The sequence below is a fragment of the Pelecanus crispus genome, chromosome 9 (genome assembly GCF_030463565.1).
Source record: "Pelecanus crispus isolate bPelCri1 chromosome 9, bPelCri1.pri, whole genome shotgun sequence".
NCBI classification, from domain to species: Eukaryota; Metazoa; Chordata; class Aves; order Pelecaniformes; family Pelecanidae; genus Pelecanus; species Pelecanus crispus.
This window is the reverse complement of record NC_134651.1, coordinates 40,873,842-40,934,930: the sequence shown is the minus strand read 5'-3', so window position 1 is coordinate 40,934,930 and position 61,089 is coordinate 40,873,842. Positions and strand designations below refer to the sequence as shown.

The following is a 61,089-nucleotide window of genomic DNA, read 5'->3' as shown; positions in this document are numbered from 1 at the left end:
ATAACCTGGCTGTGTTTGTCATCTTTTATTTGTCTTAATTATTGCTTCCCTTGGAAACAACGCATGACCTCACTTTCCATGACTTGCTTCTGACTGGAAAAGAAATGGAGCCAGGGCGAAGGTCTCCTGCAGATGTGGGGAGGATGAGCGGAGAAGGGAAGAGAGGGCAAGCACTCAGCAGGGTGGGAGGGAAGGACAGACGTGTCCATCGCCTGGCATCGCCGTGCTGGGCTGAGCCGGCTGTCGAGCAGCAGGAGGCTCGAGGCCAGGTGGGTGCTCGGCGAGGACCCCCCGGGAGGTGCAGGCTGTGCCGCAGGAGGGCTGGGTCTGGCTGCAGAGTGGCGTCTTGCTCCCCGCTGCCTCACCGCGTGTCTGCCCTTGACTTCCCGCAGCATTTTTGGCAGCTTTACCCAGTGGCCTGCTTCTTTTCGCTTCCTGCCAAGGGACATGTGTTGAAAGCAGCAGCTGGGTTTGGTGACATTAAACGCAGGGGGAGGAGGAAACGACCAGCCCAGCTTTATTCTTGGCCATGTCAAGGCACGCATGTGCGTGGCTCGTGAGCCCTCCTGTGAAGGGCTGATAGCACAGGCAGCACGAAGCCCCGGGTCGCTCAAGCTCCTAGACAGCAAACCCCTGCTGCTGGGTGGTGCAAAGCAGCCTCGATTGTCAGGGACTTGGGGACGGCAAGGTGATCCATCATCTGATCTAGCTTCTTCCAGACCTCTGTCAGTCCGTCCGTCCGTCCATCCATCCATCCATCCATCCGCTGATCCATCCTCTTCCCTCTTTACCCCTCTCAACTAGCAGCTGGCTTCGTGAGATGTCTCGGAGCCTGGTGTCACTGAGTCTCACCTCCGCGCAGCTCAGGGCGCATAAACCAGCCCAGCACCGCCGTACAGATGTAGTTACGCTGCTACAGCTTGCTCCCACGTAGGCGGAGGTACAGGCTGGTAACCTGGAGCATCGTTGCATCCATCAGTAACAAGGCTGCCCTAAAGGCTGACACCAGCAGGATGGCATCGCTGAAACCTTCTCCTGAAAGAGTTGCCCTGGCAAAAACAGTGAAGAAGTCTGGCCTGGGCTGTCCTGTACCTACTGCTGTGCACAGCAGGGCCCGCTGCAGGCCGCTCGGCAAGGCAAGGATGGCCGCCAAGAGCGGTTTGTGCAAAGGATGTGGGGGAATCCCGTTTCCAGCTCACTTGTTTCAGCCTAAAAGGGCACCAGTGCGTGGGAGGGGAAGCCCTCCTGCCGCTCCTCGCATGGGTGGCATGGAAGCCCGTGGCCGAGCCCGCGCTTGCACGGGCAGAGCTTCGGACTGACGCCCAGCTGCTGCGTCGGCTCCTGCTGCCCGGTGGTCACACCGCCTCTAGTTGCTGTGCTTGTAAGCAATAACACGTCAGTGCTCTTGTGACAACAGAGTAAACACTCGGGGAGGAACTGGGCTGTTGACTCAGCGTGGTTTGAATGTGAGCGCTGCAGCTGCCCGCAGGACTACGTAGCAACGGGGCTGCACAAAACCCAGAAGCATGAGATTGATAAACTGCCCCGGTGCTGGGGTTCTGCACGCACAGCTTCCACTGGGCACTGGAAAGAGAAAGAGCCTGAGGGAGTTTGACTCTGGAAACACGCAATTTAAGAGAAAAACATACTGCAAAAAGTATATTAGCTAATCAGAGCCTCCCTTCCAGTAACCTTCACTCACCTACAAATAACTACTGAGAGAGTAAGTGCGTTCTCTGCTCAGATGTTTGCTCCAGCCAGCTGCAGTTTTATGGTCCCATTCCTCAGGGACCCAGGCACTTTGCAGGTTTCGGGCCCCACGCAGCCCCTGCCAGCCCCTCAGGAAACACCCCGGTGCTCTGCAGGTGCCTTGGGACGCTCAGCCCTGCCGCTCCTCACACACCTAAAGCCTTTTCTCAGCTGTGCTTTTTAAAGATCTGCTTTCTCTGAGCTTGTTTTACCTCTGCCTTGAAAAAGTCAACCAGTGATTTGAATCCACGTAAGATACAAGGCTGATTTGGCACTGTGCTTATCTGCACGAGGAACGCCACACAAGCAGCTCCATCGAGTGCCGGGGCACGGCTCCTCTGGCTGTCAGTGAGTCTGGAGATGGGTGTTTGCAGAGTCAATGCACCATCAGCCAAGGGTTACTGCTAGGGCTTACACCCCACCATGCCTCCCAACACTGTTTTGGGGTTGTTTTTTTTTTCTCCTGGCAGACTGTGCTGGAAACAGGAGACAGCAAAAATGTGAGGCTGCAAGATCTTACTGTTGCATTTGCATTTGTACACCCAGGCTGGAAATCCCCCTGCATCTGATGGGCTCTGCAAGACATTGACCCATCCGCCACAGGCGAGGCTCTGAGTAAAATGAGAGTGCAGCAAGCACAGGGCACAGCCTTGGAAACAGCATCTCGCCTGGCTGCAGCCTCGAGCTCCTCCAGGCCCAAGGCTGTAAAACTGGAATTACTTCCCCCCCCGCAGTTGCAATAGGATTAGGCTTTTTCCCAAATGTCATGTGTAAATAAAGGAAATCAAATTGTTTCTAATGGATTTTGTGCTGGTGGAAGGGGCTGGGTGCTTGACCTGGAGACTGATGGACCGAACAGGGCTGGTCAAGTGCTTCTCCTGATGGGCACCTGGGACTGAGGAGGGGGTTGCTGATCCCCCACTGCACAGACTCTTATCTCAGGGAGCCACCAGCTGGCAGCAGGGTAACTTGTCCTCTCCGGGCTAGATTCAAGTGATGGTGCTGAGCTCTGTGCGCGTGTTTTTTCAGGGCTGTGACTCTGTCCGGTGCTTACGGCCAGCGTGTGCCTGAGCGTGCCTGCTGTGTGCACTGCCGGAGCAACCTGTTTCTGAGACTGCAATCTCCTCACCCCCTCCTCTCCTGCTCCCTTTGATCGCTTTGCTGTGGATGTGTAGTTGTAATTACAGCAAAGATGAAGATCCCATTTCCCCAGAGAGCTGCAGTAATTACCACTGCGTAGTGGCCTGTGAGAGCTGGAGCAGTGGGAGGCTGGGGCTTTGGGAGTCGAGGTGAGACGTGCCCCAGAGAGGAAAGGGATGCTGATCTCCACTGGCATCATCATCCTCGCCTCCAAAAGGGCATTTCCCTTACTCTGAAGCATCACTTGGTACCTGCTCGGTGCAGGCCCTGTTAGCAGGAGCTGTGCTCTCTCCCTGTGCTCCCTCCGGTGCGCAGGCAGCGAGCAGCGCCCCGAGCAAGGCGTTCCCAGGCTGCCAGACCTGCCAGCGCGGTGCCACGAAAGGCCTTTCGGGCTAAGTCCGCAAGTGCAATTCAATATCAGCTCAGCTTCTGCATTACAGGCCATTCCCCAAGCTGAGCTCAGCCCACGCAGGAGCCCGCGGCACCTCCACAGCCCAAGCTTGCCCCAGGTGCTGCTGCTTGCTCACAGCAGGGCGGCCGGTACCACCGCCTCTCTTTGCGGTCACCTTTGAAAGTGATCCCATCTTCCTGCTCCTGAGCACATCTCCAGCTCCCTTCTCCTACTCTCCAAGGGAAAATGGGCTCCAGCACCTGCACCGACGCTTGCTGGGGCTGAGCACGGGAACTTCTTGGAGAAGAAAAATGGGTGTTGCTGCCACAGAGCAATGGAAATGTACTGACAGCGCTGGGGCAGGGCGGGAGGGAGCGGTGCAGCCTGGGGTGCCTTCAGCACAAAGATCGTTTCTCTTGCAAACAACTCCAGTCTTGCCACAGGAATGAACTCCGGTCTTGCCTACAGCAGCAGCAGCACCTTGGGCTGAGCTACCGGGCAGGGGCTGGGCTCAAACGCCGCGACCCATTTACGCCGCTGTCGGGCGGCGACTGGATTCAGCAGAAGCGCGATGTGAAACCAGTGCCCAGCACTTTGGGCACATGAAATTAATGCTCAGCTCTTCCTGGGGTATTTGTGCGGGAACAGAGGGTTGGGGTGATTTGGCGTGCCGGGTAGGATGCTGGGGTACCTGGAATCAGATGCCACGAACTCCCCAGCTGGACCCCTCTCATTGCACAGCCTGGCCATTGCTGCCAGCGTGTTGCAACCAGCTCAGGAACTCCTCCAAGTGCCAGAGTCCAGGACAAGGTGAATTCTTTTTCTGGCAGGCCTCCCTGGCTGCTGGAAATAAAACACGCGCACCTCAGCGGGCTAAAATCCACATGGGGAATATGTCTCCATGAAACAAACAGTTTCTCTCTCTCTCTGTTTCCCCTGTTATTGATTAATGCCTCTTAATGACTCCAGCTAAAAAAATCTTGTAGTTGCCGCCTGTCACAGAAGATCAATGGAGCAGCATTAGCGAGAGATATAGAGGCAAACTGTCCCGGGCGAGTTCTCTGCAAAAGCCATCTCTGGGAGCAGCACCGCCGCCTGCTCAATCAATAGTTCATCATGACCTCTCCCTCTTGCTTGCTTTTTTTCCCCTTGAGCTAGCTGGGCAGCAAAGGCTGCTCCAGGCTTTCACAAGGACTAGATTATAACTATCCCGATTGATCTGATATGTAAAGAATAAAGGGGCCTCTTAAGCCAGCTGTCTGCATTGGAAAAACTCAAGTGGCTGCGCAGACAAGGTCAGACCCTCATTAATTCCTGGATGCTCAGGACCCCGCTCGCACGACGCGTGAAACCTGTACCGCAGCACTGGAGGGAGTCAATTAGTCATGACAAATCCAATCTGACTTGTCCCCGGAGGTTTCCCAGACAGCTGCCTGTGCTGCCGGGGTCTTTTCATGAGTCCATCACCATTGGAGCCATCATGCCCTGTCCCTCCTGGCACTTTTTTTGCGACACCTCCTTGTTTCTCCTCTTTCCTTTCCTCCAGAAATTGCGGTGCCCGTGCCGTAAGATGCCGCGGCGAGCAGGCGTGTGTCCCAGGTGAAGCGTGGCCATGTGTGGGGGTCCTGGGCAGAGGAGCTGGGGGGGGTTTCCTTTGCTCAGGCAGCCGCTGCCTTCTCAAAAACCCTTGCCCTTCTGCATATCGAGCCTCCAGACTGGCGACTCTCTCCTGAGGTTAATAAACAGGGAGCACCGGGAAGGTGAAGGCTGACTTAAAAACCCAAGAGCTGTGTGTGTTTTCTCCTGGCACAGCACCAGTTCGAGACGCTGTGATAGCTCACGGCTCAGGCGGGCGAGTCCAGGCTGCTGCTCCAGGTAAAATTTGTTTCCTGCTCCGTGTTAGTGCAGCTGTGTTGTTACCAATGCCGTGGGTTACTCGATGCGGTTCTGACATCGGCTGGGAGATCCCGACCCCTTGCTAACACACCAGCACACTGGGCATGATCCCAGGAGGCTGCAGGGGCGTCTGCGAGCACCTGAACGGCACTTGCGGGGTGAGGGACTGCCAGCCTTCGCCTGGCCTGCGCCGTGCGGGCTCTTGTTTGCCGGGGAGAGGTGCCGGCGTGCATTTAGATGCCGTCCCTCTCTGAGCACGGTGGGCTCTGTCGGTGTCCGCACACTGCAGCCAGGGTGCTCGTCCCACGCACCTCTGTCTCCTCCCTGGCCAGCTGAGCCCCACGCCTGCTTCCAAGGAGCAGCCCCCCGGCCAAGCCTGACTTTGGGAGCCAAATGCCCAGGGAGAAAGCTGTGTCCTGGCCCTCGCAGCGACAGGAGTGCTCTGGCTCGGGGTGGAAAGCCGTGTGGAGGGGCTGGCAGGGGCTGTCTGTGGGCACCGGCGAGGGAGGAATTCCCTGGGTTGTGTCTCCTAGCGCAAGCCCTGAGGATGAACAACTCCGTAACCAGCTAAGCCTGTGCAGGGATCTGCTTGCTCAGCCTCCTTGTCCGTGCTCCTTTGCAAGCTCCTTTTCCTCCTCGGCTGGGAAGAGCCCGCAGTTGGCACATGACAGAAATCCTAATGAGAGCAGCTCCCTTTCCAGAGCCGCTGCGCTGGCAGAGCCCCACAGCTCCGGCCACAGCCACCACCCTTTGCCTTTAACCCCGGCGCTGCCTGCAGCTGAGCCCCTGGGCTGCCCCTCTTCCATCCCAGGGCTCTTGGTGAGGGGCAGGGGTGTCCCCGGGGTGTCCCCGGGTTGTCCCCAGCCCAGGGCGCTGGTGGTGAATGGGGTTGAGACCCCCAAACCGTCCCCAGCAAGCCAGGAGCTCTGTGGGGGCTGCACGCCTGGCCCAAAGCACGCAAGGAGCCCCAGCAGCCCCAGCTTTCAGCCCCCCCCCCAAAATTCTGTAGTGCTTAATTACAAGTAGCAGGGATTTGGAGAGGAAGCAGAGGGGGCGAGCACAGGACAGATTGGAGGGAAGATTGTGCTGGGGGTGGCAGGGCTGTCAAGCCAGAAACACAAGAGCTGATTAGCATTTCTAATTATAACTGCTGCGCTCAGCCCCATCAGGGCCCGGCAGGCAGGCAGAGGCAGCTGACGGTGTTGTGCGGAGCCAGCTGTGGATGCCATGCAGGAAGCGCAGGCGATCAGCCTCAAATCCTTAAAGGATGCACAGAAAAGAGCCTTAGAGCCTGGATCCATCCTCTCCTGAGCTGCCGGCAGCGCCTGGGAATGCCAGGCGCCCATCTCAGAAATCCCTCTGGTTCGTGGCTGTGGGGCGGATCCTGACGGCACTGCTTGGAGAGGGGAGAGCGTGGGCAGGGGGTGAGCGTGTGCCCCTCTTTCGGTTCTGGGTCCTGCACCCCCCGCCGAGCAGCGGCTCCGGGCACCGCGAGCGATGGCATCGGGCCGCGCTGTCCCCAGCTGTCACCCACCGCTGCCGTCCCACCCAGCGGGAGGTGGGCGCAGGGGGTGCTCCGGAAGGGAACGAAGGGACGGGTGGGTGGCAGGTCCTTGCTCGCGAGGCAGGGCTGCTCTGCGCTTTGCGCTTAGCGCTAGCTGGCGAGATAACTTATTCAGTATTGAATAACACTATCGTGTAATCGGGTAAATATTATCGGCTAGCAAATGAGGGTTACAGGGCTGTGGGTGCCCTGAGAGCTCCTGTGTCCCGAGGGCGCGGTGCTCCTGGGGACGTGCCGGCCGAGCCGCTGCGCGGCTGCGAAGCCATCGGAGGCGAGCGCGCCGCACGCTGCGGGTTTAGCGGAGATTAGCAGGGGCTTTCGTGGGCCGAGTGACTTGGGAGAAACCGAAGCGGCTTAATCAAGGCAGTGAGGGAAAGATTCCCAGGGAGATCAGCATTGACTGCTTTCGGCATCTTTTGGATGCTGATAGCTCCTGGGGGACCTCCTTCCCCACCTCCATGCCACGCGGAGCAGCTCCGGATGCCTGCATGCTGCCGGGAGCCCGGCCTGGCAGTGCCAGGGGATTTTGGGGGAGGGGAGAGCCCCCTTGCACAGGGGCAGCCCAGGCTGTGGGATCCAGGCGGCAAAACGGGCGTCTCCGGTGCCAGGTCCTCCACGTACCTGGGGTATAAACGGGAGACGGGCACCGTGGGGAGAGATCCCCCTGCCCTTCCGCATTGAATATAAGATATAATCGCACCTGCAGGATTTTTATTACTCTTTTGATTGGATTAATTAATCATTCAGTGATAACTGCTCATTAGGCATTCCAACGATCAATACTAATCACTTAATTACTTGGCGTATTACAGCTTGGGAAGGTCTGCTCATTCCTAATTAGATTCTCCGGACAATCCACCCCGGAACATTGCAAAGCCCCGCAGCAGAGATCTGTGGCATTTCAAGCCTCTCTCAGCTTTGGCCCAAGCGTGTTGCTTCCCATCTCCGACGAGGGTTTCGCTCTGCCTGTGTGCACCGTGCTCGGCTCCCGAAATCAGGGCTGGAGGCGCAGGGAGGTGCAGCGGGAGGGTGAGCCGGGCTGCGCTGCACATGGGGTGCTGCGGGGCCCAGGCAGCCGGAGCGACTTTGTGCCACGGGCACAGAGGGGACTTCACTGCAGGGCAGGACAAACACCAAAAGGCATCTCTGTGCTGAATCCTAAATCCTCAGCAGGCAGGAGCCGGGGCGGGGGTGAGGGGCGCAGGGCGGGCAGGGCAGGAAAGCTGCCTGCCGCTGCTCAGCCTCCCCAGACGGCACCGAGGGTGCTGGGAGACAAATCACGCTGAGGAAGGCTCAGGCGAGCGTGAAAATAACCATCTTCAGGCTACGAGGGATATAAGGAATGTATTAGTGCTTGAGTAGAAGAGCTGTTTCCCCGTAGCTGCAAAGGAAAGCAGCACGTTGCAGCACCGGGACCCTCCTCATCCTCACAGCTGGCTCAGCTACCGGGCACCCAAGCGATGCATCTTCCTGTCCCTGCTGTTTTCCAAATTACCAACCCCACTGGTAAAAAAAAAAAAAAAAAAAAAAAAAAAAAAAAAAAAAAATCACAGAGGCTCTTTCTTTTACTGGGCTAATTAAAACTAAAAATAAGCTGTGTAAGCTCCAGAGAACCATCCCGGCTTCAGCAGGACATAAAAACCTGCACGAACAAGAGCTGCAGGCAGACGAGGCAACGTTAACCCGGCCCCGTTGCAGAAGCAACGCCGTGGGCAACGTCTGCTCGTTCGGAGGCGAGCGCGGAGGTCAGGGCGCTGCACTGGCTTTGCACAGCCTGAGAGCAGCAGGGATCTCCTCGCGGGTAAAAGGCGGCAGCAAACGAGCTGCAGGATTTGGGGTGTTTCAGTTCGGTTTTGTTGCGGTGCTCGTTATTTATCACCGCTGATGAGATTGGGCCAGCGCAGGCTTTGGCTGGTTCGTGCCCGGGCACACGGTGCTTGACACGGAGTAGGAACCACTGGGTACGAAGCGACCGGCTTGTTCTCGAAGGTCATTTTGAGCCAAATTCAGATGGAAAGAAGCAGTTTGAACCACGAAAAGCCGACAAATGGATAACCTGAAGTTACTAATAGCGAGCGAGGAATTAGCTGAACCAGGGCCTCGTGACCGAGCCTCCCAGACCATTTTCCATCATATTTTTGAGTCTCTTTCCCGCCTCGCTCTAGCCTGCCCGTGCACACCGCAGCCCCCCCGGGCGCGAGGCCATCCCTGGCCTGTCTGCTCGCTGCCTGGCACAAAGCAGCCCCTGTCTTGCCTCGAGGTTTCCCTCCCCAGACGCGATGCAAACAGGGAGGGCAGGCGCTGCTGCCGCTGCGTGGTTTTCAGATTCAGACGGGAGACAGCGAGGAGGCGAAGGAGCAGGGGCGATGGCCGGCTGCAGCCCTGGGGGGGGGATGCAGCCCCCCCCGGCCATGCTCGCAGGTTACCCGCTGCAGGCTGGGAGGGCTCTTCCAGGCTGCCACCCGAAAATAGCTTTAAATAAAACCTGAGCTGCTGTGAGTGCTGGGGGCTCAGCGTCTCCATGAACCCCCCTGTGCCAGGGTCACCCACGGCGCTGGGGGACCCTGTGTGGGACCCTGGGGCTGTGGGGTGAGCCTGGGGGTGGGATTCCTGGGTGGGATCCCCAGCTGGGTGGGACCCCCGGGCTGTGGGGTGGGACCCCCAGATGTAGATCCCAAGGGGTTGGGGTTGACCCAGGGTTGGGTGGGACCCCCGCAAGGAGTGTGGGGGTGGGATTCCCAGGTGGGATCCCTGGCTGGGTGGGACCCGTGGCCTGTGGGGTGGGACCCCCAGCAGGGACCCCCAGATGTAGAGCCCAAGGGATTGGGTTGACCCAGGGTTGGGTGGGACCCCCGTGGGAACCCCGGGCTGTGGGGTGAGCCTGGGGGTGGGATTGCTGGGTGGGATCCCCAGCTGGGTGGGACCCATGGCCTGTGGGGTAGGACCCCCAGCTGGGACCCCAGATGTGGAGCCCAGGGGTTGGGTTGGCCCAGGGTCTGTGGGACCCTGCGTGGGACCCCGGGGTGTAGGGTGAGCCTGGGGGTGGGATCCCCGACTGGCTGTGACCCCCAGGCTGTGGGACCCTGCATGGGACCCCGCGTGGGACCCCGGGGCTGTGGAGTGAGCCTGGGGTTGGGATTCCTGGGTGGGATCCCCAGCTGGGTGGGATCCCCAGTTGTAGACCCCAAAGGGTTGGGTTGACCCGGGGTGGGTGGGACCCTGTGTGGGACCCCGGGGCTGTGGGGTTAGCCTGGGGGTGGGATCTCCGGCTGGCTGGGACCCCTGAGCTGTGGGACCCTGCACAGGACTCCTGGACTGTGGGGTGAGTCTGGGAGTGGGATTGCCAGGTGGGACCCCCAGGCTGGGGGATCCTGCATGGTACCCTGGGGCTGTGGGGTGAGCCTGGGGGTGATTCCCGGGTGGGACCCCCAGGCTGTGGTGTGGGACCCCGGGGTGAGACCCCCAGATGTGGAGCCCAAGGGGTTGGGTTGACCCGGGGTGGGTGGGACCCTGCCTGAGACCCTGGGGCTGTGGGGTGAGCCTGGGGGTGGGATTCCCGGGTGGGACCCCCGGGTGCGACCCCCAGATGTGGAGCCCAAGGGGTTGGGTTGAGCCGGGGTGGGTGGGACCCCCGGGCTGGGGGACCCTGCGTGGGACCCCGGGGCTGTGGGGTGAGCGTGGGGGTGGGATTCCTGGGTGGCACCTCTGGGCTGGGTGGGACCCCCAGATGTGGAGCCCAAGGGGTTGGGTTGACCCGGGGTGGGTGGGACCCCCAGGCTGGGGGACCCTGCGTGAGACCCCAGGGCTGTGGGGTGAGCCTGGGGGTGATTCCCGGGTGGGACCCCCAGGCTGTGGTGTGGGGCCTCCGGGTGAGACCCCCAGATGTGGAGCCCAAGGGGTTGGGTTGAGCCGGGGTGGGTGGGACCCCTGGGCTGGGGGACCCTGCGTGGGACCCTGGTGCTGTGGGGTGAGCCTGGGGGTGGGATTCCTGGGTAGCACCTCCAGGCTGGGTGGGACCCCCAGATGTGGATCCCAAGGGGTTGGGTTGACCCAGGGTGGGTGGGACCCTGCGTGGGACCCCGGGGCTGTGGGGTGAGCCTGGGGGTGGGATTCCCGGGTGGGACCCCCGGGTGCGACCCCCAGATGTGGAGCCCAAGGGGTTGGGTTGACCCGGGGTGGGTGGGACCCTCGGGCTGGGGGACCCTGCGTGGGACCCCGGGGCTGTGGGGTGGGGCGGGATTCCCGGGTGGCACCCCCAGATGCAGACCCCAAGGGGTTGGGTTGACCCGGGGGTGGCTGCGACCCCCGCGGGCCCCGGGGCCGCTGGGCTGCGTGCCGGTGCCGCGGGGCCGAGCCGAGCCGGGCCGAGCCGAGCGGGGCGGCCGCCCCCCGCCTCCCCGAGCCGCGGCGGGGCCGAGCTGCGTGCGCCGCCCCCCGCCTCCCGGAGCCGGGCGGAGCCGCGCTGAGCCCCGCCGGGCCGGGCCGGGCGCGCTGCGGCGGTGCGGGCGGGCGGCTCGGCCCCCCCCGGACCCCTCCCCGGACCCCCCTCGGGCGGCGAGGCGGGGGCCGCGGCCGCCCTGGCCATGCCCCCCGGAGCCTGAGGCCCGCGGCCGCGGGGCGCCCGCAGCATGCGGAGGATCCGGCGGCTGGTGCATCTGGTGCTGTTCTGCCCCTTCTCCAAGGGCCTGCAGGTACCGGGGGGGGGGGGGGGCGGGATGCGGCGGCCCGGGGCGGGGGGGAGCTCGGGGATGCCCGTCCCCGCATGCCGGCACCGGCCCTGCACAAAGGGACGCTCTGCCGCGGTGCCCCCCGCCCGCCGGTGCAAGGGGCCGGGGACCGGCACCGGTGGGAGCAAGATCGGTGCCGGGGGGAGCAGGACAGGGAGCGGGGGCACCGGTACCGGCACCGGCAGCCGCAGGCCCTTGCATAACCCGCGCTGCGCTCCGCGGTGCTGGGGGAGCCGCACCGGCCGTGGAGCGCCGGGCAGCCCATCCATCAGCCCGCATCCCTGAGTGAAGCAGCCGATGCAGCAGTGCAGGGCAGGGATGACTCCTTCCCTCTCTTCCTTTTTTTTTTTTTTTTTTTTTTTTTCCCCTTCTCCCATCCCTGAGCTGCTGGGGCGGGGGGGGATGGACAGGACTGGGGACCCGTCTCAGCGCTCCGGGTGGTGATGGAGCTGGGGATGCTGGCCTGGGTGTTTTCTCTGCAGCCGTGGGATGAGAAACCCTGACTCCGGCGAAGGTCCTGGAGCAAAGAGGTTATCCCGCCGGAGGGGAGAAAGCGGGACACGGGAGGGGGTATTTGGTGGGCAGAGGATGCTGGCGGGAGGTGGGCGCAGAGCTGGGGCAAAGCCCTGGGCATGGGGAGGGCTGCGCGGCTGCGGGGAGCGTTGAGGGGTGCCTCTGTGGGTCCCCAGGACAGTTGAGAGCTGGATGGGTGCTGTGGCTCCGCTCCCAGGGGATTTGGGCCTTTGGGTGCCAGGAGCGGTCGCGTGGGGCCGGGTTGGTGGGCAGGGGCTGGGGCCGGTGTCTGGCAGGGAGGGTGAAGCGGGATGCGGGGTGGGGGTGGGTGGGAGCTGGGCATCGCCTGCACGGATACCCCGTGGAAGGGGAGGTGGCAGCCACCCCAAGCTGCCCCTGGGAGCACGCTGGCCCTGGCGCGGTCCCCACCGCGGGGACCCCACCGTAAAACAACCCCCCGCGTTCCCAGGGCGCTGAGCAGCGGGGACGGAGCAGGGTTTTGTGATGCTGCGTCTGTTGTGCCTTTGGAGTCAGCTCCGGCCCAAAGTCACTTCCAGGTCCCCCAGAGTCACCCTAAAACTAACACAAGCGAAGGGTAACACCCTTTGGCGCAGGCTGCCAGCCAAGGCGGCGGGCAGGGAAGGCGGCGGGCAGGGAAGGCAGCAGGCAGGGAAGAAGGCAGCGGGCAGGGAAGCCCCTCTGCTTTGAGACCGAGCCCCTGGAGCAAACCTTAGCACCAGCTACGAATCCAAAATATTATCGGCGGAACCTCTTGTAGCAGTGCATCCCCCACCTCCATGTTCCTTTCCACCATTTAGGGGATGATGAAGCCAGCGCTCCCCATGCTCAGGTCGCAGTCCTGACCCCCCCCTTCTGCCCCGGAAGCGTGATGGATTCTAGGTCTGAATAAGCAAAAAGGGACATTTTGGCCCTGCCAGGGCTTTGCCGCCCCGAGACGCGTCTCTAGCGGGATGTCTGTGGAAAGGGCCCCTTTGCTGAGGGCAGGGGGGCTGAGGGGCCACGTACCCACTGCTGGGGAATTTTTGGGGGGGCTGCTGCGTTGGGGAGGATCTCACGGGTCACAGTGGTGTATATGTCTGACTTCAGGGACTCGAGCTGGTTTTCAGCTCGCAGGAGCAGCCACCCATCCTTTGTCTTTGCCAAGTCCTCGCCGCGGTCGGGTTCTCTTTAACAGGCGTTAACGAGCGGTGCCGCTGCTCGATGGGCAAACCCGGGCATCGTGGCCCGCTTCACACTTCGGCATTTCCAATTAACCTGCCGAGACGCCGCGATCTCGAGGCAGACCCGCCTGCTTTCACCCTCACCTGCCGATTCCTGCAAAGCCCGTTCATCGGGGCTGGGGCGAGCCCAGCTGCTGGCTGCAGCCGGTGTGGCAGGAGGGCAGGAGCTCCACCGCCTCCGGTCACTGCCGTGGGGTTACAGCACTCGGCAAGGGGCCAGGGAGGTGGCATTTTGGAGGTGGGAGCGGTTTTGGGCTACGAGACCCAAGCGAGGATCCCTGGCAGGTTGCAACGGCGCCGCATCCGCTCGGATCCAGCCCTATCCCAGCAGCAGCGTCGTGGTCTCGCCAGCTGATGCGGTGCAAGGAGAGAGGAGGGTTTGGAGGTGGCCACCGGCCAAGGGCTCGCTTGGCGTGGCGTGAAGCAGGAATTACCTATAGAAACCGGAGGGAGCGGGGTGTTTGACGCAAGGATTAATTCCCTGCCCTTGGGAACGGCTGGGGATCTGCGCTGCGTTACACGGGTCAGGTAAACAACCCATATTGCGGGGAGGCCAGATGGCAGCAGCGCTGCTGCTCCGGGAGCAGAGGGGAAGAAACGAAGCCCGGAAAAGAAAATCATGCTGCGAGCTTCCCAGACGTTCGCACGGAGTATCATCCACGCGCTTCCAGCTTTGTTACTCGCCCGCTCCCACGCGGGTGCCGTGCCCGTGGGGCTTTGCGAGGGGGGGTGGGGGTCTGCTGGGAAGGGTCCCCCCAGGTGGGAGCAGAGCCTCTGGCAGCCCTGACGCTGCACCCCGGGCTTGCAGAGGGCAGCGGGCTCTGCCCTCGCGCTGGCAGGAGAGCGGGCGGATGCTGCTGCGGCTCCCGGGCGCGGGGATGCCTGGCAGCCAGCTCCTCACAGCCCAGCGCTGTAATCCCCCTGCTTTTAGGGAATTTTAAGTGACCTACTTGCAGCAGGAGTTGCATAATAGACTGGTGAATATATATATATATATATATATAAAAAAAAGGCTGAAGGTTTCAGCGATGCTCAGGTTGGTTTGCATAGGAGAAGTTGTCTTTGTCCAGCCACTGCCGACCCGTGCGGAGCCCCGGCCTTCACCAGCATTTTCTTTTCCTTCCAGAGTCGCCTCCCGGGCATCAAGGTGAAATACCTGCTGGTGGTGTGGCTGGGCATCTTCGTGGGCAGCTGGGTGGCATACATGCATTACTCGTCCTACTCCGAGCTCTGCCGCGGCCACGTCTGCCGGATGATAATTGTGAGTGGCAGCCAGCAGCCCCCGTGGCCACGCTGGTCCCGGTTTGGGGTGCCGGGGTGAGCGGGGCTGCGGGACCCCCATTTCCAGCCCCCCCCAAGCCCTTTGCAGCCGGGTGGGCAACGCTGGGGTAGCATCCGGCATGAGAGCGGGGCCGAGGAGCCCTCCCGGCAGCTGCTTTCCCAGCACTGTCCCCGGCATCACATGGAGCTTGGAGCAGGAGAGGTGACCTTATCCTGCCAGGGCGATGGCGAAACAATTTAATGACATGTCGGAGGGAAGCAGGGCAGGGCAGACGTGGGCAGATTAATGTCTGTGGAGATGAAGTTGCAATGTCAGAGCAGGATCAGCGGGCAGGGAGAGCATCGCACCAGCCCCCCCCGAGCTCCGCAGAGCCGGAGAAAAAAGGGAAGCAGCCAGTCCGCGGGTACTTCTCTGTAACTCCTGACGTGCCCTGAAGAAAGCACCAGCCTGCATGACGAGCAGACCCCTCGCGGGAGCTTGGCTTGGTGCATTTTGCCCCTGCCTGGGGATTGCAGTGGGGTGCAGGCTGCTCCCCGCAGCATCCCCGGGGCCGGCAGCCACGCGGGGCCCCCCCGGGACTGCTGTGGGTGCCCCATGGCAGGGGAGAGCAGGTCGCCCGCCCAGCCCAGGCGAGGAGGGGGATGCCAGGCTCTGGCTGAAAACGCCTCGTTCATCAATCCTTCAGCAGAGAAGGGAGGCAGGAATTGCCATAACAACAGTGACGATCATTTAATTTGATTTTTCTGCATGACTCTGACCACAGGGTCTCGGGTGCTAATTCCTGCTCTGAGCTTGGGGTTTAAGACACCGTGTCTGGCCGTGTCCCCTGTGAGCGGGTCTAAGGGTTAAGTCCCATCCTCCATGTCGGGCTGAAAAAAAGAGGGAAAAGATGCCGTGAATTTCTGCAGCTCCTGCTTCCAGCCCTGAGGCTGTTGTGCCCTCGCTGCAGAGCTGCAGCCGCTCCTGCCCAGGGATGCCTTCGGCTCCGGACCCAGCTCGCGGATCAGAGCCACCATCTGTCCCTGTCCCCACCGCCGCCGGGACCAGGACCAGCCCGTTTCACAGCAGGGGCTGCTGCTCTGCTGAGCGGCCTGAGCCTGTGCATCCTCATCCTCACCCAGCTCCATGCTGCCCTCTCCTCCAGCCCTGGCAGCTCCCCTATCCCCCTGGACTCGCAGCGGGAGCACCCGGGAGCACCCCCACGGTCCCTCCGGCAGCGCGGGGGTCCCTGCCAGCCCACCCCAAGGCACGGAGCCACCCCAAAGGGTGCTCTGCCCGTTTGGCCAGGGCTCAGCCCCAGGTGTGCCTACGCGCTCCTCTCCCCGCATCTCCCGCATTAAAGTCCATGCTCTGGGGCTGGTAGAAATCTCTGGGTCTTAGAGCAGAGCAGATTTTGGGCTGGGATTTCTTTGGAAGAGAGAGCGGGGAGTTGGGGGTGATGGAAGGGGCTGGACTCTGAGCAACCAGCACTACATCTCCCTGACAAAAGTCGGAGCACAAGGCGCTCCCCTCCCTCCCAGAAACGCTGACCTGGCCGAAATGGCTGCCAGGCTGCAGACGTCGCCCGAAGCCACCTGCGTGCCGTGCCAGCACGGCCGGGGTCCCCCATGGCTGGTGGCACCTCGCAAGGTGGCCAAATGCAAGGCCAAAGTGATGTTGGGGTGGTGACCCCGAGCAGCCCCTCCGTGCTCAAGAACCTCAAAATCCCAGGAAAGAAAGAAATTGTTGGCAGCTGGAGATGCTGTTCTTGCCTCCCAACAGCCTGGGTGGCTTTGCAATCCGATGTGCCTCTTCTAAGGGGTGTTTTTCCCTCGTATAAGAGACTCGCATGAACACAGAGGAAACAGGCTCACTGGGGACGCGATGGCATTGATGATGCTGTCACGTACACACGGTAAATTGGAAAAAACCCAAAGTGCTGGCCCTGGCCCTGCTGTAGGAGCGGTGCGGGGGGTGAGGAGTTTGGGCACAGCAGGTGACGGGCGCAGGGCTGGCGGCAGCACGGGAGGGCTCACGCCCCCAGCTCGCGTGCTTGGGAAGCCCCAGATCACAAGCTGTGGGACCGAGCCCGGATCCGTCCGACTTTTTTGGGCAAACAGGGAAGCTGCCCCTGCTGAGCTCCTCTCTCTGCCTTCCCCTCCCCAGTGCGACCAGTACAAGAAAGGAATCATTTCTGGCTCCACGTGCAAAGACCTGTGTGAGGAGCGCAGCCTCCTCTTCCAGCACTGCCTCTCCTCCTCTCCCACCCAGCAGGTAGGTCTCTGCCCGCCAGGGAAACCACCGCGCGGCAGGGGATGGGTGCAAGCACCAAACCTGGGGCACGTCCTCTTCCCCCAACCCGCACGTCTGCTCCTCACCCCATCCCTGGTACCAGACCTGAGCCAGAAGCCAGTTCTCTGCACTTGCTGTTGTTTTCCTCCTGTCTCCACGCTGCCCCCCTCTCCTTTGCTGTAGGTTTACAGCGGGCTCTGGAGGGAGAGGGAGGTGATCATCAAATGTGGCATCGAAGAAGCCTTGAAGGCAGACAGCCGCCCGGACTCTGTGCCCAGGAGGGACGTGGTCCTCTTTGACAAACCGACGCGAGGGACATCGATGGATGAGTTCAAAGAAATGCTCCTGAACTTCCTAAAGGTCAGTGCGGAGGGTCCCGCCGGGATCTTGCGGGCCTGGGCTGCCACTTGCGATTCGGAAAGACTGAACGCGTCTTTCCTTCTCCTTAAACGAGAGCTCCTCTGGCCCACGCGCTCCCATCAGCTGCTGGGCACCGGGCAGGGCTCCTTACCACACCCCGCAGAACAAGCACTGATTTAGCCAAAAAACCCCCTCCGTTCTCACACAGGAATTCTTATTTGCAAGATTTTAATAGCAAAGATTTTAATAGCAAGATTTTAATTTGCAAGATTTTAATAGCAGCAACCCTGGAGGCCGCTGCACCACGGCTGCGGGTGGCATCTGTGCTGGGCAGAGCTTATTCGCAAGCCCACGGGCGGCCGGGGCAGCGCTGGCACCGCGGCAGCAGTTCCCCTGCGCAGGGCTTCTGCTGCAGCGGTGGGACAGCGGCGCTGCCCAGCTTTTGCTCTCAAAAGCTTGCTCCCACCCGGGTCCAGAGCAGCCCCGAGGCTGGTAAAATTCTGCCGGAGCTGAATCCGTCCAACCGTACACTATGGCATGGCACCGGAGTTGCTTGAGCACGGTGGCCGTTTCCTCCTCTCCCAAACTCGGTTCTTTGCTTCCCCAGTTCGGTTTTGCGATACGAGGCCCGAACACAGAGAGCTGCAAGGGTCTGATGGCACTTCTTCTGTTCACAGTCCAACCTGGGAGATCAGCCTTCTCTTGCAGCCTTGGTGAGCCGGATCATCACCATGGCAGACGTGAACCGGGATGGGAAAGTGTCTTTAGCAGAGGCCAAATCCATCTGGGCACTACTTCAGCTCAATGAGTTTCTTCTCATGCTCTCCTTGCACGAGAAAGAGCACACTTCCAAGCTGCTGGGGCACTGCGGGGACCTCTACGTCACCGAGAAGATCCCCCACACCTCCCTCTACGGAGTGGATGTCCCCCCCTTCCTCCAGTCGCTGCTGCCTTCGGTCATCCACCAAATCATCCACCAGTGGTTTGCACCAGCGTGGCCCCGGCGGGCGAAGATCGCCATCGGCCTTCTGGAGTTCGTGGAGGAGATATTCCATGGGACCTACGGGAACTTCTACATCTGCGAGACCAGCTTGAAGAATGTGGGCTACAACGACAAATACGACTTCAAAATGGTCAACCTGCGGAAGGTGGCAACGGAGATGACAATCAGAGGTTTCCTCAAGGGACGTCACTGTGAGCAGAACGTGGACTGCACCTACGGGAAGGACTGTATGGCGACATGTGACAAACTCATGAAGCAGTGCAAAAGCGACGTGGTGCAGCCCAACCTGGCGAAGGTCTGCGGGTTGCTGCAGGACTACTTGCTGTACGGAGCGCCACCAGAGCTGAAAGAAGAGCTGCAGAAACAGCTCCGAACTTGCATGACCCTCAGCGGCCTGGCCAGCCAGATGGAAGTGCACCACTCCCTCGTGCTGAACAACCTCAAGACCTTGCTCTGGAAGAAGATTTCGAACACCAAATATTCCTAACGGGGGAAGCACAGCCCTGGAGTTTAGAATCTGCAATCTTGGAGTAAAGTCCAAGGGTTGAAGGCCTGTTTCTTCATCGTCTCCCCCACGGGAAAAAATACACCCTACGCAGGGAGTTCAGCACAGCTGCAGCCCCTTCTCCTTCATGGAAAACCAAGCATCATGACTTCCACCGCCCAGCAGGATCATCGATTCAGTTGGCAAGCGCATGCTGCGGAGCTGGGACACTGGGAGCCGGGCTGAACAGGCTTGGGGGAGGAAGATGACACGGAAAGCGCTACGGAAGCGGAGCCCAGCTGGACGCATCTAACTGTTTCTTGATTAACAGGAAAGCAGTGCAGAGAGAGATGAGAATGAATCATTCATGCTGTACTTGTCACATCTTCTTTTGATGAACGTCTCTGATGTAAATAAATAGCTTTTACGTGAATCACACCAGTACATCAATAGCGAAACAGCAGCCTTTTAAGTACCAGCTTGCTTGTGATCTAAAAAGGAGAAAAAGGTAGAATTCCCTATTCAAAAGTCTCTTCTTAAGTGTCTGAGTCACCCGCCACCAGATCCAGCTGTAACTTAGGGAGCAGATAAGCTCTCTTTTCCACAGTGGAGAGTCCTGGCCATTCTTTCATTCCTTTTTTTAAGTGCCTGACCCCACACAGCGATGCGATGGCTTGCGTGAGGCTCCCACCCGGCTGCTCCTGCCTGCAGTCTGAAATTGGCAGCACAGGCCGTTCCCTCTCACGCGTCGGCTTCGGAAGCATCTAAGGCCAAGAATAGCTTAAAGGAAAAGGGCTACTACAGGAAAAATCCTGACCAGTTACCGTATGTGCTCCGTGCGTCGCTTCCCACAATACTCAGTGCAGGGATAAGCCAACCTCTCGGTTTAATTCTCCTAAAACTAAGCTGGGCTTGCACTGCAGAGGTTAAAGATTAATGCGAGAATAATCCAGTGCTTCTCCCATGATTAAAATGAATTTCCAGGCAAGCTTTCAGCAGGTTTCAAGACATTGGCTGTGTAAATACTGCCAGGTCTCTAACTACAGTCGGTTTTCCTTTAAATGCTCAGTTCTATCGACCTTTTAGAACTATGGGCAGAGGAAGTTTATGTAAACCACCCCCGAGCTTGCTCTGTTCCCAGCACAATCCTATTCCTGCTGACGGACCGTATGCCAGTGCTCTTGCCAACAATTGCTTGGTGAAGTGGAGCGTATAGCCAAAGTATAATCACAAAGAAAAAAAAATATGCCTGACAGTATATATAGCCTGTGAAGGCAATCGCTAGTGTCTTGGCTGCAAACTTACGAGCCCTTTGGAGGTGAGATATCAGTATTTCCTTCTATTAGTTCTATAGGATCATCATTACCTCTCACTATTATTTATGGAGGAAACGTTTCAGTGTCAACAATGCTCTAAATCTAGCAGGGAGCCAGTGCAGCTCGCCTCCTGCAGAGGAGCTGGCTTCCCAGCATAATTCACCTACGGTAAGGCTGAGCATTTGGAAGGTTTCTGTGTTTGAAGGGTGGCAAGGATCCTCAGCCCACTGGAGTCACCCGTAATTCAGTACGAACACTGCAAAGACGGTCACAGCCCCACTTCCAGGCACAGCTCTGGGAGCAGTTGGTGGATGGCTGGAATTCGGTAACGAGGCGCCATGCAGCCACCCAGCCCCTCATCTATTGTCCTGCATTCCCATGGCAACCAGCTCCAACAAATTAATTTTCTTTTGCTATTAGAAAAAGGAACCTAACAACCATGCCAAGTCCTCTCCTCAGATTTTCAGGAAAGCCATTTTTCACCCTCCCCTCTGGGTTCGAAATCTACTAGTAAATTTTGTCCAGACGAGCAGCATTCCCGCTACACTTAATCCCCACGGCTCCCTTCCCCAAAAGCAGTATTAAGGCAGCAGGTAAGCACCTAGAAAAGTGGAGGAAAACAACCGTGTTCCTTGCTTATCCCCATAACCTTAAATATCAGAATCTCTTTAAGCTTTTACAATGAAAGATGAAGTTGAAAAACAGCCCCTGTACTTTAAAGAACTAGCCGAGGCGGCTTTATTCAAACAGCACTTCCGACAAGAACGGCCACATCGCCCCGTTACTGATCTGCACGCCCCGGTAAGGGCAGCGGCCACTCCAGCAATCACTTATGACTCGCCCCCAGAACAGCCCGTTTTGTTCATTGCTACTAAAAAGCACAAGTGTCTTCAGACACATGCTTACGGTTCATGAGCTACACTACAATATGGGAGAAAAATGACTAAAGGCAAAGGTATTTTATGCTCATAATACCTTCTCCAGATTTCCCGCAGGAGCTGGAAAAAGAGGAAGAGGCAGAACACTAGGACTGACAGTCTGATCTCACCAGATGCTGCTGCTTTAGCAGCATAGTAGAGTTGTGCTACAAGGGGATGGAGGTAAGCAGCAAGAATTCTACCTTTCATTGTTTAAAGTTAAAAAAAAAAAAAAAAGCATCCCAGTTCTCATAGCCACAAATAAAAAGTCTTAAATCTTAGAATGGTTAAAAATTAGTATTACTCGGGGTACTACAAATACACCAGCATAATCATTTCAGACTTACTGTAGGTGGCATCTTTATTTAGTTGGGATTTTTTTTTTTTAAATCCTTCTTAACCACGTAGAGAAAACAACAGATTGAAACAGCAGTGCTTTAGAATACGGCTGTGAAAACAGCGTACGAGCCGAGATGACCGGGAGAAGGGCAAGATGACAACTCTTAGGCTATTCAACAGGAGTACGGCAAAAGCAGAAAGGACACTTGGACAGAATTACTGTAATTTTTTTTTAACTGACATTTGTGTACACAGGTTGCAGCAAACATTCAGAACCACAAGCAGCACCGCATGCACTCTCACTGGCTGTAGCGTGCTCGAACCCACGTACGAGAGAAGAACAACTTTTCGGAATCTTCAAATGCAGCCACTGCTAACCATTTCTTTTGCTGTAGCCAGGTTTGCTAAAAATTCTAACGCTCAAGGCATGATCTGCAAATAAAAAAAAAGGCCCAGGATGTTAGACAACTTCAAATATAGCCAGCACAAGTTAGCAATAAATGTCAATACTAAGCAGCTAATTAATCCATACCACCCAGGCTCCTGCTGTTCACTATGGCGCAGTATCTGAGATAAGGCACTGTCGGGACAAAGAATTGCTTTTCATTTCAGAGGCAACATTTTCAGCTAACCGATTTTTGTCTTGGGACTGACCAAAGATTTTTCACATCCCAGAGGGAAATAAAGCGGCTTCATAAAATGAAACCAAATTTTAGGGAAGTCACTAGCTGGGCTCAGTTCTCCTGATTCACAGGGAAACTTCAGAAAGCAATTTACTTCAGTCCAGAACCACAGGAACACCTGAACTCACACTGCCTGCATTCACTGCAGTCAGTAGACGCTGAGCGCCTGCAAACTTGTGTGGATCAGGACCTAAAGCTGTGACAGAAGGCAGATGGCACTAATAAGACTAATTTAGGAGACATTCTTTGCCACTAGATCAGAAAGGTTTGTTTTTTTTTTTTTTTAAAAAAAAAATCTTCTGGCTAGGTACAGTGCACTCTGGCGAGTCTGGGAAACAGCACGATAGCTGGAGCCTGCTCTTGGTTACTCTTTCACTCTTAGGCTCCCTAAAAATCAAAGGTGAGCTTGCCAACCTCAATGCAGAGGCAAGCTATTAATAGTGCAAAGAAAGAAAAGCTGGGCTTATTCCAGCATTCAAAGCCATGACATTTACCAGTTCTAAATGGCGAAGGGCTAAATTAGCGTGCAGAAAGATTTTTAATTTCTCTCAAGACTGCTTTAATACAAAATATTAAGCTTTTCCACAGCTGAAAGCCAGGCAGTTCTTTCAGTAAAGCAATATTCATAGCCTGGGATTGCTGCTCAGTCTTGGGAGGATGGTTAGCAGCAAATGCTATTAGGAAAATTTTAATAGCTATCCTATGCTTCGCACAGTAAAGTTCTAAAGAGAGGCTCATTAGGCACTCACTACCCCTACAGGACCCTTGATGTGAGTAAAGGCGGAAGAAAAAAACCTCAAATATGGATTCCAGGGTTAAAAGAAGTAGGAAATTTAAATAGAAGAGTCACATCTTAAGGCATGCCTCTTTGCATAACCATATCCCCAACAACCTTATTAGCATTCTTTTCCAAAGCCACTGCTGGTAGGCAGCGACTTTTCCCAATTAAATGGCTCATTTTGCAGCCAGCAGCTACCCGCTTGGTTAATGGCACCTTTGGCCCTCATAATGCCCATTTAATGAGGACATTTTCCACCATTTAGCACTGCCAGATTCTGTCAAGCTATTAGTCACTGCAAAGCCTCTCAGAGTTTCACAATGCTATCTATGCATAGACGCAGCTTCTCTCACCGCTTGTTCTAATAATGCCAGCCCAGCAGAGGCTCGCATGCACCACAGCACCCAAAAAAGGACAGGGACACACAGAGCTATTAAGATATTGATACCTGTGCTCCCTAGCAGCTCGCTGCCTTGGAGGTCAAGTTCCTTTGCCACCATGCTAGCACATAAACACAGCAGAAACCAACTAAAAAGTCACACTGTGCTCAATTGTATTTTTTTTTGCTTTTTGTCTGCTGCGTTACCAGCTAGAACATGATGTGCAAGGAAGCTAGATCTTGTCTTGCATTCCACTGCTGCACTTACTGAAAGTTAGTTTAGAAGGACTTTAAGTTAAAGACTTCAGGTTTTAGCATTAATTTTTTACTTGGATCACTGAAATCAATCATTTTCTTTCTTCCTCATGCCTAAGGCACAATCTCATTATCTTGCACATCACTGACACAAATGTTTTTTCAATAGCATTTTGTGTCAGACTGCACCAGAGCCTGTTTTGATAATCTCGGGCACCCTAACACACGTAAAAGTGTAAGCTCTCAACAAAAGTATCTTGTTCTGACTGACAGCTGCCCTTAAAAGGATGCATTTTGGGAGCTGAGAAAGGCAGTTTGAGGAAATGAAATAAAAAAAATTAATCAGAAGTGTTTAAGATTGCTTACAAAAATTACTGCACTAGCAGAACAGAGGAACCTGAAAGTGCTCCACCTGAAGTAGAGGTTTGTCAGCAAAAAATACAGAAAAATACTGAATTTTACGTTCTTTCTGCAAGTATGCACTAGTAGCGTTTTAAATTTTTTTTTTTATTTGTCCATCTCCCACAAAAGTCAGAAGGACAAGATGTACCAACCCAAGGACTTCTGTTTTGCTAACACACTGAGATTTAGTACATTTCCAAGAAATGACTTATGACCTACCTTCAACATCTGAAGCAAGTTCCAGAATTCAGTCCTGTTCTCAAAAGTAACTGTAAGAAGGAAAAAGATCTTCAGTTTGGTTTTTCTGGGGGAATGAACGTTGGGGTTTTGTTTGTTTTGGTCGCATCCCTCTGCCCCCCCTAAAGCAAGCGTGATTATAAAGCTGTGTTTCAGAAGACTGCTGACTGCACCTTCTGGTCAAACTTACTCAACACCCTTGGAAGGCAAGATGTTGGCCGAGTGTTTTATTAGTGTTGGGAACAGGGTGCAATTTTCTCCATCTGCTAAATCCACACCCAGCTGCTTCCAGATCATGCCAATACTTTGGCAACAACAAACTTAAGTGCCTGTTTCCTCCATCTCCTCCACTCCCATAATGCTAAACCCTGCAAAACTCAAGAGGTGCCCTTTCACAGACAGAACAGGCAGCAAGCAAGGATGTCTTGGAGGCCACAAAGGATTGCTGAAGGCTAAAACAGAATTCAAGAACAGAGCTGTCACTTCTATTTGTCCTTGCAAAAAAAGAAAAAAAAATAAAAAGGGAAGGGCCGTCCCCTGACACAGTTAAAAGCAGCATCATTTTAACTGCTTTTCAAAGGAATTGTGCTCCATCTTCCGCTGGCTCTCTGGATAAAGAGGTACGCATGGAAACAATGTCAAGATACGATCTCTGAGCAGCTACAAGTTTCAGCCACAGGAAGCCCCTTCATCTCTGCTCCCTAATGATTTTAACATGTCAGGAGAGCAAATGTCCAAGGACTCAGGACTATCAGAATAAAGAATATTGGAGTTTGCCATTCCTCCACAACAAAGAGGTGATATACAAGAAACCTGAATTAGCTTTTAACACAGTTCGCGTGTTAGTAAAACATAGAAGTTTCACTTCTAAAACATAGAACTTGATAGCAGAAAAATCAGTTGTATCTCTTAGCTGTCACATAAACAAGGTATTCAGTAGGAGAATGACTGTCTGCCACACTGAAGGACAGGGCTAGCTTCTGCGCCCTGTCCGTCCACAGCTGTCCATCCTTCATGATTTAAGATTAACATTAAAGGGGGGGGGGGGGGGAAAAAGCAAAAGCAAGAAATAACTGTTAGGTTGCTCATCCCTGAGTGCTCACGGGTCTCAGAGCACCAGCAAAGATGTAGCCTTTTCCTCTCTGCCACCTAATGACACAAACATGGCACTACAGCCATATCTGCAACACGAGCTGGGGCATGGAGCTGTTCAACAGGGGAACTCGCATCCACGGCTGCTCACCTCAGGTCTTTGAGAAGACCTCCTGGCTCTGCCATGTCACACGGCTTTCTCTGAAAAAGTGGAAAATATATACAGTGTTTATTTTATATATTTAGACATGCTTCAAAGCCTGGTTATGTGCTTACTGTTTCACTGATGACACAAATGTGAAAGGCCTGGTAAGAGAGGGAAGCTAAAGAAATAAATGCATAGTGCAGGCGTATTTTTATTTTCAGATAGTAATGGGGTCAGGGCTGCCAGCACAGGACTCCCAGGATGTGCTCCCAGTGATGTCACCAGCTTGCCACGTGGCTTTAGACAGATCACTTCAACTCATTCTTCCGTAACACGAGTCAAAGCACCAACAGGATCCTACCATTTTGAAGACTAAATCCTACCATTCTGAAGGCTAAATCCTACCACTTTGAAGGCTAAATCGTCAGAAAGCCAGGCACAGCCTTTCTGCTGCACATCCACTACAGGTCAAACAGAACACCTTTCTATTCTATAACATACAGATCTCACATTTAAGGCAATTAAAAAAAAAAAAAAAAAAAAAAAAAAAAAAAAGGAAAGGCTTAGTTTCTCAAGTCTCCTATTAACCAGCCCATTTATAAATAATGTCAGGCTATCAATCACTCTGAGTGCTCACTGGTTGCAGAACAAAAGAGCGTAGAACATAGCCTGTCTCTCTCTGCCACCTAATGACACAAAGGTGCCACAGCAGCCACCTTTGCAACGCCTGTGGCAGGCTGAAAAAGAAAAAAAACCACAAAGACTGAAAAAGGTGATAGTTACAGGTATTTGTAAGAACAAGATTATATCGCCTACTCAGAAAGTAGTATTACAAAGGTGTTTGGTGCACATGTAGATACGAAATGTAACACACCCCTCGGAGAGTTAACAAGATGGCTGCCACTTACTTGGGCGGCCTTTGTGTTAAGCACCACTTACCCTTGATTTTTTCAAGCCGTGCAATCTTTTTCACTTTACCCTTTGTCTTCTGCCAGGCTGAAGACAGACAAATAAAAAGAAAAGGAAAAGAATGCAGTTAATAACGAACAAGTGTTTAGCTGACTGCGTAACAACCTCCTCTGTGAACTGCACCGCTTAACAGAAACCAGAATATTAAAACATTAATAATAATAAAAAAATCGTTTGTTGAATAGGTTCACTTTAGTTACTCAAATCTTTAAAAACGTTTCCCTCAAAACCTGAAAAGGTGGCAGCCCTCAACTTTCTCCCCTCCTTCCAATGGAAGCACAGCTGTGTTTACCTTAATCCTAGGACACTCCTATACTATACCGGGTATATTATAATACTATGGATACAAGTACACTGAACACAGCAGTGCCTGGAGCAAACAGAGCACGGGATGGGGCCCAGGGGAGCTGCGGGTCTCTTCCTGGCTGTATCCGGCCATGTGGCTGAGTGGGGCAGATTTTGTCCGAGGCCCAGAAACCTGGGGAGGGGGAGCTGGCAAGCCTGGGGACTAAGAGCCTGATTTTCCTGGGGGTCACCTAGACCAGCAAGACCAGCACCTCACACGCAGGCAGCCCACTCAGCTAGACAGAGAAATCACCCGTACCTCCAGTCACACCTTCCTCCTCCTCCTCTGCCGCCTGCACAGGGGGGCCTGCCGCTCCGCAGCCATGTCCTCACGCCGCAGCCTTCCCTTGTTCAGCGACGGGGGAGAAGAGCAGAAGCCGAAGCGGCCGCCGCCGCCCAACAGCCGCCGCCCGAAGCCCTGAGGAAGCTTCGCCGCAACATGGCGCGGCAAGGGGCACCTGGGGAGAGCAGCCGGCGGTCAGCGCGGCACGGGGCCCGCCCGAGGGCCCAGGAGGACCCTCCTCGGCCGGCACCGGCTTCCCGCGCCCGAGGGCCGCGGTCAGCACACGCCTCCCCGCCTGAGAGGGACCCTCCCCACCCCCAAACCCAACGCCCCCCGGCCGGCTGCGGCCTCGCCCGCCTGGAGGAACAGTGCCCACCGCCCCGAGGGGACCAGAGACCCTCCCTTCACCCCGCCGGGACGGAGCGGGGCCGAGGGCGAGGTGGGCCCCGCTGCTCACCGCACCGGCCGCCGCTCCGAAAGGACGAGAGAGCGCCCGCCTTCCGCTTATATAGGGCGGGCGGGCGGAAGCGCCGTGGGGACAATCCGCGCAGCGCGTTCGCTCCTGCGAGCCCCCCCTGCTGGGCGGGAGGACTCAGAGCAGGGAACGGTCCGTGCTGGGAGCAGGGACACGGGGCCGGGCCAGGGACCGGGAGCCCTGGCCCAGACCTCTTCCCCACGCTGGGCCTGACCCCTCAACGCTGCAGGACTGCCCTAAGCCCTCCCACAGAGACACAAGGCATTTTAGGAGCCGGATTTCCCTTTTCTCTGCTGCACGCTGGAGCCCCCCGCTGCTCCCTGTGGCCGTGGCAGAGGTTGGACCCTGGGACGAAGCGGGGACCCTCCAAGCCTGTGATGCACCGGCCAGACTCGCACCCCTCCTGCTCCCAGCCTGCAATACCCCGCGGGTCCCCAGGCTGGGAACACCCTTCCACCCATTCACCCCCCCATCCCATGACCACAGACATTTGCCAGAGACTCCCCCGTACCTTCCCATTTCACAAGGAAAGAAAGAAAAAGGATCACGGGGCCCTTTATTTGTCCTGCTGGGAAGAGGCACGAGATACAAGTGGTTTCAGGTGAGATCACAAGCTCAGGAATAAGGCAGCCACAGGACAGAGGCACCTTCTTGCAACAGGACACAAGGACAGGAGCTGGGTCTGGCCTGGCTCCATCTCCCCTTGCATCGTTCCGGACAATTTTTTTTTTGAGCTAGAGATACACCGGAACCGTGACCGCCGCGGGATGCTCCCACAACTGGCCCAGCTCTGCCAAAAGCTGGTGCTCTGGGTGCAGGGTCAGTCTGTCAGCGCCTGCGGGAGCAGAGCAGGACGCCCATCACCGAGCCGCTGGGCACGGCCGAGCCTGTCCCTAGGGCTCTAATTGCCCTCCGCTTTGCTCCGCAGCTCGTCGAAGACCTCGCTCTGCCGCCTCTTGTCCTTGGCACGGATGATGGTCATCCTGAAGAGCTTGCAGTAGAGCTCCATGGCAGTGGGGCTGTCGTCGTTCCCGGGAATGGGGTAGGTGATCAAGCAGGGGTTGCAGTTCGTGTCCACCACCCCCACTGTGGGGATGTTCATCTTGGCAGCATCCCGGATGGCCACGTGGGGCTCAAAGACGTTGTTGAGGCTGCTGAGGAAGATGAGGAGGTCGGGCAGGCGGACGCCGGCCCCGAACTGGATGTGGGCATTGGTGAGCAGGCCGCCCTGCCAGTAGCGGGTGTGGGCGTACTCCCCACACTCCCGCGCCGTGCTCTCGACCAGGTGGCAGAACTGGCGCTTGCGGCTGACGAAGAGGATGATGCCTTTGCGGTAGGCGATGTGGGCGGTGAAGTTGAGGGCCAGCTGAAGGTGCTGCATCGTCTGATCCAAGTCGATGATGTCCTGATCCAGGCGGCAGCCAAAGATGTAGGGCTCCATGAACCTGCGGGGACAGAGGGAGGGCGACACAAGGGGACATAGGGACGGGGTGCTACAGGCATCGAGTAGCGTTTCTGAACACGGCGCAGCCCCACAGAAACCTTCTCACACCCCAACTCCCAGACGGTACCAGAGATGCTCCCTGCAGAGAACGCCTGTCCCAACTGGGCTCAGGGGGCTGCAGGTGCAGGACCTGGGGGTGCTGGTTGACAGCCGGCTGAACATGAGCCAGCAGTGTGCCCGGGTGGCCAAGAAGGCCAACAGCATCCTGGCTTGCATCAGGAATAGTGTGGCCAGCAGGAGCAGGGAGGTGATTGTCCGCCTGTACTCGGTGCTGGTGAGGCCGCACCTGGAATACTGTGTCCAGTTTTGGGCCCCTCAATATAAGAAAGACATTGAGGTGCTGGAGCGTGTCCAGAGAAGGGCAACAAAGCTGGTGAAGGGTCTAGAGCACAGGGCTGATGAGGAGCGGCTGAGGGAACTGGGGTTGTTTAGTCTGGAGAAGAGGAGGCTGAGGGGAGACCTCATCGCTCTCTACAACTACCTGAAAGGAGGTTGTAGTGAGGTGGGTGTTGGTCTCTTCTCCCAAGTAGTTAGCGATAGGACGAGAGGAAATGGCCTCAAGCTGCGTCAGGGGAGGTTTAGATTGGATATTAGGAAAAATTTCTTCAGAAAGGGTAGTCGAGCATTGGAACAGGCTGCCCAGAGAGGTGGGGGAGTCACCATCCCTGGAAGCGTTCAAAAAACAGGTAGACATGGTACTTTGGGACATGGTTTAGTCTAGTCTACCCTTAACTGGTTTAGTGTGGACTTGGTAATGTTAGGTTAATGGTTGGACTGGATAATCTTAAAGGTCTTTTCCAACCTAAACGATTCTGTGATTCTAGGTCTGACACCCTGCTCTGTGCCCACGCTTTTGCAGGGCAGTAACTGTGCCCAGGCAGAAATGTGGGTCTGCGTGGGCAGTTCCAGCCCCAGACTGATCTGGTGGAGGCTGATGTGGTCTAGGAAAGCACTCCTGATGTCAACAAGCGTTACATCAGAAAATGGGGTCACTCACCTATGCCGACATCCCTTTTTGTGCCCCAAATGCACGCGGGCATCAAAGAGATCTTTCAGGGAGAAGAGCTCCTTCACGTTGAAGTAGTCAGGGTGGTTGAGAGGCTGGGACAGCAGCTTGTCATCCTCGGCTGAGAGAAGGGAATAAAAAAACCCAGACAAACCCATCACTACTCCCTCTTGCTGCGCTTGCAGGGGATGAGCCGGGACGAGAGAAAGGGCCCTGATGCACCCACGGCTGCTTGAGTGCAGCGAGGGCCGGGCGATACCGGCGAGGCCATTGCCCATCGCCCGGCTCGGGGGACCCCCCTTTCCCTGGGGAAGGGGCCGGTGCACGGCAGCACTCACCGCGGGGCCGGGCCGCCGGGGCCGGTACCGGTACGCTGCAGTAGAGCCGCGGGGCTGCTGCGGGGAGAGAAACACGGGGGTCACACGGGGGGGGTGGGCTCGGGTGGGCTGGGGTGGGGTGGGCACGACCCGCTCACCTGCCCGCAGGAGCCGCGGCACCGCCATGCTCCGTGCCCGGCGGCCGGAGGGCGAGCAGGAGCTGGAGCAGGAGGAGGAGGAGAAGGAGAGGAGGAGGAGAAGGAGAGGAGGAGGAAGGTCAGGCGTTGCCTTCCGCTTCCTGCGCGCCCCTGCGCCCTCCCCCGGGGCGGGGCTGCCGGTCCGGTTGCTCGGAGCGATCGCTCCCCGCCCGCAGCGTCGCGTCGCCGGGCAACGCGCGGCCCCGCTGCCGCCCGCCATGTCCCGCCCGGAGGCTGCGGGCGGCCCCGGGCCCCGCACCAGCGACTGGTACCGCACCAGCCCCGGCCTGCCCGGCCGCTTCCAGCAGCCCGCCTGCTTCCGCGGCTACGGGTGAGCGCGGCCCCGGGCTGCGGCCGAGCGCGGCCCCCGCCCCACGGAGCCCCCCCCCCGGCAGCTCCCTCTCCCACCCGTGTTCTCCCCCCCGCAGGAAGCCGGAGCCTCACCCCCGGTACCGCACCACCAGCCAGGCCTACGGCAGCCAAGCCCCCACGGTGCACGAAGTGCCGGTAGGTAGGGGTGCGGGGTGCTCGGAGGCACCCCCCGGGCTTCAGCCTCCAAGTTTTGGCCTCCGCACCCATCCCCTGGCAATGAACTCCCTGAAGCGCGCGAAGGCGGAGCGCCTTTATTGCTGCATCCAAGCTGCTGCGCGTCGCAGGTGCTACTGATTCTCCCACGGAGTTAGCGATAGGACGAGAGGAAATGGGCTCAAGCTGCGCCAGGAGAGGTTTAGGTTGGATATTAGGAAAAATTTCTTCACGGAAAGGGTGGTCAAGCATTGGAACAGGCTGCCCAGAGAGGTGGTGGAGTCACCACCCCTGGAAGTGTTCAAAAAACGGGCAGAGGTGGCACTTGGGGACATGGTTTAGTCTAGTCTACCCTTGATTGGTTTAGTGTGGACTTGGTAGCGTAGGTTAATGGTTGGACTGGATGATCTTAAAGGGCTTTTCCAACCTGAACGATTCTATGATTCTATGATTTAAGCCATCTCCTTCCTCCCCTTCCTTTTCTCGCTCTCGCAGACCTCCTTCCACGTCACCTCGCACGCCTTTTCGAACACCCTGGCACAGTGTGGCATGTACAGATATAACGGGCTCAACACTGCCCTGGAGAAGAGCCACGTCACCGGCCCGGACAACTTCATCACCGCCTACGATCACCTCAACTTCCATCCCAGCTACAACCCAAGCGGCCCGTCGCACTGTTAGATCTGCAGCAGTAACGCCGACAACATGAAGTCGGTTTACTGCTGGCTGCCTAGATAAAAAAAAAATCCCCAAACCCCCCCAAAACCCCCATGAGCAAGCAAACGAACAACAGCACTGACCTTATCCTCAATCTGGTGTGAAGCCTCGTCGGGAAGCGTGGCAGGAGGCACCATGCCGTTGCACTGTAGCCTGTAACCTCGTTAAGCAGCTATTTCATCAAGAACAAGGCAGGTTTCGCTCGCGCCCTGTGCCATCAGGCATGGATGAGGCACTCTTGTAAGGGCACTTGGCTTCAGGTTGCCTCTCCTGAACGCAGACATTGCAGTTGTTATCGCTGAGGAGAGTCAAACTGTATAGCCCGTCGGGAAAATAATTCCTATGGCACGCTAAGCAGCAGCAGATCAACACGCGTGCTTCGCGCTATTAACCGCGTAAGGCGGGATTTAATGAGAGTTTTTCTCCTGAACACGGGGGGGAAAAAAAAAAAATCTTTCAGCTTGGTAATGTGAGACTTGCTGTTACGATGTGATGAATAGCTACAAAATGAGGAGGTTAAAGGTAGCAGTACATTTCTAAAAATAACCCTCCCCAACCCAAACTGTTGTATGTATTTTTTTTTTTAACAGGACTCCTACCTAGTTAAGGTCAGAAATTCAGCTTTGGGGGAAAGGCAGTTCAGATCTGTGTTATCAAAACCGAGTTCAGTAATTTGTTGGGAAAAACACATACAGCCACTTCGGTACTAGATGCAAATAACTAATTTACAGAATGAATGTTATTAGGAATAATATCTTAATTTATAAAGATTTAATGTGATTAAATGTGAGCTAATTAGCTCATATGAACCGTTTTCCTTAATTTTTAGGCAGCATATAGTGATAAATACTAGAACAATATACATTACATACACATATATATTCCCTTAACCTGTTCTCTGTCACTAATGATCCTTTACGTGTACCACATACAAAATTAAAATTTTTAAACTGTTTCTCTACTATTTAACGAATAAGCAAACTGTGTGTTTTCCAGATGTATTCAATAAGCTTTTGGATTTCTTGTAGAAAGCATGTTCATCCTTCTTACCTCTCAAAACTACAATGTTTTAAACTATTCAAATAAAGACAACTCATTGTAAAGAAAATGTTTTCTTCAGTTTTATTGTAACAACCATAGCTACACAGCCAGGGAAACTGCACTGTTTAGGCAGTAACTGCACTAAAAGGAACACCTTAGCACATTTGGCTTAAAAACTAGTCTCAAAGAGAAACCAGTCTGCCTGTTTATGGATGAGAAACGGTCCCACCTTACAGGTATAACAGTATATATTAAAAATGAGCATAATACTAGTCTAGCTGTTTGCTTAAAAAATAAAAAAAGTAAGTGTAATAGTATGTCCAAGCACCACCGCAAATGATACTCTTCACATTAGAAATATTCCCTCTTTCTGTCATTTTTATACAGTCTTATAAACCCCACAGGAAGCGTGACGATGATATATTTAAACATACTTGCAAGGCAGAGGTATTTTGTTTAGTTACTAATATCACTAAGCAAAAATCTGAAGTCCAAAACTGAACAGTGTGTCAGGCCTGTACTTGTGCTTTTTTTAAACATTCAAACCCCAGTGCAGCTACCTGCTCCTGGACCCACCAGCAAAATTTGAACCACGCCTACCAAACAATTCCAGTTTTCACGCCAATGCACTTGGGTATCTCAAACAGAACAGCCGGCTAAATGCACCTTTGCTGAAAACACACTGATACATCGGAACAAGTAAATATACTAAGCAGAAGTGGGCCTGAGAAGTTAACGTTTTAAGTATTTAACATATGAAAATAAATAAGCAACCATTCACTGCTATTCTTCTATTAGAGTCTAGACAATACCTTGAGCTTCTCATAACTTCCCTTTCTGCTCCTGAAATGAAAAATAACATAAAGCGCTGAATTAATACAAATAGTTGTGACAATTTTTCATATATTTTCATCCACAGATTTTTCTGCAGGTGGAATAATTTAGGGATAAGACTACCTCTTAAAAATACAAATGTAGTGGCTTTTGTCACATATTTTCCACCTGTTTTCATACTTCATCTAAAACCACCCACCTCTTTTCTTCCTTGCCTTAATTTCTTCCCTTTTTGTTCTATTGAACTGAAACCAGTTTCTTTGAACAGTTTTGCATGCGGCACACCTCACGTCACCCTCATACCGACTGTACCCTGAGATACGTCGGGGTAAGGTTATCCCATTCACTTCCACTGAGGTCCACTGAGAAGGGAGCAACGTGCAAGCTTCAGCTGCAGCCAGCCCCAAGAGATGTCCCTCTACGCATTCATTTGCTCAAGACTACAGAGGTTTGCAGTATCTCCTCATCTCTTCTGCATCCTCTGTTTCTCTGAAATGTCCTGTCCCCTCATGTCAGGTTGTTTATCTTCCTTAGGTCAAAGACATATTTTCCTTGTGTTTACTTTCCTACATTTCCCTATTTTAGTGGGCTTAAGAAATACTGACCTGTTTGTTCAGGTGTTAGAGACCCAATACACTACTTTTTTTTTTAAATTTTTAAGAAATACCTGTACAAATTCAAAATATCATCCTAAAGATAGAATCATAGAATCATTGAATCATTTAGGTTGGAAAAGACCTTCAAGATCATCCAGTCCAACCATTAACCTAACATTACCAAGTCCACCACTAAACCAATTAAGGGGAGAGTAGCAATTTCATGTTTTCTGGCTTGGTGGCTGGATTATTTTTAACGAAAGTTTTTAAACTAGGAATCATTAAGATTGGAAAGGATCTCTAAGATCATCAGTCCAATCATCAACCCAACACCACCATGCCCACTAAACCATGTCCCAAAGTGCCACGTCTGCCTGTTTTTTGAACGCTTCCAGGGATGGTGACTCCCCCACCTCTCTGGGCAGCCTGTTCCAATGCTTGACCACTCTTTCCGTGAAGAAATTTCTCCTAATATCCAATCTAAACCTCCCCTGGCGCAGCTTGAGCCCATTTCCTCTTGTCCTATTGCTTGTTACTTGGGAGAAGAGACCAACACCCACCTCACAACAACCTCCTGTCAGGCAGCTGTAGAGAGCGATAAGGTCTCCCCTCAGCCTCCTGATGACACATTTTACTGCAAAGAATCTACCCAAACCAGTCTCTTTCTACTCTGTGTTTTGAAAGCGAGATTTTTCACATTCACAGATAAAATTATGTTAAGCTGCACTATCAAACCAAGACAAACTGCAGTTCTTAAAGGTTTGAAAAATTAAAAGCATATACAATAATAAAAGAAATGGCGGCAGAGATGGCGTGTTCCTTGTATAAAAAGCAGCTACACATCAAAACACGTTCCTAAAATAGCAGCAAAGAAGTGTTTATAAAAAATTAAAGTAGTCCTTGTGGTCCCCTGAGGATCCTTGAAGACTGCCCTTCCTGAAGCACAGAAAAATAGTCACTGGGATAAAAATAAAACCATCTACCTATTTTCAAAGTCCTGAGCGAGCACAGATTCATCTGAGAACTCTGGTATTGCAGTCAGGATGCTGTAGCTTACCAGTAGCCATAATAAAATATGCTGCGTAGTTTAGTAACTTAACATTCAAATTAGCAAGTTTTGTGCTCTGACTGAAAAAAAAAAAATCATTGTGCCTTTTTAAAATATAAACCAGCACTCATTAAAAAAAAAAAAAAAAGTAACTTCTTGACATGCTTGAGTAGGCCAGAGCTCATGGTTCCATGCATCTATCTACTGCAAAAAGATAAAGGATCAAATTAATGCCTCAGGAGAGTTGAAATAATGGAGAAAGGAGCTTGTTCTGGGCACTCACCAGAGCCATCAACGGTGTGCTGAAAAGGGCCAGGAGGGGCACATAGTCTACACCTACTCTATGGTTGGCTGCCTGTTATGATCAGTATCAATAGGAAGAAAAAAATGCTTTTGGTACTGTGTCTATCAAGATTCAACCTCAATAGATTTGTACTGCAGTCCTCAACTTGGTACCACATGAGTGGGACTCTTGCTCTTGAATTTATTCTTGCTCAGTGTAATCTTTCCACTCCTCAGCTGTTCAACCTTTAATCTGTAATGTATAAGGGTGATTTCTTATTGCTCCAAGACACCAGACTTCTCTTTTTTGAATGAGCGATGAGAACTGTGCCCAGAATGATGACAGTGGAGCCATGGCACTCTTATGGCTGCGGCACCAATTCCAGAGACGTTCGCTAACCCACATCCCCTGTGGGTGCTTGCTCCTCCTTGGCAAGTCAGCAATTCTCATGGGACAAAGTCTGGAAAAATTACTTGCCGAGACCAAAGACAGCTGGGAGGACTTGGAGGTAGAAGGGAATACCCATAGGATATTGGTACGGAAACACCAAGGGTGACAGGATGGTTTGAATATCGAACTAGCAGTCTTCCCTCCCTCCCACCCTAAAGACTAGCTCAGAGTCTCCATGCCTTCTAGGAGAACCTCAGTGCTGGGTGTCGCAACGTCACCCGTGAGCAAGAAAGCGTGTTCATCCCATCTCCACGCCGTCAAGGGCTCCTAGACTCACTACCACCAGTCTTCGATAGAAAGGATCATGGGCTCATCCTGGATGCTGTGCTACAGAGGATGCCGTGCTACAGAGGATGCCAATTAGAGATACACCACACACTTTCCGACTGAATGACATGTCACCTGCTGAACTCTGCCTCAAAACCAAGGAACCCCTTTTGCTAACCCTTGTGCTACTAATGGAGAGGGGCAAGCACAAGGAAAGACTCCACTTCTTGACCACAAACGCCAGGAAAGAAAACTGCTGTTAGGGTTTTGCCAAAACTGCAAAAACCCTTCTCACCTCCCAGAACACCGGCAACTTTTTTTTGCCTATGCACTTTGTAGATTCTCTTCTCCGTTTTTTGTTATTAAGAACAATATTCCCTCAGACAGACACATCTTTAAAGATCTGGATTCTGTTTCACAGTCACAAGGAAATCACACGCTCTCGTTGCACAGGGGATTACGGTCTCAGACAGCGGGTGGCTGAAGACAATAGGAGGCAAGAAGCAAGAGCAGCAGATGAAATGAGATCCTGTTCCCAGGCTCGGCCAATACAAACGCCGTGAAGGTCTTCCAAGGGTGACATCCTTTACTGACAACCATTACCGGCACAAGCTAATTGCATCTTCCGACTACAGTCAGGAGAGGAAAAAAAATAACACAAAAATACTGCTCACTAAAGACGATGACACAAATCATAGGAGCACTCTGGTTTTACGGTCCATGGTCAGAACCCCATTTATTAAACATTATAAACTTATCAATGTACACCATTTCCTATATACAAATCAAGTTTATCAATTTAAAAAAGTGCTGTTTGAAATTAGGTTTTATTTAAAGCAGAAGGTAATCAGAATTGCATCTTAACTGAAAGTGAATCAGTTCACGAGTAGTATTGAGAACACAGACACAGCGACAGGGGCACAAGACACCTTTTAAGTCTTAATGTTGATTTACTGAAAACTTTGAGAAACATTCAGCTTATTTTATACAAACAGTACATAGTGCTTCCATCATCTCTATTAAAATTAAGTATACAGTTTAATCCTTTTAAAGCAAGGTACTCTGAAAACTTCTATTTTAAAATACCAGCCTATTTACCTATTCCAAACAAAAGGCCCGAATCCTGCAACTGAATCAAGGCAGACAAAAACATATGCCTGTGTAGACGGACTGCAGGCACATGAGCTAAGTAAAAAACACTTTTCCAAGGTATCCTACCACAAAAATGGGATGATCTAGCATATGGATCTTTTAAACAAACCAACCGACCAACCCAAGGACTATAAAAGGGTGGCCGGACAGTAAGAAATGTCAAGTGACCACTACAAACATGTTTAAAATGTAACTGCACAACAGTATAAACACACACAGGATGATGTTTATTTTTCTACATGCCACAGTTACTTGTTCTACTCTACGCTACGCCGTAGTTTGCCAATATTCTGCAAATGCGATCACACCAGGGGATGCTATGCGATACTGGATCTGTTCTGCACTGCTTTTGCTCCATTTCACAACATTAAGGCCAGCCTCTGGGAAGACTGCTGAAGTGGTTGAGAAACAAAGTGATACTGAGTCGGTAGTTTAGCTGAGAGTAGAAGACTAGATAAAGAGAGTATCAGATCAATTCACAGGGACGAGATGTAAGAACAAACTACTCAAAGGACTTCACTACACACAAACAAAAAGGAAAGAACCAGCCAACAGCTTAAATTCACACCTTTCGGATTTTTCAGTGAAACCAGTGTGGGGGCACTTTTTTTTGTGATATGAACATGCTACTTCAATCCCATTTAAAGTTAGTACAAATAAAAAGATAGCAGTGAAAATTTGTTTTATTCTGGCTGCTGGAAACGGAGGCAGAGAAAGCACTACCAATATGAAAGAACGGTGCTGAAAATATCCTTGGCGTTTGTATTAGGGACTTCCTACAGCAAATCTAGCTTTGTTCTATTGCACAAAAATTGTAAATGAAAATCAAAGTTCACAAAAATGCAACATTTTAGAAATCACTTTTGAAAAAGGAAAGTAAGGGCACTCAATTCAAGAAAGTTCACTCAGGAAACCAAAAGCCATCTCTGGGTAACTGCAGGGCATCAAAGTTAGACTGGAGAATAACGTGGAATTGTTTCAGCCTTGCAGGCCCAACAGTACGTAAATCTAGCGAAATCCACAGAAATCATGTTGCCTGAACAGACACGCTCCTTCACTTTTTCTCGAACTGCAATTGTGCTTTGCATCATCTGCTAGTGGGAGGTTTCCGGTATCCAAAAGGTACTTTCAGCAGCTGCCGAGATCGCTTCATACAGGATGTGCAGTCAGACTGATACACTTTATTTACCAGAATTTGCACATGTAGCTTCGAGGATGGAGCCCCACACCTACAGCTGCGCTGACTTTGCTGGAGTTCTGCTTACTGAACTCGCCCGACAGTCCTTGGGGTGGGAGAACTGAGACCCCAGCATAAAACCACTACATAGGATTGTCCTAAGGCAGCTCGAATACGAACAGATGTCAGATAATCTGCTTCAAAAGCATAGCATTGCTATCAAATGCTGTGTTTTCCTAGGATCTCTTAACAGATTGCCAAATATATTCTGCACGCAAACAGGTTTCCTTTTGATATATGATTAGAGGCCTATAATTTAAAGCGTGATTAGCCAGTATCTTATCTACAGTAACTACAGCATCCTGTAGTAATGCAAGCCCTAAAAATCATTATAAAAAATATTTCCTTAGAGCACTTTAAATAATTTACAAAATTCTACAAAAACTATGTATGTTTATCCATGATATCCCTGTTAAATAGAAGCATTTTTCACATTAGTGTGTATATGATATACAGATATCAGCATCGCCCACTGCCTCTCCTTTCATGTCTCAAGTTTTATCAAGGTAATTACAATGATAGTCACCTTCGAAAAAGACTGTTACTGTAAAAAAAAAGTGTACTCACATATTTGAAACCTTTCTTTTCAAGAGGGAATCTGGGCGGTCCCCTGCAGGTAGGTCAGTAACTTTTGCACAGGTTTTGTCTAAAACTTCCTGCCCTTGGTCTACTTCACAGGCAGTTTCCCTGTTCTGCAGGACAGGAATTTTTCCTTCCAGATTGGAGCTGGATGCCTGAACTTCTTCCTGCCTGCCACTGTCCTGGCAGATAACTGTTTCTTTCTTAATGCACACCTGCATATTGTTATTTGTACATGCTCCTCCACTAATTTTATCCACCGCTACTGCTGTCACATTGAGTTCCTGCAGTGGGCAACCTAAACTTGGCTCTGGCCTCTTGTCCTGCTGGTTATTCCCTCCCTCGCTGCACGCATGTAGACTCTGCTGAAATGCGTCTCTGCTAACTTTATCTGCTTTTACCACTGCCGTACTGTGTTCAGGGCGTGGGGGATCTAAATTTGAATCGGCCCAGCTGTCTTTGTGGCTATCTCCTTCCTCAATCCACATCTGCGTGTTCTCAGCTTTGGATGTTCCTCTGCAAACTTTATCTACTTTTACTGCTGCCACACTCCGCTCCTGCAAGGGCAGACTCGAGTGTGAAGCCGACGGGCCTCCTGAAGCATTAGCCTTTCGGCAACCTTCTGCTTCCTCTTTGATATACAAAGGAGCAGCCTCCAGTCTTTCACAGGTTTCTGCTACATGGGGACTTGATGCTTCCACAGCGAGCTTCTGAGAAGAACTGGAGTCTTTTATTGCTGTCGTACACTGCCCGCTAAATTCGCCTTTTGGCGAGGGAGCTCCTCCTCCCTGGTTAAGTGCATCTGTATCCTGGGAAGCTACCTCCATTCCTAATGCACTACTCTGGGCGAGCAAACGCTCTGCTTTCTGCCTTTTGTTCAAAAGCATGGATTTCTTCCTGTCCCGAGCATATTTTAGACCTGCAATAAATTTACTTGAAATTTTTAGGTGAAAGGTATTCTTTCTTTTGGATCTAGGCTTTGCATTAATTACTTTTTGTACTTTACAACCTTCATTTTTGCTGCTTTTAGGTGGAAGCATTTTCTGCACGGGCTCCGTATTAGGGACATCCTTTTTACCTGCTGTGCTTCCAGATAACTCACCACCAGCAACACCTTTAACCCCCACCACTCCTTGCTTAGCTTTTGACTGACCAGTAGTATGAAGATTAACATTCTCTGCAGAGGAAGCAGATTTCCCACTGCCATGTAACATTGCACTTTTCCCTTCCGTTCTCTGAGAGTTCTTCAACTCATCAGTTTGCTGAGGTACCTCAGTCTTTTCACTCTGACCCAGCATGAGGTCAATCTCATTTTCAACCTGCTGTTGCTTTGCTCTTCCTTTATTAGCAGTTTGTTTCGTCACTCTCAGTAGGTCCAGAGTTGCCTCATCTTTCTGTAGCTCTGAATTGCTTGCAGAGTCTTTAGCCTTTTCTGCCAAAAACTTCCTGATTTCTTGTTCGATGCTGTCATCGCTGTCCACTGAACTGCTGTCATCAGCGTCTGACGCAGCCGTGAAAGTACATTTTTTATTTTTAGCTACCCGCAGGTTATTCTGGTTTGAAATTGGTTTAGGTTTAAATCCTTTTTTAAGCTGTAAGTTAAACTCTAAGTTCTTCATGGTTTCTGGTTTCTCGTTGGTAAGTTTGACATTTATGTTGTCTGGAGGATTTCTGATTGCATTCTCTTTCGCAGCCTTTCTAGGTTTTGAGAGGCAGCTTTTCAGTAGCACGGGATTTTTACATTTCCACTCGTTTTGCTGGAGGCTACTAAATTCATCTAGCAGCTGAGTTTCTGTCTCACTAAATCTGACTCTCTTCTTGCACTGAGATTTCTGATCCTTGGACTTCTTCTTCAGTTTTCTTTTAGACCGTAAAAGGTCCTTGATAGCACTATCAAGGTCCTCATCACTATCGAGAGAACTGCTCTCATCATCCGAACCATCCCTCTCTTGAGTTTGGATGGTATTTTTCATAAGCTTTATTGGGCTACTCTGAACCTGCATAAAAGGGTTTACAGAGTCCAAGGCCACACATCTGCCAACAGATCCGGGTAATTCCGAAGACGTCAGCTGCTGCTGCCTAGTCTCTTTGCTACCGAGCCTTTGAGCATCACAGAGTTCCGTGGCGCTGCTCAAGGCACAGCCCTCTTGGAGCACAGGAAATTTTGAATAGTTACCTGGCTGGAAAAGTCCTGTCTCCAGCTGTTCAGGTGGTTTTGATGGACCTTGTTTCGCTATTCTGCCTTCCCTTTTAAGTCTCCTTTTACGACTCAGTGATAGCTTCAGTGTTTTGGGAAGAGAAGGCTCAAGGGTAGCGGTGAGGCTGCTTTGATCGGAAGGCAAAGGCATCTGGATTGAGTGTGACAGGCTGGGAGGCTTTGTTCCAAGGCTTTCTGACTGTGCTTTCAGAGCCAAAAAAGCCCTGATTTCTTGCTCTATGCTATCATCGCTGTCCACAAGGCTGCTGTCACTTTCGCAACGGGAAGACGAGAGAAGCTGAGGAGAAAAGAAGGAGTCTGCAGCGAGTGATTTGCTGTCACTTCCCATTTGGGATGGCATGATTGTTTTGGAAATATCAAGGATAGCTTCCGCACACATGAGTTCTGCAGATGTGTCTGCTCTGCAAGAAGCCTGCAATGTGAGCTCGCAAGCAGCAATCTTGTTTTCGGGAGCTGCAAAATGTCTGGCTTTTTTCAGTGGTTTAAACAGCTTGTTAAATTCATTGCTGGTGCTTTCTAATTCTGTTGACTTTGAATTAATTTCTTTTCTCTTGTTGCTTATAGGGCTTTTATGGATTTCGGGTGAGGCACTTTTTGTTGAGTTAATCGTCAGGCTTGCAGAAATGTCTGCCATAGCCTTTGTATCAAATTGTTCCCTCCGCAAAGGGACACAGTCTGTTGCATGACCTGCCTCTTTCCTGATTTTCTCCAGCTGATAAAGCTGAATGGCTTCTTCAATGCCATCATCGCTACTCGAGTCAGATGTGTGCATGCTCTCGTTGATAAGCGCTCCCCTCGTCTCCCAGTAATTAGCTCCATTTTCTTCATTTTGCTCCACTAACCAGGGCTGGCTGGCAGTGGCCATTTCTAGATATGCTTGGTTCACTTGGCTGAAATCGGTAGGCGCTTCTTGGATTTTAGACTGCAAACACCTGGACTGCGTGCTGGTTTTCTCTAGCTTGGGATGGTGTCTCAAGAGGAGCGCATTACAACCTTGCTTTACAGCACCACAGTTTGTTTTGTTGGGTGTTTCTTTGTTGCATTTTAGGACAGATCTCACATGGGAATCTTTTTTATCCTCCCCGATTACGCACTTACTAATTTCTTGCTGCTTCTTCTCATTCAGGAACTGCACTATTTCAGCCTGTATGCTCTGTTCAAAAGAGTCATCGCTGCTGATGCTCTGAGGGGAAGCAGGCTGTAGCCTTTTACCAATTCCCAGGTGGTCAGACAGGTACTCTTCAGAGAGCATCCCAGCTTTAAATTTCACAGGGAGAAGGTTACTAGCCATTTTGTTCTGGGAGAATTCTCTCTTAAACCTTTTGTCTCTGCTTATATTCTCAGAACACTCTGCATTCCTTTGCAACAACGGGTCACTTTTGCTTTTTGCTTTCAAGTACTCCTGAATGGCTTCCTCTATACCTCGGTCAACGGAATCATCGCTATCGGAATCGAGCAAGGGAGTCCCAAACGCCACGTTCTCTTCCGCTTCGGTGTCGTCTGAATCGGCAGGGCAACCGCACTTGGTATACTGAGGATGCTTCCGTAGCAACGTGGTGCTAGATGTGACTCTGTTACTAGTGCCCTTTTCTCCCTTTTGTTTCTTCTGCATAATACAATCATACTCATTGTTCATACCCAGGGGAGACTCTTGACTTTGCAGGTTGTTTATGATCATCTGAACTTTTGCACTTACAGAGGTTCTAGTGACGTCCCCTTCAGATTCAGAGAAGCAAACGGGATATCTACAATTCCTTGTCGGTCCAAAGGACTCCCATTTTGTCTGAAGAGCTACCAGAGGAGAAGCATTCATAAGGAACATTCTAGCAGACAACAGCAAAGTCCACAACGGAACAGTTTTTCAGACTGGTCTCTCTCCCATCCTACAAGAAAAAAGAGAAAAATATTTTTTATTATGCATCTACTCTCTAGAAGTTCCGTGTAGTAATATTGGTAAGATAAATTATAAATCATTAAGACTCAGACTTCCTGTGCCAGACAATCACAAGAGTTACTCCTCAACATCACTTGAACGGGTAAATCAGTCACTACTGCCATTAAGGATAAGACAGAGCACTCATCGTTTGTGGTTTTCAGTATTTTCTGGCACAACCATAATCCAATTCAGGTAATTATCTTCACTTCCGAAACTCCTCCTGCACTTTTCATTGAAGGTCGCACTCTCTTTTGCGCACGCTCCTAAACAGCCACGTATTGTCAAGACTCACAAAGAATAGCTCTGATGATACTCCAGCGCACATGCGTGTGCGATCCCCTTCTGCACTAACGCTGGCTTCGTATTTTTGCAATGAACTTTGGGGCAAGAGGGAAAGAACAATTTTAAGGGAATCTTTCATAAAAAAGTGGAATCGGTGGGAGTGGAGAGCCCTGCAAGATACTCCGCTCCCTGTATTTTTCCTTCGGCATAATTGCCCTTTTTAAAGAACTCCCGCCATGCATAGCTCAGCTTTTCAGTTTTACAACGAAAACAATGTTGGCTATGTCCACACGGTATATAACGGGCGGATGTGAAGCAAGCTTGCCCATGATCTGAGATGGTGGAACACAAACCAACTCTTATGCAAACAGCAGAGTAACTGCATTAGCACGATGCCTGAACTCACACGCTAGCCTGAGACAGCTTTTACTCGTTCTGGCTTGTCATTAAGCACACACAACTGAGGGACTTGGGGCAGCTTAAAGAGAAGGAAAGGGAGCTTATATCTTCCTGAAACACACTACGCAGCAATAACCCTGAGACTTCAATCCTTCTGGCCTCACTGCCGGGTAAAAGTTCTTGGTAAACACAAATCTTTGGGAGTTTCCAAAAGCAGGATGAAGATTATGAACTTTGTAGTACAGTAGAAACCCCAAACAGAATGAAGCCCCGTTTCACTGAAAAGGGAAAAAAAGCCATCCAGAAAACGCCAGATAACACCCCAAAGAGTTTACAACTTCCAGGCGGTCCCATGAGGGCTGAAGGTTTCACTTGCAGCATCATTTGGTGGGATCAAAACAGCATCTGGCTGACACAAGGCGTACAGCAAAGCCCAACAAAAAGCTACAGCAGCAGAGTGGTTCTTCGAGCCCAATTCGCAGTCTCCCACGCAAACGCAGCAAGCCCCGCCTGCAGCGTGGCACTGCGCTCTACCGACCTATGCAGATGTGCTTCTGCCTCTGAATCCTCTCCAACCTTGCCCTTGTCAATTATTCTCTAGTTCTGGTTTCAAATTAATCAGTGGCAATAGATATTTTAAAGAATTAGGGATTCTAAACTCTTTACAACTTATATTTATTTGCTGCTGAGAATAAGATAACAGACAACCAGGGAAGGCAATCCTTTATCACTTTTAAAAAGAGCACAGTGCTCCAACGAAGAACGTTCTATTTCACGTGACAAATGCTTTTGTCAAAATTATTCTGGGACCTGTGCTCAGGGAGCAGTTTTATTGCCATCTTGTTAGTAGACTAGAATATTCTTGAAATCTTACTGACCAAGGCAGAGTCACGCTGAACACGCCTTACATGACGTCTGCAGAGCGGTAAGCTCTGGACACACCACTAGTAACACTTTTGGCACTTCTTTTGCTAGTTCTCTGCCACAGAAATGTCTCTCAGCAGGACACATTTTAACCAAGCTCTGGACAGCCATTTCTGATTTTCTTTTTCCTCAGTGGTAAATACTTTCAAACCACCGTTCCTGCAGAATTAAAGTTTTAAGTGTAGGGATCAAGAACACCCCTCCTGGGATGGACCTGGAGCGACCCAACACACGTTGTGTTAACTTCTACCTTTTAGCCAAACGAAGATAGTTTAGACCGACTTCTGCTCTACACGTGCCAAAAAGGCACGGTGCTCCCAACCGTTTGTGTTTTCGGCCGCGAACTAACCGGGGAAGCATCTCACAAGCAGCCTGCCATGACATGGGTCCGAACCCAAACTTTCAGAAACACGTGAACGAACGCAGAGTTTCTGAAGTAGCCTCCAACACATGCACTAGGGCAAACGTAAATTAAAAACATTCTTCCTTGCAATAAGCAGCTAAGGATCAAAAAGACAGAATACCTAATTATCTTGAAGAAATGCAATTAACACACTTAAGCTTCCAGCTTCATTAAAAAAAACCCAACCAACTTATTTCCTATTAACCTATTTCCAGAGTTTCCAGGAAAGGGGCAGGTGCCTTCGTTACCCTGCGCTGGGCCTGCAGTCGCGCTGCAAGAATTACACGGGACGGGGATGAACTTTCCTGCCCCAGCTCTGCTTCGGGCCGGGGCACCCACCCAGGGGTGCGGGCTCCGATGGGACACCCACCCGAGGGCACCCATGGAGGGCGTGAGGGGAGACCCAGGGGCACCTAGAGGCTGTGTGAGGGGGGTGTGAGGGGACACGAACCAGGGGACACCCACAGAGGGTGTGAGGGGACATGAGGGGGCATCCACAGGTGCTGCGTGAGGGGACACCCACCTGGGAAGGCACCCACAGATGGGCTGTGAGGGGATACAAAGAGACACTCACCGGGGGGCACCCACAGATGGGCTGTGAGGGGATATGAAGGGACACTCACCTGAGGGGCACCCGTGGAGGGGCTGCGAGGGGACACCCACCCGGGAAGGCACCCACGGAGGGGCTGCGAGGGGACACCCACCCGCGAAGGCACCCGCGGAGGGGCTGTGAGGGGACACCCACCCGGGGGGCACCCGCGGAGGGGCTGTGAGGGGACACCCACCCGGGGGGCACCCGCGGAGGGGCTGTGAGGGGACACCCACCTGGGAAAGCACCCACGGAGGGGCTGTGAGGGGACACCCACCCGGGAAGGCACCCATGGAGGGGCTGTGAGGGGACACCCACCCGGGGGGGCACCCGCGGAGGGGCTGCGAGGGGACACCCACCCGAGGGCACCCGCGGAGGGGCTGCGAGGGGACACCCACCCGCGAAGGCACCCGCGGAGGGGCTCTGAGGGGACACCCACCCGTGAAGGCACCCGCGGAGGGGCTGCGAGGGGACACCCACCCGGGGGGCACCCGCGGAGGGGCTGCGAGGGGACACCCACCCGTGAAGGCACCCGCGGAGGGGCTGTGAGGGGACACCCACCCGGGGGGCACCCACGGAGGGGCTCTGAGGGGACACCCACCCGGGGGGCACCCGCAGAGGGGCTGTGAGGGGACACCCACCCGCGAAGGCACCCACGGAGGGGCTCTGAGGGGACACCCACCCGGGGGGCACCCACGGAGGGGCTCTGAGGGGACACCCACCGCGAAGGCACCCACGGAGGGGCTCTGAGGTGACACCCACCCGGGGGAGCACCCACGGAGGGGCTCTGAGGGGACACCCACCCGGGGGGCACGCACGGAGGGGCTGTGAGGGGACACCCACCCGGGGGGCACGCACGGAGGGGCTGTGAGGGGACACCCACCCAGGGGGGCACCCACGGAGGGGCTGTGAGGGGACACCCACCGCGAAGGCACCCATGGAGGGGCTCTGAGGGGACACCCACCCGGGGGGCACCCGCAGAGGGGCTGTGAGGGGACACCCACCGCGAAGGCACCCACGGAGGGGCTCTGAGGGGACACCCACCCGGGGGGCACCCACGGAGGGGCTCTGAGGGGACACCCACCATGAAGGCACCCACGGAGGGGCTGTGAGGGGACACCCACCCGGGGGGCACCCGCAGAGGGGCTGTGAGGGGACACCCACCGCGAAGGCACCCACGGAGGGGCTGTGAGGGGACACCCACCCGGGGGGCACGCACGGAGGGGCTGTGAGGGGACACCCACCCGGGGGGGCACACACGGAGGGGCTGCGAGGGGACACCCACCGCGAAGGCACCCATGGAGGGGCTGTGAGGGGACACCCACCCGGGAAGGCACCCACGGAGGGGCTGTGAGGGGACACCCACCCGGGGGGCACCCGCGGAGGGGCTGTGAGGGGACACCCACCCGTGAAGGCACCCGCGGAGGGGCTGTGAGGGGACACCCACCCGGGGGGGCACCCGCGGAGGGGCTCTGAGGGGACACCCACCCGGGGGGCACGCACGGAGGGGCTGTGAGGGGACACCCACCCGCGAAGGCACCCGCGGAGGGGCTGTGAGGGGACACCCACCCGCGAAGGCACCCACGGAGGGGCTGTGAGGGGACACCCACCCGCGAAGGCACCCACGGAGGGGCTGTGAGGGGACACCAACCCGCGAAGGCACCCACGGAGGGGCTCTGAGGGGACACCCACCCCTGAGGGACGCCCGGAGGCGCCGTACGCGGGGCCACCGCCGCGGGGCGCCCCGCCCGCTGCCCGCGGCCGGCCGGGCCCTGCCCGCGCCGCCATGGCTCCCCCTTCCCGCCTTCCGCCGCCCTCGGCCGGCCGCGCCGGGCCCGGACCTGGGCCTGGGCCTGGGCCTCGGCGCGGCCCCGCCGCGCCGCCCCGCCCGCCCCCGGGCGCTCACCTGCCGCCGGCCGCGGGGGGAGGCCGAGAGTGCGGGGGATGGCGGCGGCCGCGGCGCCCGGGCCCCGAGCCCGCCGCTCCGCTCCGCTCCGCGCCGCGCCGCTCCGCCGGGCTCCGCTCCGCCGCGGCCGCTGCCCGCCGCGCTGGTGCAGGGGCGGGCGGCGCTTCCTTCCCTGCCCCCGGGGAGCGGGAGGCATGCGCCGCAGGGCTCCGCCGGGGAGGCGGGGGCGACCGCCCGGCCCTCGGCGGCCGCCGGCTCTGCCCGCGGGAGCAGCGGCGGGGCGGGGAGGGGCCGGGCCGGGCCGGGCGGCCCCGCCGCCGGGGCACAAAGGCAGGCGCGGCCGGCCCGGGGCCCCGGGGCCGAGCCGGGGGGCGGCTGGAGCCCGTTTAGCGACGGACGGTGGAAGGTCCGCCGGGGAGGAGGGCGAGCATCCCGCCGGCCATGTCGAGCTGGGGCCTTTTGCGGACCCAGGGCGAGATTTGGGCCCCAAACCCCGATCCTGCGAATGCTGACCCGCCCGGTCCCGGCCTGGACTTTGAAAACACACGCACCGGGCGGTCGCACCGTTTACTTTTGAGACCAGAGTTGGGTGCAACGCACAGGAGGAGAATAATTCGTCGTGTTCCCTTCGGGGTGCGATGGGGGCTGCCGAAGGTGGGGAAAACTCAAAAAACATCTGCAAAACGCACCGGTGACTGTCCCAAACCCGAAGTTTGGGGATGCAAAACTAGAACAGGCATTAAGAGAGCTGAGGACCGCTTTTTCAGAAGCTGAAGCAGCTGGTGCCTTGGCTCCTGGAGTTACCAGGGTGTTGTTGCTTTCGTGTGAAGAAACAGTAAAGTTTTAGTGCTCCGTTTCTTCTCTGTTTCGCCGGCGAGCAGGCTTTCCCCGAGGATGCACTGCCAGCTGTGTCCTACCGGCCCCGTGCTCCCCGAGCAGAGCCAAGCTGCAGAATTCCTTTCGGGACACCCGTTTCAACCTGCTCATTCACTAAAAAACACAGAGTGAGTCATAACTCCCGGTTTGTAAATCTTCACAAGCATCTCCATTCCTAGTTTCTGCCAAATGAAAACCTGGTGCCTTCACATAAAGTGCTGCCCGTTTTCACTTTGCTGGTGCATTTTTTTTTTTTTTTCCCCATGGTGCTTGAACACCTGTGATGCTGCAGGGAAAACCGGCATCTTTTGGCTGCGTGTTGCCAAAATCACAGGGAAAACGCTCAGGCTAGGAAACATCAAGTGAACAGCAGCGGGGAACAGCAGGTATGAAGGGTCCCAGGCTGAAAATGGGGTGACAGCTCGTGGCAGTGCAGACAAGGCACCGTGCTTACACCCCACTGGGCTCCTCTGCCGTAAGGGGAATTATTCCCAGTGCACAAGAATGTGGTGGGTGTCAGAATCAGGCCCGTTATCCTTAATAAGTAGATTGCATAAAATTAACCATTTTCTGTGTCACTCTTCATTCAAAGCTCCAGACACTTTGCTTGACTGATGCTGATGTTTCTGCCACAGCTTTGACAGGACGTCGCAGCACAGCTTGGAAGAAGTTTAACTCAGTTAGAGGGCAGTTTCCCAATGCAGCGTTGAACACCAGAGCCAGGCTCCGTGGTGAATTTGTTCTGTCCTTGCAGAAAGAGAAGGCGCTGCTGGAGCTGGTAACGCGGCTCGGCTGCCCCTGCCCCGTCCCTGGTGTTCGTGCAGGGCAGGTGCCGGAGGCTGCGGCTCTGAGCTGTGAGGTTCTTCAGACGTTTTTGTGCTCGCTCTGTGGCAGTGCATTGCAAGATGTGGGGCTGAGGTATGCTGAGTGCTGTGGAATGGATTTCCGTCTTTCACCAAAGAGGTCCTTGTTTTGGAGAGCACCTGTATTTTCATGCCCCGAGGAATTGTGCCCTTTCCTGGACTCCGACCTTGCGTTCTAAATTTTTCTTTTCCCAGGAGTCCACTACCTAAAAACCAGGTCTGACCCTGGGGGTGTGGGACAGGACCATGTTTCAAACTGTCAGACACACAGACTTCTATTAATTTCTCTCCTGCTCTTACAATAGATAAAACAGAGCCGATAAGGCATTTGCCTGTGTGTTCTTGTCCCTGGGATATGTAATATGCTTTTATATTCTGAAATGGCTCGCTTGAACAAGGCTGCTGAAAACAGCACAGCCAGCATCTGTGTGCAGAAGGAAACAATGAACTTGCTTTTCCTTAGCTGCAGAATTGCAGCCCGGAGGTGAGGAAACTTTGCTCCTTTTGCCATATTCCTTCTAATGCCACTCCAGAGGAAAGAAAGGGCTCTTGTATTCATGTATCCTCTCGGGCCAAGTCAATTTACATGTGAATGCACTTTAAAAATAAAATGAAAGTCAAAGCTATGGGCAGAAGAGTGATAAATGTTCTTGTGCACATGCAGTTGCTTGGAAGGGGAAGGCTGGCTGCTGCTGGAGAGCTCTGCTGTTACCAGCGGAGGTGGCATTTTACGGCTCTGCAGAGCAAGATGCCTCCATGTGCAGCCTTTGACTTGAAAGAAGAGCAGAGCCTCTCCCCGAGGTCCCATTAGGGATGATTTGTCTTCCTGATCCATGCTCTTTGTGGAAATGAGAGCAGTGGTCCCTGTCCCTGTGTTCCCGCTGGACAGATGACAAAGTCACAAGCACTAATTGGACTCCTTGTTAGGATGGCCGGAATGGCAGGGAAACATTCATGTTTTCAAAATGAAACACCTTCCCTGACCTCAGGATCTGCTCATCCCATTTGCAGCTTATTGCAGGGGGTAGGAACAGGAGCTCATTATAGGTGGCCCTGGATACATTAAAGGCAAAAACTGCCGTTGGTTATCAGAGGCTGAAACTGGAGCTCAGGTGATGGCTTTTTTTATTTTCCCCCCAGCAAGAAAAAGGACAAGATTAAAAACAAAATAGTGAGAATAAAAGGACTCACCTCGCAGATCTTCCTGTTGTCAGGTAACCTGTGGCTTCGTGGCCAATTACAGTTCTCACATGGAGCCGTGTTAAAACAGCAGGCAATTCTGCCGTGCTGCTGTTTTGTTGGGAATGTGAATCATAGCCGATGCCGGCCGAGTGCACAGCCGTGTCTAGGACACGGGGGAAGTCGATAGCCTCAGGTTCTGCAAACTCTTTCCTCTGCTGGTGGCAGTTTTGCATTCCACAAGCATGTCTTTGGGTTTTGGGGCAAAACCAATCCACGAAAGTGAAATCCTGCTGCGACCATTGAGTTTTTGGTGGAAGAAGCAGCGGGGAAAGGAGTTGGATGGAGTCCAGTCTGAACCATGAGCTCAGTCAGTGTTTGAGGTCCATATATCACGTGGCTCCACTGAGCTTCAGGAGGCTCAAAACTGTTCTGGAAAATGTAGAGCCAGCATTGGCTTTAAAATAAATCAAGCAGGCTTCTTACCTCTGGTTCAAAACAGGGCTCAGGTGTGGCTTGAGCCCTTGTTTCCCTCTTGCACAAATCTGCTCGTGCTGCGAGCTGCGGTGAGCACTGGGCACATCCCGGGCGGCAGCAGGTCTCTTGGAGCAGCAGGTCGCGGTGGTGGCCCTGCTCCGACATCCTCCTGCCCCGTTCAGCTCCTTCAGTCCGATGGCAGGCGGCGTGTTAGGTGGGGTACAACTGGATCATGTAGTAACATGGTAAATTGAAGAGTTTAGTTGTTATTTAATAAATGCCAAGGAGACTCATGAGGCCTTGAAGTTATAATAGAAAGATCTAATTTAGGAAAAAAGGAACAGAGATGCCTGTGAAAGCTGCCAGCAAACAGCGCTGGATATTGAACGTTTCTATTTACCCTCTGAATGGAGCAGAGATGGTGTGAGCTTCCTTACAGCAGGGCTGGATGCTGCCCAGGGAAGCAGCATCTGGGGCAGGAGGAGGTCTGAGGGCAGTTCTCAGTGGAGCTCGGTCCCAGAAAGCCCTGCTGTGTCTTGCCTTAGAAGACACCATTGCTGCAAATCGCCTTTGGATGCTAGATTTTGTAAAGAAAAGAGACCCACCGGCTCCATGAAACACATCAAGTGGAAAGGATAGCACAGAGGCATGATTACAGAATACATTGGATATTTTTGAGTCAAAATGGGTAGACGAGGCACTTTGGGACATGGTTTAGTGGGCATGGTGGTGTTGGGTTGATGGTTGGACTGGATTATCTTAAAGGTCTTTTCCAACCTAAACGATTTTATGATTCTATGAAATCTGATGAACTTCCCATTCATTACTGACCATTACACAAAACATAGCTGAAGGTCTCTGTGGGGCACAACCAATTGCTTTCGAACATGTCCCTTTTCAGTAGTAAATCCCAGTGTCTCTGGCATAAGAACACAACCTGAGAAATACAATTTAGTGCCAAGAGGCTTGATTGCAACCCTGACCTTTCCTTGCTATCATATGGCAGAGACCTCTAAAATTTCAAAGGAAATGATGGCACCTCTCCTATTCTGTACCTAGAACCTTTTAATAGTTTTTGTACAACTCATTCCTATCTAGGTTAAATTATAAATTTTTCATGTTTACAATCATGGAAATGTGCTGTACGGGCTCTTAAGAGTTTTCTTTAGACAACTCTTCCCGTCCAGCTCTGTGGGCTTTGCTCTGAAGCAATGCTGCATGGTATTCCCATGAGGACATTTCCAGCCGGATTCTGTTCTTGTCACAATTCTGCTTGTGCCCATTAGGTGTCAGACTGTTATCAGTGCAGTCTCCTCCAATTTCTGGGCTTTGCAGAGAAGAGTATGAGAAGCCAGGAGCCGGCGCAGCTTGTCTAGGGTGCCGGCTGCACGCTCGCCTATGGGTCCTACCCAGAAAGGGCAGACTGGGTGCTGTGGTGCTCACTGGGCCACCAAAGTGGGACTTTCTGCTAGCCTTGGCCCAGGCTTTACCAGCTGTGGTTCCTCCAGAGCCACTGCCAGCTCATCCCGGGGCTGCAGGCTGAGCATTCACAGGCAGCAACTCCTGCCCCAACACTGCAGGGGTTTTGCTGTGCATTGATATTTTAGATCATGTGTAATTGCGTTCCTCAGGTCAGCTCTTCATATTGCAATAGCTCCTTCCTTCTGCTCAAGATCTGCTTTGCTCTAAGGGTCACTGAGGCGCTGCCAGAGCAGTGATGGGTCTTCTTTCCACCTTGTCCATCGTCCTCTTGGGGATGAGCAGTTGAAGTTGAGTGTTGAAGGCTGGTGCCAAGCCACGCCAGCAGCATGAGTTCAAGGTGCTGGGACAGCTCAGCGGTTTCCTGCATCTCCAGGCTTGGAAGCACTGATGAACACATGGGAATTCATTCAGAGACAGGTGCCATCAGCCCAGGTGGAAGGTGATGAAAAGGGGCCTGTGAGCTTCAAAATGGCCTATTTACAGGGCAAGATCAAAGATGCACAGTGGGATAGATACCTTCCCTGCTACATGAATAAAAGCCATAATGAAACTGAGATGCTGTGTTCGCTATATATTTCAAAAGGAAACTGTTCTGCTTTGACTTTGTGCTACAGTTGCTGAGAGCTTTACGGGGGCTGGGGGAGGAAAAGAAAACACAATTGTGCTCCAGCTCCCCTCATTACTGCTCCTCCGACTCTTCTGCTGAGAAGTCCCAGCACAGCCGTGGACTTGTCTGTCCGCAGTTATCATCTCTTGCATTTACAGAGCTCCTTTCCTGACCGGCTGCTTACTCAGGGGCAACCCTGCAGCCACCCATGAGGCAGGGGACCGCCGGACAACTTCTGTGGAGCAGCTCCTGATTCCCAGCAGAGCCATCCCGAGTGCCGTCCCAGCCCCCATTAGCTCTAAGCCGGTGTTTTTAAAAGGCATCTTCACATGTAGGAAAGCTTTTCAGATCACCTTCAAGGAGTACTCTATTTTTAGCATCCGTGGACTCTCTTGGCTGCAAACAAGCGAAACCTCTCTGCAGTGAATTCACAACAGGGCAACTGGCAGGCGTTCAAAGTCTCCGACTGAAGTGTGGCACAAAGGGAGCGACTCGTCCCCGAGGTCCCCGTGGAGCGGGTTGAGTCCCCGCTGCCGCCACGGGATGCTGCCTGCCCGGTCGCGCTGGGGTGGGCAGCGGGGAAGGCAGGGGCCAGGACTGCGGTGCGCAGCGGGTCTCCTTCACTGGCGCCTTTGCAATTGCAAAAAAATGCACTTTGCACGAGCAGGCTTTGATTAAGGATTTGCAAACAACTGCTGTTGGGTTCAGTGGTTAAAATCCTTCCTTAAACGAGTTTTGGATCAAACCAAAGAGCACCACTGTTTTGAGTTTTCATCAAACTGAAAAAACATGCTGGGCCAGAGAGGCCGTGCAATCCTTTGACTTGGGTTCTTCTTCAGCAAACCAGCACAGAGCAAATCACCCTCAGCCGAGCAGCCACACGGAGCAAAAGCCTCCCTGCTGCTCTGCAGGCTGAAGGAACCTCCCAGGAGCAGTTTCAGGCTGGTTGAAACAGCATTTGGCAAACATGCTAACAGTTACTTTGAGTATTTATTTTTTTCCCCAGTCCTCATTTTGCTCTCCCTGTGGGCCAAAGTCACCTCCCAGTGCTCCAGCCAAGAGAGGCAAAGGGCAGGGGCCCTGACCAGCCTTGCTTTGTGCTAGCTGCAGCTGCACACACTCCGCATTCACACCCACGTGCACTCCTGCTTTTACACGGGACTTTTAGGGCCATGGCATATGTCCAGTGATGGTAATTTTGGACCAAGCGCAGTGTCAGATTCACCCTCCCGTTCCGCAGAGCTGTCAGGGATGGAGGAGTATTGACTGGGCACCGCAAATGCCTTCAGTGCAACAGATCCATAACAGCTTTGGAAACAGAGGAGGAGATCAAATCCTGTCCTTATGGTAAGCATTAAGAAAAACGTGGTATTTAGAGAGGCACCTTCTCCTGAATGGGGCTTGTGCTGCTGGCATTCACGGACAGCCCTTTTGAAGTGTTTCCTCATCCTGGTCTTGAATCCCCTGCCAGTGGTCTGAGCCCTTTGGAGAATGACCCAAACCCTCTCTGATCCACCCAGCACCCCTAGGGAAGATGGCTCCATGGCACCAGGAAGCTGGGAGCTGCTGAGCTGAGATGACAGCGTGGGGCTACAAACCTTCACCCAAAACGTGGCTCGTGGAGAAGGTCCAAAAATGCACCGATACCTGGCACTGTCCTGACTGGCCTGGCAGAATCAGAGAAAAAACAAAAAGCCAATTAACTGATGTGGTTTGTGTTTTTCTTGCTCCTTACTGAACCCTACACGGTGCAGGGTGAGGGCTGGATTTGACCCTTGACCAGGCTTCCCTGCCCACCGCCCAGCTTGGTCGAGGCTCAGGAAACACATGAGCATGGAAGGGAAGGAGCGGAGGCAGCGTCCCGGGCTCCTGGCACCGCCTCGGGCGAGCTGTGCACACAGCCACGCGTGGGATGGGAAAGCCGGAGCAGCTTGCAGACGTACGTGCCGCAGACTGAGAGGAAGGAACCGGCTGTGAGGAGCTCGTAGGAGGAGAAGGAGAAAACTGGGTGTCAGCAAACGAGGCAGATTGAGAGCTGAGATGTGTTAGCGGTTGTATTTGGGATATGATCAATGTTTCCTTGTGACTTGCACAATCTGCAGGGGCCTGAGCGGTACAAAAAAAAAAAAAAAAAAAAGGCAGTGGGAATGGAGCTCCTACATCTCCTTATGCTGCAGGAGGCTACAAAGGAGGGTGAAGCCCTCACACCTCGTGCAAGGGCAATGCACGTCAGAGCATGGGCTCATCTGGCTGCCTCGGGGCAGGAGGTGGGCGAGCGGTGGGTGGCAGAGGGCAGCTCCCGGTCCTGGGAGCTGGTGTGTGCATGGCTGGTGGGTGCTGCCGGCACAGCCAACCCATGGTGTGCAGCCTCCTTTTCCTCTGGATACCTGCAGGTATGGCCCTGATGGTTTGGTCCCCAGATCTCTCTCCAGGGAAGATCTTCAGCACGAGGGAAAAGCTGCCGTCGGCAGAAACCTGCCGCTTGTTTGGAGCACTGGGCAGCGGCTTGGCCTCAGCGCCCTGCGGAAAGGGGAGCTGGGAGCGCAGAGAGGAGCAGCGCTGCTGCCAGGGTGGGAAGATGGGTCTTGTCATCACCCCCTCGCATCTCCACTGCGGTAATTCATATGAGTGTCACTGGCACATCTGTTCAGACAGAGAGAAGTAATACAGGTCCAGCTGAGTGACAAAATTGCTTTCAGGGCTGTTGATTCCCAGCGCAGGGGTGTGCGATTAGCTTGTGCAGGCTGGGGATTTCTAATTTCTTTTTTTTCCCCCCTTCTCTCCCTTGCCCTCTTCCTTGCAGCCAGCAGAGATCAGTCACATGTAAAGCAGGCAGTGCCAACATTTTTGAATCCTATTCCCTGTGTTCCCATTATCTGGGAAAGATGGGCCATCTGGGCTCATTCATGAGACCCTGAAATTGCTCACTCTGTGCCTCGCTGAAGGATTTGCATCTTGCTCATGACCAGACTGCTCTGCTCATCCTTTTTCTGTACCCCCTCTGCCTGCCTGGATTTGGCCTCTGCTCTGGGGCCGGTACCCGTTTCTCCTCTAGATGGTGCAACTGCCATTGAACACCAAAAAAAAAAGCCCTGAGATGCAGCCAGACCCCAGCCCCTGCAGCAGAATGTGGGGTGCAGCCAGCCCTGGGGTCTGCCCCCAGCTCCCCACGACCCCCTCCAGGTCTCTCCAGCTGGCAGGACGGGTGCTGGGGGGCATTGCCCGGCACGCATCACCCGCCCGAGGGTCTGCGCCAGGTACCTGTGGAGCATCGTCACTCTGCCAGCCGCAGGCACAGGGGATGAGAAATTCGTCTCCTGCTATTCCTGGCATCTCCATCCTTGGCAGAGCACATCCTGGCAGTGGCCGGGGGAGATGCCGGCAGAGCACAGCAGAAGGCGGAGGAGAGGGGACGGATCCTGGGGGTGACCCCGCGCCTTGCGGCAGTCAGGCCGTTTCCGTTCACGCCGCGTGCCGGAGCGGGTTGGCTGGAGGAACCGCGATGCCATCATAGTCTTTTGTTAGAAACCCCGCTTGCCTGCCATCCCCTGACTCATTTCCAGGCAAGGAGGGGTGCGGCTGCCAAACCTGCAGGGCTGGGCAGGAGAACGGCCCCTGCAATGGGCAGCTGGAGGCTGGGACACACTGAACCGCACTGTCCCACCTGGAGATTCAGCCTCTCCGCCCATCCGATGGCAGCAAGAAGGACACACACACAGACACACACAGAGATGCTCTTCTCCTCCAGGACCACGGGTACAGAAGAGCCATCTCCTTGCAGCAGCAGGGCAGTTATGGCTCGGGGGTTGCGTCAGAGTGAGCTCGGCTGGGTTTGCCAGCCCCCGTGAGCAGGTGAGGACACTCATCGGCGAGCCGAGCGGATTGGATTTGGGACCCTGTAGGCGCCAGGGGAATCCTAGGCAGCTCTCCCTGCAATACTCCACGTTTGTTTAGGCTAAAAACAAATAAATACAAGCTTAATGATTTGAGCGAAACAATAGGAGAGATTCCAGCATAAAGAAAGGTTTCCTCCTATTAAGCTTTGCTGGCAAGCTTGAAAGCCTGTATTTTAAATAAATGTTATGGGTGCATTGAAAAACACACCATATGTTCTCCCGCGGATCTTTCTGGTAGCTGCTGTAGCGTGGCTCTCGACTGGATCTCCTCCTCCCCGCGCCATCAGCTCGCCTGGGTGCGTTTTGCCGTGCCACCCACGGTGCCGCAGCCGGAGCAGAGCCCCGCGCCCCGAATCCTCCTCGCACCGGTGAAGCCACGTGCGGGACTCCCCGTGCTCCACGGCATGGGCACCGGCGTGTTTCTTGAAGTCTCTGCTGTGAGCATGGGTTGCAAAAATAAACTCTTAGGAAAAGTCAGGGTGTTTTTGCTGGAGAGCTGATTAACTTGCTGGGGACCTGCCCCGCATCCCTGCCATGATTCCCACAGCTCTGCCAGCTGCAGCCTCACCCTGTGTCCTGGTTTCGGCTGGGATAGAGTTAATTTTCTTCCTAGTAGCAGGCATAGTGCTGTGTTTTGGATTTAGTAGGAGAAGAATGTTGATAACACGCTGATGTTTTTAGTTGTTGCTAAGTACTGCTTATGCTAGTCAAGGACTTTTCAGCTTCCCATGCTCTGCCAGGTGCACAAGAAGCTGGGAGGGGGCACAGCCAGAAGAGTTGATCCAAACTGGCCAAAGGACTATTCCATACCATATGGCGTCATGGGCAGTATAGAAACTGGGGGGGGGTGGCCGGGGGGCAGGGATCGCTGCTCGGGAACTGTCTGGGTATCGGTCGGCGGGTGGTGAGCAATTGCATTGTGCATCACTTGCTTTGGATATTATTATTATTATCATTACTATATTGTTATTATTATCATTACTATTTTACTTTATTTCCATTATTAAACTGTTCTTATCTCAACCCAGGAGTGTTTCTGACTCTTACTCCTCCGATTCTCTCCTCCATCCCATCGGGGCAGGGGAGCGAGCGGCTGCATGGTGCTGAGCTGCTGGCTGGAGCTAACCCACGACACCCTGTTTTTTTGGAAGCATCCCAAAACCCATCCGGCGATGGGTGTCTGTCTCCAGCGAGGTCAGGGAGCATGCTCCCAGCAGGAAGGATGAGCAGAAGGAAGGAAGGGCCTGGAGCTGAAGCAGGATTTTGGATTTCTTAGTTCCCCCCAACCGCTGTAGATGGCACTCCGGTCCCGCTGCCTGCCCAGCTGCCGGAGAGCTGTAGTGCAGGCTGGCAAGGAGTCAGGGGATGAGCTCTGACTAAGTTTACAGCAGATTTTCCCTTCTGACAGATTACTGCTTCATTTGTAAGAGGAGACTTCTCATTAAGTACATTTTTGACATTTTGTTGAGAGGGGGAGAAAAAAAAAATAAAATCCTCGTGATGCCAAGCGCGCTGGAGCGCGAGTGCGGCTGAGTCTTTGCAGGTTTGGGGGCTGGGGTTGAGCGTTTGTTTTTTTTTTTTTCCTTTGGCACCGAAGTCGTTTTTCATAATTATTCAGCTCCGAGCACCGTTGCTGCGGGTGGGAGGCATGTTTAAAACAGAACCCAGCTGAAAAACCAGGCGGACTTCGTGGTGGAGGAGCGGCGGCTCTCTGTTCCAGCAATGCTCGGATTTCAATGCTAATCCAATCAGGTTTGATTAAAGTGTATTTTCAAGGCAAAATCAAATCTAACTGCTATTACTGCTGCTCTCGGCGCTGTGCAAGTGCCTGGGCACCCCAGGCTTTGGCTGCGCTCGGGGATGGCGAGCGCAAGGCACGAGGTCGGTCCCGGCTCTGGCAGGGACGCGTGGCTCTGCGGCGGGAACCGGGGGACGTCCCCTGCGGGGACCTGGTTGGCCTCGCACGATGCCCTGCTCTCGCCAGGCTCCCTCTGCAAGCCGTCCTCATCGTTACAACAGAACGAAGACTAATTTTAGTGTTAATTATGCAAATCGGCCTTGATGGGAAACTCCAGAGTGAGGTTATTCTCGCTCTTTTTTTCCAGGGTGGGGAATAGCCCTTTTGGAAATTCCTTCTTCTTGCACAACCACGAACCTTTCTTCCCCTTGGGTTTCTTTCAAGTGAAAAAATGCTGAGCAAGGCTGTTACCATAAGCTCCTAGGACATTTTCATTGATCCAAATCATACTGTTAGAGAGAGCAAGCATCAAAAAGCACTACATGACGTTATAGATGCATTTTAATTATGAAAAATGGTGCAAGCAGCTTAAAGAAAGCGAGTGCTTCACAAGAAAAAAGCGTTTCACTTCTGTCAGAAAACACTTTTTCTCATTATCCAAGCTGCTGAAACCGTGCGCTCCTCAGGGGCAAGGACTGCGCTGGCCTCTTGCAGCTTGCACTGAGCGCAACAACATCAACAACAAAATTGTATTAAACTGCCCTGAGATTTTTCTCTCCTGCACTAATTGCCTTTCCAGCCCAGACTCTTCCCACCTCCGGGGCAAACACAGGTATAAATCACCTTGCTTTGTACAGCCCAAGAAAAAGGAGGCTGCCCCGGCGATGCCCAGCGCTCCTGCGAGGAGCCGCTCTCTTGTTTAGGTGCTTTCTTCGAGGAACACTTTTTAATCAGCTTTGAAAAGCATTGGGAAACCTGGTTTCCTTGTATCAACAGCTGCGGATGCGGATGCCTGGTTCCTCTCACTGCTCCCTGCCCATCTGCCTCTCAAAGCTGGGATAAACCCTCAACCACTGATGGTTCAAACTTTTCCCCTTCCCTCCGCTGGTCCCCGGGGATGTCAGCCTCGGCGGTGACAGGGGCTGGCAGAGGTGGCCGCAGGGGTGGCCCGAAGCGGCGATGGGCTCGGGGCTGAGCTCGGCTCCGGGCGAGCCGCCCTCTCCCTGCCGCTGCCAGGTTTGTAGCTCCCCTTTCGCAGAGGTTGCTCGCTCTGTGCAGAGCGGCCGTCTCGGCAAAGTTGATCAAATCTTTCTCCCCTCGAGAATGACATGCTCCTGCCCAAGAAAATCAGATTACAGCGTCTTTTATCCGTGACGGCTTGAAGTGCTGCCGCTTACTTGTTTTAGGGAGGGAGTCTTGTAGACGGAGATGATCCTGTTGATGTTTTACCCTGCAAGATGATGTTAGGGCTGACTGCTCAGAGTGAGAAGGTGCTTTAAGCCACAGACCTGGTCACCTTCTCACCCACGGAGCCATCGCTGCAGACATGAGGGGCAGCTACAGGGGGGGCACAAAAAGGAGCCGCTTGTCTCCCCAGGGAGAGATGCAAGCACGGCTTAAGCACAGATCTGTTACGCCCCGAGACAGGCTGAGTGGGCCCGGGAAAGGGTTTCAGGGTTTCTCTAGCGAGGGAGGGATGCGGCTCTGCACATGGCGGCCCGGCTTCCAGCAGATGGTACACCCGTCTCATTGCACTTGACGGGATGGTGGGAGAAGTTATTATGAAAGACTGCTGTGACATTCACAGCACAGATCTGCCAAATGGTGTCTAGAGGAGATGGAAGGAGCGCATTGCAATGCTGCATAAATTGGTGCAGAGATATATCTGATGCTGTATTTCATAGCAGGGCGGAAAGAAGCCTTCGGCTAACGGCGGAGTTGGTGTGTCCAGCCAGCGCCCTGCTCGAGGCTGGCACTGAGCCCTCGGAGAGGCGGAGCGTTTTGCGTTCCCGTTGATGCCTTTTGCCATTGGGATGCTTGTCATTTCTAAAAACTCGTCCTTCCGAGACAATGCCCAGCCTCCTCAGACGAATGCAACTTGGGGGGGGGTCCTCCCAGTGTCCCCCCCGGCTCTCAGCTGCACGGACCCTCACGGATGCCCTGTGCCAGCTGCGGCTGAAGGTCCCACGGAGCCACGTGGATCCTCTGTCCCGTGGGGAGCGAGGGCTGCCCATCCCAGGCCAGCATCCCTCCCCACCGGCTCAGAGGCGGGCTGTGCTGTTGCTCTCTCTGTTGTGTGGAGACCGTTCTTCCTGGAGTTATTGT

The 61,089-nt window shown here is 53.6% G+C and overlaps 4 protein-coding genes, 1 long non-coding RNA gene and 2 other non-coding genes across 8 annotated transcripts; 2 read left to right on the top strand and 5 right to left on the bottom strand.

The window, feature by feature from the left end:
- The first annotated feature begins 11,368 nt into the window (after positions 1-11,368).
- Positions 11,369-18,640, top strand: DIPK1B (divergent protein kinase domain 1B). Its single transcript, XM_075716178.1, has 5 exons — positions 11,369-11,431; positions 14,348-14,482; positions 16,649-16,756; positions 16,958-17,134; positions 17,812-18,640. The coding sequence occupies exons 1-5, from the start codon at positions 11,369-11,371 to the stop codon at positions 18,622-18,624; spliced, it is 1,296 nt and encodes a 431-aa protein (XP_075572293.1). The 3' UTR covers positions 18,625-18,640.
- On the bottom strand, positions 18,641-26,904 carry LOC142594266 (uncharacterized). 2 transcript variants are annotated; one of them, XR_012831292.1, is made up of 6 exons: positions 26,738-26,904; positions 26,104-26,160; positions 25,171-25,220; positions 23,910-23,959; positions 21,435-21,625; positions 18,641-19,112 (listed from the first exon to the last, which is right to left on the bottom strand). It is a non-coding gene; the product is annotated as an uncharacterized LOC142594266 (long non-coding RNA). The 2 variants fall into 2 exon arrangements; XR_012831291.1 differs by lacking the exon at positions 18,641-19,112 and having other exon boundaries at positions 21,102-21,625.
- On the bottom strand, positions 25,000-25,130 carry LOC142594383 (small nucleolar RNA SNORA17). Its single transcript, XR_012831377.1, has one exon. It is a non-coding gene; the product is annotated as a small nucleolar RNA SNORA17 (small nucleolar RNA).
- On the bottom strand, positions 25,769-25,901 carry LOC142594382 (small nucleolar RNA SNORA17). The gene has a single exon (XR_012831376.1). It is a non-coding gene; the product is annotated as a small nucleolar RNA SNORA17 (small nucleolar RNA).
- An 871-nt stretch (positions 26,905-27,775) lies between the features above and the next one.
- MRPS2 (mitochondrial ribosomal protein S2) lies at positions 27,776-30,249 on the bottom strand. The gene is made up of 4 exons (XM_075716795.1): positions 30,222-30,249; positions 30,085-30,141; positions 29,738-29,867; positions 27,776-28,681 (listed from the first exon to the last, which is right to left on the bottom strand). The coding sequence occupies exons 1-4, from the start codon at positions 30,247-30,249 to the stop codon at positions 28,138-28,140; spliced, it is 759 nt and encodes a 252-aa protein (XP_075572910.1). The 3' UTR covers positions 27,776-28,137.
- A 229-nt stretch (positions 30,250-30,478) lies between these two features.
- PIERCE1 (piercer of microtubule wall 1) lies at positions 30,479-31,466 on the top strand. Its single transcript, XM_075717045.1, has 3 exons — positions 30,479-30,591; positions 30,689-30,767; positions 31,281-31,466. Exons 1-3 carry the CDS (start codon positions 30,479-30,481, stop codon positions 31,464-31,466), a joined length of 378 nt encoding a protein of 125 aa, XP_075573160.1.
- A 1,871-nt stretch (positions 31,467-33,337) lies between these two features.
- PPP1R26 (protein phosphatase 1 regulatory subunit 26) lies at positions 33,338-43,043 on the bottom strand. Its single transcript, XM_009479650.2, has 2 exons — positions 38,978-43,043; positions 33,338-33,386 (listed from the first exon to the last, which is right to left on the bottom strand). Exons 1-2 carry the CDS (start codon positions 43,027-43,029, stop codon positions 33,338-33,340), a joined length of 4,101 nt encoding a protein of 1,366 aa, XP_009477925.2. The 5' UTR covers positions 43,030-43,043.
- Positions 43,044-61,089: the final 18,046 nt, after the last annotated feature.

Excerpts from the sequence above, each read along its gene's own strand:
- DIPK1B (XM_075716178.1), top strand. The coding sequence starts at position 11,369 with ATGCGGAGGATCCGGCGGCTGGTGCATCTGGTGCTGTTCTGCCCCTTC. Across the intron at positions 16,757-16,957 it reads CCTCCTCTCCCACCCAGCAG|GTTTACAGCGGGCTCTGGAG; the intron begins GTAGGTCTCTGC and ends CCTTTGCTGTAG. Across the intron at positions 17,135-17,811 it reads TGCTCCTGAACTTCCTAAAG|TCCAACCTGGGAGATCAGCC; the intron begins GTCAGTGCGGAG and ends TTCTGTTCACAG.
- MRPS2 (XM_075716795.1), bottom strand. The coding sequence starts at position 30,249 with ATGGCGGTGCCGCGGCTCCTGCGGGCAG. Across the intron at positions 30,142-30,221 it reads GCCGCGGCTCCTGCGGGCAG|CAGCCCCGCGGCTCTACTGC; the intron begins GTGAGCGGGTCG and ends CTCTCCCCGCAG. Across the intron at positions 29,868-30,084 it reads CCCGGCGGCCCGGCCCCGCG|CCGAGGATGACAAGCTGCTG; the intron begins GTGAGTGCTGCC and ends CCCTTCTCTCAG.
- PIERCE1 (XM_075717045.1), top strand. The coding sequence starts at position 30,479 with ATGTCCCGCCCGGAGGCTGCGGGCGGCCCCGGGCCCCGCACCAGCGAC. Across the intron at positions 30,592-30,688 it reads GCCTGCTTCCGCGGCTACGG|GAAGCCGGAGCCTCACCCCC; the intron begins GTGAGCGCGGCC and ends TCCCCCCCGCAG. Across the intron at positions 30,768-31,280 it reads CCACGGTGCACGAAGTGCCG|ACCTCCTTCCACGTCACCTC; the intron begins GTAGGTAGGGGT and ends TCGCTCTCGCAG.
- PPP1R26 (XM_009479650.2), bottom strand. The coding sequence starts at position 43,029 with ATGTTCCTTATGAATGCTTCTCCTCTGGTAGCTCTTCAGACAAAATGG. Across the intron at positions 33,387-38,977 it reads AAAAGAAAGGTTTCAAATAT|GAGCAGAAAGGGAAGTTATG; the intron begins GTGAGTACACTT and ends TTTTCATTTCAG.